Consider the following 72,089-nt stretch of genomic DNA (forward strand, 5'->3'; position numbering starts at 1 on the left):
CACACTTTTTCTTACTATTGAAAACACCATGAATTGTCAAACTAATAGAGCAAACTTATATGCGAAAAGATCTAAACCTCCCAAACACTTCCTCGTTCATTTCACAAATATAAGTGGTCTCAGTTCTAATCTCAATGATGTCCATTTCCACTTTCCTAAACGCCATGTACTTTTTCTGAGAGAATCCCAGCGATCGGTTGATTCAATCGCTGCTCATCTCAGTTGTCATAATAATTCACCATATGATTCCTTTCGCTTCAAAGGTGGTAGTACTTTTGCATATGTCCGTTCTAATATTCCCTGTCAGAGATAGTAATTTGGAATCTCCTCTTTTCGACCTTCTCTGGCTTAAAATCTCTCTCTACCACATTCTGTCAAATTCATCTGTTGCCTCTATCGTTCTTCCAACTCCACTAATTACTTGGAACTCTTTGAAAGTTGATTTTAAGGAGGAAAGATTTCGAATATGTTGGTTGCACAATTCAAATTCAAATTATTATATTAGGACCACCCGTAATTTCTTACATATTTGTTATTTTGGTTTTTAGGAGCATTAGCAACTAAGGCCATATTGCTCCGGGGATATGCGGTGGTCATTCCCTGACCTTTCCGCATCCTCCGTATTTGGTGGTCACGGGCTCGAACCCCGGTCTAACCAAGAAGCGTGTGCTACGCACTGCTACTCCTGCCCACCTGGCTACGGAGGAGGCTTTCTTACATATACCCGTTTATATATTATATCTTAAATTGCGTGTGTTCTGTGGTCGATTCGCCTGTTTTGATGGACGAAAAAATCGGGGGGGGGGGAGACCTTGTTATCTACGCCTGAGACCGACTAACTCAGCCACGGAGTGACATGCTGGTTGCACAAAACCGAACTATTATATTTAGGACACCCGAATAATTAAATTCATCTGCCGTGCTGTGTGTCATATGTCTGTTAATTACGTGTGTTCTATGGTCGATTTGTCCGTTTAGCTGGACGAAAAACCAAACCCATTTCGGGGGGGGGGACCTTGCTGTCCACACCTGAGACCGACTAACTCAGCCACGGAGTGAAAAAAGCTCATTAAAGTTCCTCTCGTCAACGACGGGATTCGAACCCGGGCCTTTTCCAGCGGGTATGGGGGGAGAATGACGCTATCACTGTGCTACCCACGCAGACTGTCGGTTGCACAGCTTGGAAACTAGGCACTTTAGAGGTAATACTAAAATGAATGAGGATGAAATTTTCACGGTTATAAATGATTCTAGAACTAGACGCCATAAATTCAAGTTCAAATTACGGGGAGAGATATTTAGACTGGATTGCAGGAAGTTTTATTTTAGCCAGTGCGTTATAAATTACTGGAACAAGTTACCTACAAGGGTGGAAGAGGCTAACAGTTTGGGAAAATTAAAAGGTCAGCTGGACAGTTACCTACAGAGGGAGATGCACAGTTTGTCTATTTCCTTTTCTCTTATTATCATTTATTAATTTTAATTTATTTATGTATTTATTATTATTTTTTTTTTTTTTTGGCTGGTGAAGCATAAGCCTTAGGCTTCCTTGCACCACATTGGCCATTACTAATACCAGAAAATCCTCACCACGCAGGTACACGCTTGATCTTTTTCTATCAACCAACCCATCTAAGTACACGGTCGAGGTGTGTAGTCCTCTAGGCACCTCAGATCACAACTTGGTGATAGTCTCTTTTTCAATGGAGCCTTTATCTCGTGGCCATTCTTAACCTCGTGTTAGTTGGCATTATAAAAATGTAAAATTAGATGATCTGCGAAATTTCTTTTCTTCTTTTCCTTGGTCGGATTACTGTTTCAAATCTTCTGATGTCAACGTTTGCTAAGACTGTGTCAGTGAAACTGTTCTTGTAGGGATGAAATCGTTTATTCCCACCACTTTAAAATCTCGTCATTTATTTAAACCTTGATTTTCTAATAAATTCGCTAAGGCTGTTCAAGATAACAATGTTGCATATCACAATTGGCTTGTACACAAATCTCCAGATTACATTTTCACCAAAGCTCACAACAATCGTAAAGCAGTCATTATTCCGTCCAAACTATATTTCGAACAGGCTAAGAGTAGAAAACTTGCTTCTTGTCCATATGGTAGTCAAGCATTCTTGTCTCTTACCAAACCCATTAGCCGCAATTTCTGCCCATTTCTATTCCCACCTCTGTCAAAATCAGATGGTTCTATTGCCACTTCAGCCAAAGATAAAGTTGATCTGCTACCATCCTACTTTTCTTCCATCTCGTGTACTGATGATCTTGATAAACCACCTCTCACCATTCCCAGTACCCTCCATTCAATGGCTCCTGTGGTCTCCCGTCAAAAGGATGTCAGAAGGATTTTAAACAATCTTAAACAATCTTGTGGCCGTCCTTCACTTTCTTATTCCAAAGGTGTTTTCCCTTCTGCTTGGAAATTTGCTCATATCCAGCCAGTTCCTAAAAAGGGTGATAAATCTCTCTCCCATCCAATTATCGTCCCATTGAACTCACTTGTACTCTTTCTAAAGTAATGGAGACATAAATTAGCCGCCAACTCTTAAACTATTTAGAAACCTTCCATCTGATTAGCGATCGCCGGTATGGATTCCGTCGGTGCCGATCCACTGGTGATATTCTGACTTATGTTACCCTGCTATGGATAAATTCAACGGAAAAGTTTGGTGAAACTCAAGCACTTTGCTCCTGACGTCTCAAAGGCGTTGATCGTGTTTTTCATAAAGCTTCATCTTATTTTTTATTTTATTTTTATTTATTTTTTGTTAGTTGTTGGCGCATCGGCTTCTGTGGTCATAATACACCTCCGAAAGTTTTTTCATTTACTCTGATCCAAGCCCGAGGCGGGATTCGAACCCGCGACCTTTAGGTTGCTTGGCAGGCACTTTACCCACCTAGCTAGCCCGGTCGGCGCTCCATCTTATGGTTTGCTAACTGTTTTTTGTAATTGGGTATCCAGTTTCCTTTCTAACCGCTCACTGCGGGTGATGGTAGATGCGTCCCTCTCTCTTCTAACTTATCTACTAATGCTGTGGTGTTCCCCACGGTTCAGTTCTTTCTCCCACTTGCATATTAATGACCTTCTTCCATTGACCGGAAATCCTATACATAGTTTTCTTGATGATAGCACATTTCATTCCACCTTCCAGTTTGAGAAACCTTGCCCTGCAGAAAGAGCTTCAACTTCTCGAACAAGAGATTCAATTTCTTTCTACCCTTTTAAAACTCAATCCTGTCTTATATCTCGCAAAAAGGATGCTTCTGCTCCTATGCTTATCTTCGATGACACTACAAATATTACTCCTTCTGCATCTAAAAAACTGGGTTTTCTCTTTCGCTCTCGGTGTTACTTTTCTTCCAAACAGCTGTTCACTCTTACAAATCGCAAATCAACCCTATAATGGAATATTGTTTCCACATCTGGAGTGATGCCCCAAAAACCTCTCATCTCTAACAGAGTCTCTCCACTCTCTGTCTCATAAACGTTCTGTTTCTGCTGCATGCCTTTTCTATGGATACTTTCATAGGCACTGTTCTTCTGAATTGTTTTTTTCTGTAATTTCCGCTCTCTCTTCCAAAGCAGTCGGAACACGTGCCGCAACCAGTCAGCATCCTTTTACTGTCCAATTTCAACCTCACAGAACCAACTTTTCATGTTCTTCGTTTATTCATTCAACCTTGGTTTTCTGGAATAACCTTCCTTCATACGTATTTCCTGAAACTTGCAATCTACAGAAATTCAAGTCTAATATCAACAAGTATCTTCCTTCGTATTCTCAAACTTCCGCCCATGCACGGTACTAAATACTATGGGTTCTAATACCTCTCGTTTTTGAGGTTTTCATAAAAAAAACAGTATGATTTTTTTTTTTTAATTTTGTACCAACCAACAGAGTGGACGATATTTACTGACTCATCGAGGCAAAGCCTCACAGGAGTTCTCCTTCATAACGGAAACAAATATGCATCCAATCCCGTAAGCCTATTCAACACACTTTAAATAAAACTACCAAAATGTCAAGCCTCTTTTGGAAAAAAATTCAGTACAAGGATCATAGTTTGTGGATATTTTAAAGTTATTGGTCTTCTTCTCGGTCAACAACTTCGTTTCACCGAATCTCGCTTTTTGTATGAGTCAGTTAGTCGAGCAAGAAAGGAAAGTGTGTCCACCAAGACAGTCTCTGACACCAGTTTCAAAGAACATTAAAGAGGAGCCACTAATAGATCGAAGTAAAGTGCTGTTACCTCCTCTGCATATAGGTTTAATGAAGCAGTTCATCCCAGCACAGAATAAAGAAATAAATTGTTTAAAGTATGTTTGCACCAATTATCCATCGCTTGTATGACCAATTATCCATCGCTTGTATGACCAATTATCCATCGCTTGTAAAAATCAAAGCGAGAAGTTTTGTTAGATCACGAATGCACAAACCGCTGCTAGACTCTATATTTCAAGAATCCAAGAACGAAACTGAAAGAGACGCTTGGACTGGCTTTAAAAATGTAGTACGCAATTTTTTGGGAAACAACAAATATCCAGATTATGAGACAATCATGACTAACATGCTTGAAGAACTTCAGAAAATTAGGCTGAAACGAGTGTTAAGGAACACGTTTTGCTCTATCATATCAATTATTTCTCAGAAAATTTCGGTAGTGTAAGTGAAGAGTAGGGCGATAGATTCCCTCTGAATATAAATGAAATATAAAAAACGGTACCAAAGGGAATGACCAACTACAGCTGGATGATAAAAAGAGAAACAGCCACTGCAACTAGCTGCCTGAGGAAGTCAAAAAGGCGCAACTTTAACCCAGCCTAGTGTATAAGAAATCCGTTTGGGATCATGTATGCTTGACAGGAGGATATAGCCTTTAATATTTCCGTTTTACGTACTTTTATATAAGAATCACCAATTTGTAAAATCTGTAAAAATACAAAATACACCAGAACCACTTCCACCAGTATTTTTTTATTTGGAAAAACAAAACAAAAAAAAGACATGATAGGAAAAAGTTTAAGTAACTTTCGAAATTTCTTTAAAATGCGGTACAGATTTCTTATGAACAGTAAAACATCAGAGAGCTTTTCTTAAAATGCAGATCAGTGTAATTCAGCTGAAATATGCTATGGAATAGGAAGCCACCCTTGACAGCATAAAGCCAGAGACGATCATGGCTGAACTTCCAAAAATAAGGATATGTACATTACAAATAGCACAAGTGATTAAGATTTAGGTAGACATATATTAACATATTTAAGCAATTACAAAAACGCGATCAAAAGTGTTAAGAACACAAATCAGCATAATAAAGAACACATCAGCTAGTTAGACAAACAGCTTGCTGAAATTTATAACAAACACTTGTAAACCAAGACAAAGATATTAGTCGCATGAATACGACCTAATACTAGTATATTAAGTCAAGAGTCAATAGTTAAATATTTTTAATTTCTTTATCCTAATTTAGAAATGGTGCAATGGCTAAGGTTACATAAATGTCTGACCTAGTGCAATCAAAACTGGTTTAATATTTAACTATTTTAAGATAATATTCGGCAGAAAATAAAATCCTTAAGGTTAACCAAGGAAACAGCTGAATAAATAATAGATTCGTAGATCATAACTAGTTATATTTCTCATTAGCATAAAGCCAGATTTTTTCAAGGCAGGTATGAATATTCAAAACGACTTTAGAGTTTTAATTTTTAAATGCTGAAGATGGGTTCTTTTATCTGGAGTCAAAGATAATTTCAAAACTAGTTGTATTCAGTCACTTTTGGGCTAGGTCAGTTAGAAATTATAGGACAAAAAGAAGCATGTTTTCTATTTTGTAATGGTAAGAGGAGTAGATTTAACTGGATTTAACAAAAGGCCAAAGCTGTCTAAATATTTAAAAATGAAGGATAAATCAATATTGATTTTAACATTATTTAGTTTACCTTGAGAGTTTATCTGAGAAAATGACGAGTTCTTCAAGACATCAGCATGGCAATGTCTAGAAGATTAAGTTGAAGGAGAAACAAAGTTAAAGCGGAGAAAAGTAAATAAGTAAAGCTGATAGAGTGCCAGACTGGATTATTCCCTGCCGAAGTAGTTTTGGAGATTTTAAGTTCAGTAGAATGGATGTTTGTTTCTATTAAGAAGAGAGTTCATAATGAATTGAAGAATGTTTTCCAAAATAAAGCAGACATTTTCAAGCAATTGAAGGAGTGTTCGTACTATGGAAGTTAGAAGAAACATCTAAGTAAATAACACCAAGGAGAGAATTGTTCATACCATGGAAGGGAGAAGAAATAATCAAGTAAATAGTACCAAAGACTGTTATTAAAAGCCTCAATGGCTACGAAAAAGGCTGCTAAAGATTAGTTATAGAAGAAGAGACTCTTTTCGTAGTGACTGTTGTCAGAATGAACAGAAGTAGTGACTGTTGTCAGAATGAACAGAAAGATTTGTGCTGATAAGAAGATCAAAGGCGATTTTTTATGAGAGCTTTAGTGTAGCGGAGAAAATAGAAATGGGTTTATCTAACAATAGACGGTTTAGTCTCTACCCTTTTTACTGAAAAGACAGTGTATTTATTTATTTTATCTGTTTATTACAAATCACTCTTACACAGCATCTAATTTAAGGCTGGAAGTGTCATACAGGTTTCAATTTCCCGTTTATCCAATTCTTCCTACTTTGCAATACCGTGCAGTAAATTTATGTTTACAATATGTCAGCCTTCTTCTCCCCCTCTTTCATTTTCTTTCAATAGCTTAGTTACAATGAAAGCTTATAGTCAATGCCGTTCCTTTAGCATTAAAGTATAAAACATTAAAACAAAGTATTATTTATTTTTTGCATTATTATGTTTATATTATTAGTTTATTTACTTATCACAGTTCTTCCATAGTTCTGTTGGCTTTACTTATTGAATGATAAGTAACGTTATCTTAGCTTTACTTATTGACTGATTGTTGTAGGGTTAAATAAATCTTTATTTGTCCAACCAAGATACATAAGTGCTACATTGGTGAGAGACAAATTCCCTTCACGGGTATATGCCAGGGGATGCGCATTAGCAACTTAGACCACCGTATATAATATATTTGTCAATTTCTTTTATGTTCTGTGGTCGATTTGCTGTTTGCGGGACGAAAAACCCGAGTTTCCAGAGATTCGCAATCGCCTCAAAACCCCAGGCATAAAGTATCGGCAGCTGACTTGAAAGCAATAAACAATCCCGTTACATAAGAAGGAGCTTCATCTACTGTCTGCATTAATCTATATTGGGCACTTTCTGTTTATGTGGCCAGTACAAAAGCAAATTGCATTTCAGACACCAATCTTTGGTCTTGGTACCTTTCCTTCAGTCTTTTAATTACTAACCGCTCATATAATTTTCCAACGACTGATGAGTGCAATGAACCTATATTATTTGCAGTTCATCCAGCATCGTTCTTCAAAATCTTCAGCACGGCATGTTTCCAAATGTCAGGAAAACGACCTTCTTTCAGACATTCATTAAAACAGGCCTCAAAACTTGCGGTCTTATCCGAAAAAACCTTTTCACTACATCCACTTCCATCATGTCAACTCCCGAGGATTTATTAACTTTCATAGCCTTGATTGCATCATCCAGTTCATCATGCGTAAACCCTATATCCCTTTCATCATACTCTTTCCTTACTTTCCTATGATAATCGTTTTCCAATTCTTCAGAGTCTCCTGGAAACAGATTCTCCAAGATTTTTTCTATTGTATCATAGCAATCAATGGTTTCGTCTCCTTGAATACCAATTACTGTATGTCCTATTTGCTCCACTTCCGCCTTATCCATGACAATCATATAGTCTTAAAGTACTCGAGATCCGCCTGTGTTCATTGTTGTAACTTCATAATGCAATACACAGAGCTCTCACATTTTCTTATGCAACTTTGACTGTTTATCTTAGTATATCTATTCTATACTCTTTGTCCTCATTAAACTTTCTTAATCTTATCTTAAACTGGTTTACAAAGCCAACTGTATTTGCAGGGGACATTCTTTCTAGAGCATTTTCTTTATTGTTTCTTCTATTTTTTGACCTGGTCATCTGATTTTCTGATATTTACCATACGCTGCTTAGACCCTTGCTGCTAAGTTTTGCAAGGGTCTTTAGTTTTATTTCTTGTAATCTGCGAGTCCAAAGTTTAAGATTGAAGTTAATATGCAACATCGTCCTCGACCTAGCGTTGGAGTTGCGCATCACTTTGTTCAGCCATCTCAGTAGCCAATACAAGCTGACATTATCCTTTGAATCTCTTTAGGCAGAGTCGATGATTATATAACTGTTTTATACATTTAAATCGGATAAAGACAACTCTTAATGTATGGAATTATTAAGGAGGAGGACGTTGGCAGACCTGTCATCTTCTGTAGCTTTCTCGTTCTTCTTAATTCCTGTATATGCTTGTTGAAAGGATGGTTAGGATACCAAATAAGACCCATAAGGCCCAGATCCTTATCTTACTGAACGGTATTAACAAGCTCTCCATTGATTGTTACTTGAAGGACAGTTGGCTTTTTAACTTCTGTAAATGTTTTTAGTACTCGTTCTGTATGTATTGAATTTCATATTTAACTTTAATAAGTGGTTTTCAAGCTTCTAAAGAAATGGTCTGTGTCCTCCTGACGCGCCTTCTCGCCTACTTTTATTGGAATATAAACAGTTTGAAATCATCTTCATATGCATATGCGATAATATTATCGTATTTATTAAGAGGTTATGATGTAATCAATTTGACTCCATCCTTACGTAGATATCCATTCAGCTGAACTTTGCATACCCTTAAGCTGTCAGCCTCAAGCACCCATGGAGGCAACTTATTCAAATAATTAACACCTCAACTTCAGCGTTTATTCCATTATAGCTCAACTTTAGTGTCCTGGCATGGCTTTCCTGTAACATTTCAAGCAGTTTCCCTTTAATATGTAAATATTCCTGAGAATTTGATTCGTCCAATGACGTCTGCATTAACACTGTTCCCATACCGCAGAAACATCCAGATATGGTTTAACTGTTAATGACCCTACTCAGGTTGATGACAAATAAGTATTTTGAACCTCATTCACACATGACGAATCCTTTAGAGAAGGGTATGCCAAAAGTTTATCAAACTCTAACGGGAAGCTAAATAACTGTGATAACTGAAAGGAAAGTAGAAGAGAATATGGAAGGGGACGGGTGAAGGTCTTCAACTGTCTTCATTCTCTCATTCCGTATACGTTTCACCCACATAATTCATGGTACCGACTGCTTACCTAAGCAGTGCATTTCTTTGACGAACATTATTGTTATATTAGGGTTGCCCTTAAATGATTACATAAACTCGTATTTCTGTCTGTAAATTGCGTGTGTTCTCAGGTCGATCTGCCTGTTTTGCTGGACGAAAAAACCCCAGATTCTGGGGGGAAAAACCTTGGTAGCTACGCCTGAGACCGACTAACTCAGCCATGAAGTGAAAAAAAAACCCATTAAAGTTCCTCGTGTCATCAACGGGATTCAAACCCGGACCTTTTCCACCCGGTTCGGAGAGGACGGTGACGATACCACTGTGCTACCGCGCAGAATCTTTGAAGAACAATATGTTAATGAGAAGGATGGAAAGGAAAAAATGGAACTGTAGCGTGAATGCATCGCGGAATAGCTAGTGAATGACCTTGACTCTATAGAAATTAATTTAGTAGGGGATACTCAATCACTCTGTCTGGCTACATTATTATGGTGTGTTGGACCACCGAAGATCAGATTCACTGCTACGACACCACGGGGCATCGAGGAAACAAAAAGACTTGAATCATTCATGTAAGGTGTCCTCAATTCCTGGCAAGTGATGTGGGTAGAGGGCTCTGCTGACGAATACGTCTTTCCATTTCATCCCACAGAATTTCAATGGGGCTGAGATTAGAGAACTGGGTTAAGCAGGGCAGATGATGTTTTCCTCGTGTTCATCAAACCATTCGTTCACATATTTGATTCGGTGAATGGTTGCACTGTCATCTTGAAAGTACCTCTGTACATAGTGGCAAACCTGAAACGGTGCCGGGTGTAGTTGATCGGCAAGGAAACGATGCTTTCCAGTAGGATCAGGCCGACCGGGCTAGCCGAGTGGGTAAAGTGCCGAATCCCGCCTCGGGCTTGGATATTACGATAGTACCATAGTCTCCGGTTGGACCTCACGGCCACGATACAAGAAGGAAGCAGGAAAACACTGGTTTCTTCGTGTATTGCTCACATCATACGATAAAAAAAAAGTAGGATCAGAGGACAAAAAGTTTTCCCACGAAAACCTGTCTCATGTTATTATGGTCTTACAACTGCCTTATACAGTGTAATTATGACCTCCCTATTTTCACAAGAAAATGTACGGTAAATTATCGATACGACACCATGAGCCCCCCCCTTGCCACCTGTTCAAACTGACTCCAAGAACGCTGCTTGACACTGATCATCATTAGTCACTCTCTCAATTTTCATCATCATCATCTGCATCATCCTCTGGTAACCTATGCTGTCAGTACACAACAAGATGGTTCCAGTGCCTCATGCGGTTTCCTCTATAATGCACTTTTCCTGATTTACATTTTACCATCGGTGCTGAAAAGCGTAAATCAGGACTCATCGAACCGCACGTCTTGCATCCAGTTCTACTACGCCCATCCTTTGAGTTTCTGGCACTAACGCAAACGTAATTTTCGACTGGTGTCTGTTCCAGATCAGCGGTTTACGTGAAGTTCTACTCCCGTAGCATAGTTTTTGTGGGATTCGTTGCGTGGTGCAGTACTAACGCTTTCTGATTTTCGGCATGCAATGCAATTAACCTCTGCAGTAGCTAGAAGGTTTCCTTTTTTGAGTGACTAAAATTCTACATATAGTTTTGTCGATATTTCGGTCCGCTTTCCTGTTTGTCAAAGAGGAAGGCGGAATGAAATTTGAAAATCCACGACAAGATTCTTAAATGCTGGTTCTTATATAAAGTACAACAAATTAGTTAACTTTAATCTTTTTAAAAATTGATCGTATTTTAGTCTTGTGTCATGTAGCGCAAGGAACCACTGACTTTATATGAATCAGCAGTGAATAAAAATAAATAATAAAATAAAAAAGAAAATATATAAAAAATAAAGAAAATTAATCACTCCTCATGTAGAAAACTATCCAGTTGAGTTTTGAATGTTTTCAAGCTGTCCAACCTCAACTGCCCACGGAAGTAACTTATTTCGGTACTTAACAATATACTGTAATACTAATAATATTCGCTGGCTCAGAGAAAGGTGGCTAAAATTCAGTCTAAGCCTCTTTCTCCATAAATTAAATTTATGGTCTCAGGTTTTGGAATCATTTATAACAGTGAAAAAATTTTACCAATGTTCATTTTGTTGTCCTCACTTAGAGCCTTATAAACAGCAATAAGGTCCCCTCTAAGGTGCACGGTTGCCAAACTCTAGCCTACACGCATTTCAAATTTTTCTTCATACAGGCGTCCCTTTACAGTTCTGACAAAGCAGTTTGCCTGTCTTAGGCCCTTTCAAGAAGCTCGATATCATTTTAGGTGCGGTCTCCATACTTGGCACCGTATTCAAAGTGAGATCTTACAAATGCCTTATTGAGTGGGATTATGACTTTTCTATCTCCACAAGAAAATGAATGATGAATCATCGATAAGACACCATGAGACCGCCTTGCCGACTGCCCAGACTGACCCCAAGGAACGCTGCTTGGCGCTGATCATTACTACTGCTGATCATAACTATTCTCCCAATCTTCACGGTATCATCTACACATTCATCTGCATCACGCAATATTATTAGTCCAAGAAGCACACATTTTGACGTCTCTCATATTGTATAAACAAGTCACAACTGGGTTGTGTCCCCTTATACCTCTGGGTACCTACCCGCTCACTGATGAGAAGCCAAATAGCTCTGAAACAGATGGTCTCAATTGAATATAATTAACAGTAGTCTTCTCTAATGGGGAAGCATTACTTATTTGAAGTATAAGAGGGCAACTCGTTGTGAAGGATTTCATTATATAAGATGTTACAATAATGATGCCGACGTACAACTTCGTAAATTGTTGTGTCCTTCAGAATGCTATTTCTCTCTTAAATGTCCCTGGATTGCACTCTTAATCATTCCCTCTAAGACTTCCCTACCAACAATTCTAAGACTTCCCTGTCTGAAGTCAAACTAATTTGTTTAGTTACCAATTTCACACTAAGAACCACCTTTATGTATTGGCGATACGTTGGCATTTCTCCAATACAAAAGAATCAGTTTCCAGTCCAATGATACCGTCATAATAAACCTAATTAGTTCCATACACTCTCTGGCCGTCTTCCTCAAAATTACAGGTATAAACTATCAACCCCGGGAGTCTTATTGCCTTTATGCTCAAAACGTTTTCTAATACACAGTCATCAGTAATTTCGAAATCACTAATTTCATATGGGTCATCCTTACTCGCACAGCCTCTCGTCAGTAAAGACCGATGCGACGTACCTATTCAATTCATCAGCTGAGTTATTTAAGACTTTTTCACACCTAGTGCACAAGGGACCGATCCGATTTGTTTCCTTCTTCTCCTTCTTCTTTGTATTCACACAGATGAAAAACTCCTTGTCCCCATTCTTTGCAGTCTTACCTAATGCTTTATCATACTCAGCCTTGGCCTCCTTAACCTTATTTGTGGTACTATTACAGATCAACTTGTAGATATCGTAGGCTTCAGTACTTTTCATCGTTCTGTAACTTTCCTGCTCTATTAGACTGGCCAGCTCTGTATTCATCCATCAAGGCATCTTCTTTCTGCTGTACTTTCTTAATGGTTATATGCATTTATGGCTTCTGTGATTATTGCTTTGAAGATATTATAGGACTCTGATGTATTCTCCCTCTTCAAATCCGCCCAATTAACAGATGCCACAGAGCATATTAAGCTGCCATAGTTCCCATAATTTCTGATATTAAAACCAGTGGGTTTACCGTGAACTACTGGCACATCTTTCTCTATCTTCCAGCTAACGACTGCGTGATCACTAGCTGTTGATGGTTACTGTACTTTTAAGTCCTATGATTTCATCTGATTCGTGATGAATGATGAGGTCACGAATATTCTTACACCTAATCTTTTCTCTAATACGATGGTACAAATAATAATCATCTAGTTTATTTAAAAATTTTGTTCTCCATAGCGAGTTTCCCCTCCCACTTATTCCAACAATCTGGGGCAGATTGAAGTCATCCATAATAAGACATTCGCACTTGCTTGCCCGTTCCATCTGCATCTAAAGACACTCGTCACATTCTTCACAATCTTTTGGCCTGGAGATTATTCCCTCTCATTGTTCCTTTACTTCCGACTAACTTACACTACACAGATTCTATGCTGGCAAACTTACTTCAAACTCATAAAAGCTCTTTTCGCGCTCAGGCTGCTTTTGATAAGAAGCATAATCTCAACACCCCTTTAAGCTTCCGTGTCTTCACGAAATACATTATACGTATCATAATGGAACTCATCATCCCAATTTCTGTGTGGCATGACGTTTCTGTCAGCATTAATCCTAACTAGGAGATCGAATTCACCCATTTTGTTGACAATACTCCTGACATTACTGCAGACACAGTTAAGACTAAGCATTTTTATACAGTTTACTATTCTGACACCTCTGAAGTTATTTAAGCTTGTTTCCCTTTCACATCCCGCTCATTTGAAACATTGCTACCCTCAGAAAATCTTGCCAACATCGGCTGTTCCGGCAAAAAACAAGAATTCTTGAGATGTGTACAAGCATTATTTTGATCCGTAGCATTAGATAAACGTGTGTCTATATTACCCATCTCCCCCACCCCTAACTGTCAGTTTCCCTAAACCCTTAAGGTATCTTCAATGATACTGGCAAAAACCATTGACCAGCCTTTGTTCAAATGAATAACGTCTCTACAAAATAAATTCCTTCTACCTACAAGTGCGAGCCATGTTGATAAAAATTTAGTGCCCCCCCTCAATCCCTATAGTTAATACATAAGATTTTCAGCATATAATCCCTCCTATCGTGTCTCGGCAGAATTGCAGACACATATACATTCTGACTTAGCTCGCGGCATTCTTTCAGCATGGTCCTATATTTATCCAACAAATCATCAGGGTCATATTCGTTTAATATTGTTAGTGCCCACATGAATAATGATGCTCTCTTTACTGACCCACTCCTCTTAAAATCCGACAATTTGTGGCATTATCAATTATTGCTCACGGCAAACACAACCTGGTTCTGGTCCATTTATCTTATTACAAAAAAGTTACTCATTTCCCTGATAATATAATCGCCGAATAAAACTAAATCTTCTTCAACTAGAGCAGCATGCAATTGATTGTTCTGTTCTGGGACCAGAATCCGGAGTGCATCACTTGGCGGGTTACGAGATTCTTGGGCCCCTGACGACCTCCCAGTTACATTTGTTTCTAGGGCAAGCATCCGTTTCTTCAGTGAATGAAATCCTTGAAGTAATGCACCAAGTTTTGGTAGAAAAGTGTAGGTTTCTAGTTAATATCTGGACATTAGCAGTATCTTTCACTGTATTTATAGGCTATTTTAAGCGACTGAAACAATGATATGACAAACTTGGCAGAATTTTCTTCTGAGGCAGTTTGAGATGAGGTTGTTTGTTTTTTGGTTTTTAGGAGCATTAGCAACTAAGGCCATATTGCTCCGGAAATATGCGGTGGTCATTCCCTGACCTTTCCGCATCCTCCGTATTTGGTGGTGACGGGCTCGAACCCTGGTCTAATCACGAAGCGTGTGCTACGCACTGCTGCTCCTTCCCACCTGGCTACGGAGGCGCCGATGAGGTTGTGGTTGATAGATAAAACTGGCCGGAGTTTTTCAAATTGCAGGTTGGGGGAAATTCATATTTCAACGGTTACTGGATGTAAAAACCTCCGGACTAATCTAACTTTAACTCGTATAAAATATGTGGTAACAAAAGTGGTAAAAAAATAATAACAACTCTTTACTGTATATATGAAAGCCCATGGAAGTGTTGGAACTCTCTTGACAGCTACATGCCTATAGATTTACAGAAAGCTGATTATCACAAGTAAGATAAACACTAAAGTAATAAAATATTATAAAACAATTTTAGTAAAAGATTATAAAACGATAAATCAGGGTGTTAATACTTAATCAGAAGTGAGTGTGTTAGGAGATCAATTAAGAATAATAAGAGTATATTCCCCCTCCCATACAGCAGGGACAACGAGGAGGAGACTGTTGTTCAGACAAGCCCAATTCAATAATCCATCAGTGTGCAGTGCTCCAATGTTACTGTTGCGGTTATGATGAAAACCAGACAAGGTCTTGTTGAGGGCACAGAATTTCACAGTTTATCCCAGACGACACCTTCTGGGAGGGTGACAGCACACGAGCAGTTAAGGAAAAAGTAGCTGAATGAAGATTTGTAAAATTGCTGGTATGGCGGATCAAATGTACTGTATTTCAACAATTACCTATCCTGTTTTTGATGGTAATAATACAATACTTTTATATTGTAGTTTACCAGCTTTCTTTGGAATGACTGAAAACAACATAGACTTGTCTCATATGGCTGTAAAGTGGTATAAATTCCGTGTTCACTGGTATTCATTTTAAAATATTTAATGATCCACCAAACAAACAACTACTGCGATAATATTGAATGAAATGAACAGCAAAATAATAAATAAAATAAATAAATAATAAATAAATAAATCCCACATTTTCTCTTTTTTCTAATCTCTTTTCTGTATCATCTTGAACAGAATTCTCCATTAGCAGGAGCGCACACTTGCTGCTGTGCTCTGCAGTGTATACAAGGATGTGAACGGAGCAGGTGTTTCGGGAGCGAGTGACCGCCTTCGGAAGGTCATTATTAAGGAGCTAACACGAGTGACGTCAGTGCACGTTGGGCTATGAAATATTCAAATAAGATGGCGTCACCGGTTAGTAGAATTGGAGCCATACAGAGAAGAGAAACACAGAAACAGCCCTACTTCATTCAGCTCTCTCTCTCTCAAAATGTCGTGAATTAATCAGGGAAATACAGCAGAACTAAATTCACTTAATATATAAGGAGTATTATTATTTGTGTATTTCAAGGTGCTATGGAAATGAAAAGTGTGAAATATAAGTTATATAAACTAGACCCGAAACACAGCTGAAACACTTACAGTGTTGCTTTTGTGTCCAAAGTGCTTCGCTAAATTTCAATCTAATTTTTATCAAGAAGAGAGAAAGAAAATATATGAGATATATGTTGAACACGGATAGGCAAGCTTTATTGTCATATGAGCTATTTTGCAAAATACAAAAGGTCCCGGAATCGACCCATCATATATTTTTTTACAAATGTTCTTTATCTTAAATAAAATACGCTGGTTGTAGAATTATGACGGATATACAAAAATCTGAAGTAAACTTTAAAAAAAAAAGCACATCAGACAAATAATTAATGAGATTTCTGACAATAGCGTTCTCAAGAAAATTATATATTTTTATTTTCATTGATTACTTGATCAGTTCGGCATTTGCTGGTCCCCAATGTAGATACCACATATCCCATATTATGTAAAATTCTGTCAAAATTTAGTATACGACAACTAACACCGAAATGCAATTTTAAAACATGTCAAGCTGTAAATAGTTCTCGGTTTACGAACATCCGATTTACGAACTCATATCTCAGTCTTACGAACTTTCCACGATTGAATTTAAGCATCTCCTTTGAAAATAAAATGGGTAAGAATGAAATATTTTCTGCTTTAATGAAGCCTATTTAACAAATACTGTACATGCAGTTAAATGTACTATCAAGTACACGTAATGAAAACAGAAATTGCCCACGGTATCCCTTATTACAATGCAATTTGCTTCTAGAAGAGGACTTATTAACCAATCGTACGAGCTAGAAAAGTGTTATTTCTGCGACAGTTAATTTTTATTTAAATCATGTGCTAACCTATAGTAACGCGGAGACTTTTTCTAAGCAAAATCATATTTGCGTACTGGTATATTTTATTCTCTCACAAGTATGATTCCTCATATACGTAATCCCAGAGTGACGTATCAACTGTATGGTACTATACTGACAGTGGTAGAGAATGAAAAGAACCTGGGGGTAATTGTGCAGACAGATATGAAGTTTTCTGAGCAGTCCACATGGTCTCAAGGATAGCTCATGGTGTCTTGTCAATGATATAAGGAATTTTTCTAGCAGGGACAAGGAGGTGATTATCCCCTTGTATAAAGCAATGGTCAGGACCAACCTTGAGTACTGTATACAGATCTGGAGGTATCATTTTAGAAAGGATGTAGAGCTGTTGGAACGAGTGCAGAGAAGGGCAACAAGATTAGTGAATGGAACAAAGGGTTGCTCTTACGAAGAAAAGCTTAAGTTTTGCAAATTACAGTGTCTGGGGACTGGGCACCTACGAGGTGATCTGATTGAGGTGTATAAAGCCTTGAATGGTTTGAGCATGCTCAATGCTGATGGGATTATTTCTCTTGCTTATAATAATCGCCTGAGGGAATAAATTCAACTTGAGAAAAGACAGTTGTACGACAGATGTGCCGAACTTTGCCGCCTTTAGCCAGCGGGTTGTTGATTGCTAGAACAAACTTCCATCTGTCGTTATAAAAGTTGATAGCTTAAATAGATTCAAGGCAGAACTAAACAAATATTTGGAGCGAGTGGATGGCTAAAACGAGAAGGTTTTTTTGGCTGATACTATATAAGCTTGCTTTCTTGCATTATCTGCCTTTACTAATGCTAAATGCGAATGCTAACTGTGTGGTACTACACTCAGGAAGGTAGAGAATGAAAAAGACCTGGGGATAATTGTGCAGTCAGATATGAAGTTGTCCGGTCTGCCAGAGTAGATCATGGAGTTTTGTCATTGATGTATAGGAATTTTGCTAGCAGAGACAAGGAGGTGATTATCCCTTTGTATAAGGCAATGGTCAGGCCACACCTTGAGTACTGCGTACAGGTCTGGAGGCCTCATTTTAGGAAGAATGAGAATTGCTAGAATGAGTACAGAGAGCGTGTATAAGCTTTCTTTCTTGCATCATATGCCTCAACTAACGCTAATGCTAATATGAAATTCACTTGTAGTGCATATTGTAATAAACGTTGTAGAAATTGAAAGAAATATTTTCTACATAATACGTAGAAGTTGTAGAAAATATTATTTCAAAATCGTATTATTAAAAGAAGTTTTAAAGATTGTTATTGTTAGGACATACACTGTGCTGCCACTTTATTAGGTACACCTACCTAGTAGCGTGTCGAGCCTCCTCCAAAACAAAACAAATTATTACGTTGGATCCCCTGTAAATGATTACATCTACGCATATATTTATTTTGTCTACAAATCTGGTCGATTTGCCTGTTTTGCAGGATGAAAAAATCCCAGTTTCTGGGGGAAATACCTTGCTATCTACGCCTGAGACCGACTAACTCAGCCACGGAGTGAAAAAGGCCCACTAAAGTTCCTCGCGTCATCGACGGGATTCGAACCCGGGCCTCTTACACCAGGTGGGGGAGGACGGTGACGATACCACTGTGCTACCGAGCAGACTAGCCTTCAAAACAGCCTGAATTCACCTAGACATGGATTGAACAAGATGCTGAAAACGTTGTGCAGGAATGGACTACTATGCAGACATGAGCGTGTCACGCAGCTCCTTGAGATTCGATGGAGGTGTAGGCCTGCAGCGAACAGCCTTTTTCCAGCTCATCCCAAAGATGTTCAATAGAATTGAGATCTCAGGATTGAGCGGGGCCACTACAGCAAAGAAAAGTCATTGTCATGTTCCTGGAACCATTCCATAGTGATTCGGCTTTGTGCACTGGCGCATTATCCTGCTGGAAGTAACCGTCTGACTGAGGATAAACTGTTAACATGAACGATGTTTAGGTACAATGTGGCATTCAGACGTGAATCTGTAGGTATCAATGGACCCAACGTATGCCAAGAATCATTCCCCACACCATAACACTGCCCCCACCACCTTGCACAGTAGTCGTCAGACATGCTGGGTCCATGGATTCATGTTGTTTTCGCCAAATTCTGAGCCTTCCATCAACATCATGCACCAGGAATTTTGACTCGTCAGACCAAGCAACTGTTTTCCAATCCTCGATAGTCCAGTGCTGGTGTTGCTGTGCCCACAGGAGGCATGCTCTCTTTTTCTTTATTGATAACAAAGGTACGCGATGTGGGCTGTTGTATCCCATTTGCGGCAAAGTGCGACTAGTGGTCCGTTGCGATATTTTGTTCTGCGCACCAAGGTTGTATTCTGACGTACTGTGCGACATTGTGGCCGGTCTGTTTGTTTGCACAATTCTAGCCATCCTCCTGTGACCTCTCTCTCTCTCTCTCATCAACAACGATTTTCTTCCACAGGAGTGCCGTTGAGAGGAGGTTTTCTGTTCGTTGCACCATTTTCGATAGACCCTTGAAACTGCGGTGCGTGAAAAGTTCAGGAGAACTGCCGTTTCAGAAAGTCCAGCACATCTTGCACCTACTACCATGCCACGTTCGAGGTCCGTTAGATCACTCCTTTCCCCCATTCTTGTTACGGTTTGTGCGCTTAACTGATACTAGAAAGGTTGTTCTGCTGCATTTATATCCACAACTGTGGTCATGTGACTTGCAACGTTGTGGGACAAACCATTTGTGTGCACAGCAGGGTGTACCTAATAAAGTGGCAGCACAGTGTATATCTTATATAATCTCATGGTCTTCCTAGTTGTGCTCCATTTTGGGAGCGAACATTATTTATTTATTTTTTTGGAACACATCCTCTCGTTAAAGCATTATATCTATAGGAAAATCGCTCCCGAGTTACAAACTATCGTTTAAATGTATATCTTGATTTAATACATGTATATTTCAGAAACCGCGATTATGACAACTTAAAGTACTACACAGCCTCTGTATTAAATGGGATGGTAGCTCACAAAATGAGAATAGAACAGAACAATGATATATCTTTAAAGCTATAGACACAGAAGCCTTAAAAAGTTAAATAACATTAAGAAAATATAGCACAAAGAGAACTCTGAGATGGATGAATAATGAACTAACTAGCGTAACAGAGCTGGAAAACATAACAAGGATTTTTACAGGGTAATAAAAAGTACTGAAGGCTAAAGGCAGGTTATGAGAAATCGCTGGCTAAGAACGGAAAAACGAATTTTTTTTGTACATAAATATTAAAAATAAAATAGGAAATCAGATTGGACCCTTGCATAGTTTATTCAGGAAAGTTAGATAACCCTGCTGATGTAGATAATTTGAACAGGTACTTAGCATCGATATTTACAAAAAAGAAAGAAAGACCCTTCATGGTTCTTTCTTCTTTCGTTCTGTAATTTTCAAATTATATATTATAAAAAATTTAGAGCCTAAAAGCGAGTAAGGTTACTATAATCGATAGCATATAATTTTAAGGAAGGCGGGAAGAGAGTGCATTGAATCATTGAGGTTAACTATGAGTCGTCACCAGACTCAGGGGTTTATTTCCTTAGTTTAGAGAAGTGCCAATAAAGAGTGAATCAGGATCATTTAGATAGAAATGGAATTCTGAAGGCAACACAGCATGATTTGTAAAGGAAAAATCACGTTTAATCAACCTGATTAGCTATTTTGCCAGCGTCATTGATGAACTGAATGTACGAAGTCATTTTTACTTGTTTTCTTACGTTCTGGAAAACCATTTGAATCAGTCCCGCATGAGAGGTTCCTATATAAACTTGAACATAAGCTTGGATTGGAAAAATCACGTTTAATCAACCTGATTAGCTATTTTGCCAGCGTCATTGATGAACTGAATGTACGAAGTCATTTTTACTTGTTTTCTTACGTTCTGGAAAACCATTTGAATCAGTCCCGCATGAGAGGTTCCTATATAAACTTGAACATAAGCTTGGATTGGAAAAATCACGTTTAATCAACCTGATTAGCTATTTTGACAGAGTCACTGATGAGCTGAATGTACCAAGTAATTTTTACTTGTTTGCTTACGTTTTGGCAAACCATTTGACTCAGTCCCGCATGAGAGGTTCCTATATAAGCTTGAATATAAGCTTGGATTGAAGGATGGCTGCAGGACAAGAGGCAGTGGATTGTGATTGATGGTTATTCTTCAGATTAGGCTAAAAGAAGAAGCGGGATTCCTCAAGGATTACTGGGACCACTCCTGTTTTTGATTTTCTTAAATGACACAGACGAAGGAATATAGGGTGATGCGTAAGCGTGATGTCCAAATTTGCAGATGAGATCAAGATCGGTTGAACAGCTAACGATCAGCGCGAAGTACAGCTTATACAAGACGACTAAGATAGACTACAGAAATGATGAGAAAGTGGAAGCTATCTTTTAATGCAGCAAAATGAAAGTGCTTGGAGCTTCAAGCACATGGAAAATAGCAACCCAAAATTCCATGGGGTTGAACTAAAAACAGTATAAGAATTGTTTTGGGAGTTACGATACGGTCGGACATGAAGTTATCAGAGCAATATAGACAGGCGGCAAAGAGGGAGATTATAGTGTCCTATCGGTGATTTTTTGAACTTTTGCTTGTTGCTTGTAGAGATAGGGAGCTCATAATACCACTGCATAAAGCAAATGTGAAGCTGCACTTGGAATGCTATGTCCAGGTATGAAGGTCGAAACTAAGAAAAGACATCAAGTGTCTTGAAAGGATTCAAAATTGGGCAATACACCTGGAAATCAACGAAAGGGCGTCCATATGAGGAAAGTGGTCGAATACTTGGGCAGCTGCAGAGTTTGGAAAGTAGACAGCTTAGAAGGCATTTGGTTGAACAATATATAAGGCACAGAAATATGAACACGGGGGGGGGGTAAGGATGTTGTCTTTTAGCTAGCGAGTTAATTACTGGAATAAATTTCCTCCATAGATGGTTTGAGGCTGACAGTTTGGAGAATTCAAAGCTCAGCTGGATAGATACTACCTACGTGAGGAAGTTTTCAAATATGTGGATCATTATCTATATATATATTATTATTATTATTATTAAAATTCTAATCAGAAAATTTTTTATGCTTAATTATTCAATAGATTAGAACTGCTATGCAGATAAATTACTATCTCTGTTTGCAGTGTGGAATGTACTATGTGTTGTAATTTCATTATGTTTTCTGTTAAATAACAAATCTGTATGGAAAAACTGTTGTATGTGAAGAATTACAATTTGTTGTCAAGAAATTTACTTTTCTTAGCAAGTTCATTTATTGTAAACAAATTCTTTTGATGAAAATAAATTGTATTGTATTGTATTATATTATGATTATTATTAGTAGTAGTATTATTGCTCTTATATTATTTCTCCCTCATTGGGGGTTCCACCTCGTGACGGGTATTGTTACCAAGTACACAGGGTGGTTGTTGTTATGCCTGGTGTTACTGTTGGTCGAGGACCTCTCTGACTGTCCTACCACTGTTCAGGACTGCGACTTTCTGGAGTTCCTTATAGGTGTTATCTGGGAGACCTATTGCTTCTAGGCTGTTATGTAGGGTCTTTGGCACCATACCGGTGGTTGACATGATAATTGGGGTGGTCGTTTCTTGTTCCATATGCCACATCTCTTTGATCTCCTGTCTTAAGTTCGTGTACTTCCTGATTTTTCCCCATGGGTTTTCTGCAGGTTGCCAGTGTTGGGTACCACTACGTCAATCAGATAGGCAGCCTTTTCCTTCTTGTCCACAAGGAAAAGTGAACACGAAGGAAAGTCTTTTGTGCCCGGTATGGGGAGGAGTAATTATACCAACTGTAATTTACCCACGAGGGCCATATACAAGGTGGCAGATGACTCTCATTAACTGGTGTAATACTATCGCTTTTGGGGGTTTGAAGTGGTGAAACCCATGTTTAGTCTGCAGCGAAAGTTCTGGCAACCCCCTCCCCCATCTGTTCCATTATGTGGTATGATTGATGTATTTTAAGATAAGTTGAGCATCATGAGAGATCCAATCTTCCTTGCATTTCGAGCATATAGCTCTAAAACAGTCTTTGCAGGCAGGCCTCTAGATAGTCCATCTATTGGTAATCCTCCAGAAGGCATCCGGATCAGCTAGAGCATAATCTCGCTGCATCTACTCTGCCAGATAGTGTGTCCAAGTAGTATGCATGCGGAGAAAGCATTGTCGAGGCCACATTATATATGAAGCAGCTGGATATATTCTTGCTGTGTACGCCATATCCAAAAATTTCACATCACATAACGTGTCCGTCCTTCTCACCTCTCTTACTACTGAACGCATCATGAATAGTCAAACTAAGAGAACAAACTTATTTGCGAAAAGATATGAACCACTTAAACATTTCCTCGTTAATTTCACAAATATATGTGGTCTCGGTTCTAATCTAAATGATGTCCATTTCCAACTGCAGTATGCCAAGCCCCCACGTACCACTACGTCAATCAGATAGGCAGCCTTTTCCTTCTTGTCCACAAGGAAAAGTGAACAAGAAGGAAAGTCTTTTGTGCCCGGTATGGGGAGGAGTAATTATACCAACTGTAATTTACCCACGAGGGCCATATACAAGGTGGCAGATGACTCTCATTAACTGGTGTAATACTATCGCTTTTGGGGGTTTGAAGTGGTGAAACCCATGTTTAGTCTGCAGCGAAAGTTCTGGCAACCCCCTCCCCCATCTGTTCCATTATGTGGTATGATTGATGTATTTTAAGATAAGTTGAGCATCATGAGAGATCCAATCTTCCTTGCATTTCGAGCATATAGCTCTAAAACAGTCTTTGCAGGCAGGCCTCTAGATAGTCCATCTATTGGTAATCCTCCAGAAGGCATCCGGATCAGCTAGAGCATAATCTCGCTGCATCTACTCTGCCAGATAGTGTGTCCAAGTAGTATGCATGCGGAGAAAGCATTGTCGAGGCCACATTATATATGAAGCAGCTGGATATATTCTTGCTGTGTACGCCATATCCAAAAATTTCACATCACATAACGTGTCCGTCCTTCTCACCTCTCTTACTACTGAACGCATCATGAATAGTCAAACTAAGAGAACAAACTTATTTGCGAAAAGATATGAACCACTTAAACATTTCCTCGTTAATTTCACAAATATATGTGGTCTCGGTTCTAATCTAAATGATGTCCATTTCCAACTGCAGTATGCCAAGCCCCCACGTACCACTACGTCAATCAGATAGGCAGCCTTTTCCTTCTTGTCCACAAGGAAAAGTGAACAAGAAGGAAAGTCTTTTGTGCCTGGTATGGGGAGGAGTAATTATACCAACTGTAATTTACCCACGAGGGCCATATACAAGGTGGCAGATGACTCTCATTAACTGGTGTAATACTATCGCTTTTGGGGGTTTGAAGTGGTGAAACCCATGTTTAGTCTGCAGCGAAAGTTCTGGCAACCCCCTCCCCCATCTGTTCCATTATGTGGTATGATTGATGTATTTTAAGATAAGTTGAGCATCATGAGAGATCCAATCTTCCTTGCATTTCGAGCATATAGCTCTAAAACGGTCTTTGCAGGCAGGCCTCTAGATAGTCCATCTATTGGTAATCCTCCAGAAGGCATCCGGATCAGCTAGAGCATAATCTCGCTGCATCTACTCTGCCAGATAGTGTGTCCAAGTAGTATGCATGCGGAGAAAGCATTGTCGAGGCCACATTATATATGAAGCAGCTGGATATATTCTTGCTGTGTACGCCATATCCAAAAATTTCACATCACATAACGTGTCCGTCCTTCTCACCTCTCTTACTACTGAACGCATCATGAATAGTCAAACTAAGAGAACAAACTTATTTGCGAAAAGATATGAACCACTTAAACATTTCCTCGTTAATTTCACAAATATATGTGGTCTCGGTTCTAATCTAAATGATGTCCATTTCCAACTGCAGTATGCCAAGCCCCCACTTACCTTTTTCAGAAATAATTGGAATTATTTTCTGACAGAATTCCAATTATTGGTTGCCTCAACCACTGCCCATCTCGTTGTCCTAATTATTCACTACATGAATCCTTTCGGTTGAAAGGTGATACTTGTGCACATATGTCCGCTCTCATATTCCTTATCAACGACTTAGTAACTTGTAATCCCCTCTTTTCGATCTTTCTCATCTTTCTCTGGCTTAAAATCTCTCTACCCCATTCTGACAAATTCAGCTGTTGCCAGTATCCAACTCTCAGTTCCATTAATCACTTGGAACTCTTTGACTTTTTTTATTCCAGTCCAAAAGTGAGGTAATTACCCTAGGCAATTTTAATGTTTCGCAACTCCAACTGGCTTCCGTTTTATAGTCAAGAGACCCAGCTGGCCGAGATGCTGAGGCTTTTGAAATTACTAATGACCTCGCACAGGTTCTGCATTTACCTACCAGAATACCAGACAAACCTAACCACATAGCCAATACTCTCGATCTTTTTATCACGAACAACCCGTTCAATAACACGGTAAACAGAGGTAAGTGGTCCTCTAGACAACTCGCATCACAACTTGGTGATGATTTCTTCTCCAAAGCGCCTTTCTCTCGGGGGCCATTCTCAGTCTCATGTTGTATGGCATTACAAGAATGAAAAATGGGATGAACTGGGATATTTCTATTCTTCTTTTCCTTGTGGTTGATTTACCGTTTTAAATCTTCCCTTGTAAATGTTAGCTGAGATCGTATCAGTGAAATTATTTCTGTAAGAATGAAATCCTTTGTTCCACATTCCACCTTAACATCTTGTCCTTTATCTAAACCTCCGCTTTCCAATAAATGTGCTAAGGCGGTTCAAGTTTAAAATGTCATATTGCTATTGGATCGTATCCAAATTTCATGTTCGTTTTCTGTCTACACCAAAGTTTGCAACAATTATAAAGCAGTTATTAATCAGCCCAAACTACATTTTGAACAGGCTAAGAGAAAAAACTTGCTTATTATCCAAACGGTAGTCGAGCATTCTGGTCTCTTGCCAAAGCTATTGGCCGCAACGTTTGCTCATCTCTGCTCTCAACTCTGTTAAAATCTGATAGCTCTATTACCACTTCAGCTAAAGATAAAGCCGACCTGCTAGCAACCTAATTTTCTTCTAATTCTTGTATTGACAATCTTGGTAAACTATCTCCTACCATTCGCATTGAACTCAATGCCTGCCTTCTATGGTCTTCTGTCAAAAGAATTTTGAGCAATCAAAAACTTGTGCTCGGATCCCGTTAATGATGCGAGGAATATTTATGGACCTTTTTTTTTTTTTCACAAAGTGGCTGAATTAGCCGGTCTCAGGCGAGGATAGCTGGGTTTTTCTTCCAGAAAACAGCAAATTAACTACAGAACGCACGCAATTTACAAATAATACATATTATATACGGAGCAATATGGCCGAAGTTGCTGATGTGTCTAAAACTCTACAGTAACCAATCAGATGTTTTTACTCCCGCTTGTAAATTTTCTCATATCCAGGCAAAGTCAAAACAGCTTTACTTAACTTTTCGGGACTATTATTTCCCACTTTAAATGTGACTGTTTTGTCACAGTTGCCTCGAACTTTCACACTATACTAGACCAATATATCTCAGCTGTACCCAGAGCCCTGTTTTGGGCCATTTTCTGTGGAAACTATTTTTAACCAAAGGCTTTTTAAAAGAATACGAATATTACTCTTCACTTGCTTTTGACGACGACCCTGCTCTATTTTCTATGCTAACTTTAGGGCTCAGCTGGACACGATTGCTAATAAAATTCTGCTTGACTTTCACAATTGAGTTTCCATTAATAAATTGAAAATTTCAACTTCTAAGACTTGCATGATGGTTTATAAAAGACATCCTTTTACCAATAGGCCTCCTCTTGTCAGATTTAATAATAAATCTATTTCTATTTGTTACAACGACGAATATTTAGGTCTTAAAATTTGATAACTGGCTCACCTTCTTACCCCACATTCCATTCCCGCGGTTTTCGAGGGGAAAATCAAAACATTCTCTCGTATGTGTGTTTGTATCTCCACATGAGAATGGGGACTTAGTACTAAAACTATTCGTTTAATGCATAAGGCAGTTGTTCTTCTCATTGACACTTACGGACCGGAGCTTGGTTTCACCGTACTATTCATTCATTCATTCTAAGCTTGGTTTCACCGTGCTCCTCATTCATTCCAAGCAAAATTGAATTCAGCCTTCCTGTCCCCTTGTGTTTGTTTGTGCATCAAGCACGAACACCAAATTCTTGCTGACACCCTTCCCCTTGATCTTCATTTAATCTTCTGAGGACTTTTATTCTACGTTTGGAAGGGTCATCCTATTGAATTCGATGGTGTTCGGATTGATCCGGAAGTATCTCCAAAAACTGTCGTTGTTTACAAATTATGATCTCTCGCTAGCAGGAACAATGGTCCATTTACTCCAAAGCCAAAATCACTTATCATTTTTTTTTCTACTGCTTCCGTTTCCAGTAAGGCAACTTTAAAATGGCTAACCACAAATCTCTTCACTTGTTACTTACTTTCCGGCCATGGTTCTATTAATACTAAGTTATTTTAATTTAATTTATCTACAATTCTACTACGTTTCTGTGGTCTTCCTGAAGGTGTTACCCATACTCTTTTCATTTGTCCTGGATATGAGATCCTTAGCAAACGGCTATTTTTCACCACTTTTTCTATTATTACTGGGTAAGAAAAGGTATTATCGCCTCCAGAAACAATTTTAAAGCACTACAAGAGTTTGCGTTCGAAGTATTCTCCCTAAGAAAAACGTTAACTACTCATTCCTTATGCTCTCTGAAAAACGTTGTAACTGTGAATAACACACTACTACTTTGCACCTAGTTGCGATAAGACATATACTGTTGACAATTTAATCTTATCATTTAAAACTGTTTGTTAATAACTATAAACTCCGATACTACTTATTGCAGGAATTGACTTGAATTAACACGGACTTGCTTGTCTTCAACTTTTGTCTTTGTATACTAAAATTGATGTATACTGTAGATTGACTGTTTACCTTTTTTGATTATTAAATTTTTGAACTCATGTTCATGATATTGTACCTATGCCTAGTTCGTGTCATGTATTATTATTTCCTAATATGAAGCGATTTTTTATTTTATTATTTTATTTTTATTAACCTGCGAGTTGCTTGGTCCTGCTCTGTTATTGCAATTTTTTTTCACTCTCCCTATTTTTTATTTTATTTATTTTTGAATATTTTTGTATTATTTTTTTATTTTTTATTTATTTATTTTACTGCTGGGTAGTTGAGACATGAGCTGTGTTAACTACGGGATTGCTGATACCCACTGGAATGACACGACATCGAGTGGGTGCGAGATTTGTTCACTCTTGAACCGCTTGAGTAGAATAGGCCCGCCACCACGTGCATAGTTGTAGCCCACCGACTCATAGTGTAAACGGGTATCACACACACACACCATAAACATAATATTACACTCATATCTGGTGTTTTACAGAGTTTTTCTTGGCGCAGTTCAACGGCAGTCGTTTTTACGCCAGTAATATCAAAATCAAATCAAAAACCTTTAAAGAGTTCTGTATTCATCACCGTATACCGACGCGGAGTTGAACTAACGTTCGGGTGCCGTCCTACATAGGATACTATACATGTCTACATGTCATATCCAGCCAGTTCATAAAAAAAGGGTGACAAATCCCACCCATTCAATTATCGTCCCATTGTACTCATGTCTAGTCTTTCTAAAGTAATAGAGAAATCCATTAACCGTCAACTCCATTACTAGAAACCATCTCATCAATGATTGCAATATGGATTCAGTCAGTGTCGCTCCACTGGGGATATACTGGCTTATGTTACCCATCTATGGACAAATCCAACATAAAAGTTTGGTGACACTCAAACAGTTGCCCCTGAAAATTTAAAGGCTTTTGATCGTGTTTGGCATAAACGTCTTCTAAATAAGTTTCCATCTTATGGATTGTTGGTTATTTTCTGTAAGCGGATATCCATTTTTCTCTTTGACCGTTCAGTGCAGGTGGTAACGGCTCTCTGTCTTCTAACTTTTCGCCAATCTAGTTTTTCCCAAGGGTCAGTTCTTTCTCCCACTCTTTCCCTCTTCTATATTAATGACCTTCTTCCATTGACCGGAAATCCCATTCGTCATTCATCATAGTTTTGCTGATGTTCCAGCTTCCAGTTTGAGGAATCTTGCCCTGCACAAGCAGCTTCAACTTCTCGAATATCAACTGTCAATTGCTTAAACGTTGATATCCAATGGGGCAAGGATAACTTAGTCAATTTCAACCCTTGTAAAATTCTTTCCTGTCTTATATCTCACGAACAGGATCCTTTTGCACCTATGCTTACACCGATTTCTAAGCAAGATTGCACTCGTAGGCTGAGGTCACACCGTGCAGTATGACCTCAGCGTAACAGTTAAGCCAAAGCGCTTACAAAAGTGCAAATAGGGAAGACGATACACTAAGTGATGCAAAAATACAGGTATTTAACATGAGATGAGGAGTGTTACAACAATGAAGAATAAAGGAGTCGTTTGTAACGAATAAGGGGAAGAAAAGAAAAAAAAAAAAACACTGCCTGCTCATTTGATTAGGAACTCGAAACCATGAACTAACAATCAGGAGACTACAGATGAGATCTAAAGGGAATGATGTAAATTAAATGTAAAACATTTATCCAACAGGGAAGTCAACAAGCGACTAGGCGTGATAGTAATAGTATTTGCCATATAGCGCAAGGAAGCCACAGACTTTCGCTGCACTGACAAAAAAAACCAAGTACATAGAAATAAAAATATATGCTTCCCTCCTCACACAATAAGTATCCAGTAGACCTTTGAATAAATTCAAAGGTCTACTTGATACTACTGGCCTCAACTACCCGAAAGGGTAACTTGTTCCAGCTATCAAAGACTCCCTAGCTAAAACAAAACTTACTACAATCTAATCTAAACCTCAAGCCCTGTAATTTGAATTTACGACCCTTAGTTCTGGAATTGTTTAGAACAGTGAGAATTCCACCATCATTCATTTTATTAATCCCTCTCAGAGCCTTATAAACCTTAATCAGGTCACCTCTGAAGTGCCCGGTTGCCAAGCTCTGTAGCCCACATAATCAGAATGTTTCCAGATACGGTTGTCCTTCTACCGATCTCACCATTCGAGTTTCCCGTCTTTAAACCCTTTCAAGAAGCTCGATGTTTTTTTTTTTCAGTACCTGAATACAGTGTTCCAAATGTGGTCTTATAATTGCCTTATACATTGGGATTATGACCTCCCTATGTCTAGAGATAGGGAGGTCATAATCGTTCGATAACTCATTGATAGGACACCATGGGCTTTCCTGGCTGCCTGTTTTACACTGTTCAGAAAACTTCATATCTGCCCGTATTGTAACTCTCAGATCCCTTTTCCCCTCCACTGTTTTTAATTCAACCCCACCAAGTGTATAATTTATATGTGGGTTGCTATTACCCATGTGTAAGACCTTGCATTTAGCAGTATTAAAACATAGCCGCCACTTCTCTGACCATCTTTGAAGTCTGTTCAAGTCATCCTGAAGGAGCGCTGCTTGGCATTGATCATTAACGAATCTGCCAATCTTTAAGTCATCTGCAAATTTCGACATCACGCCTTCTATCCTTTTGTCGGTGTCATTTATGAAAATGAGAAACAACAGTGGTCCAAGGAGCGATCCTTGAGGGACCCCACTCCTGACGTTATACCAATCTGAAATCTTCCAACTGACAATGTTTCCCGTACTTAAACCCTGTGATGTCATCTGAATCGTTAGTAATGACGAGATCAAGAATATTCTCACCCATAGTACTTTCTCTAAAATGCTGGTAGAAATAATAATTACCTAGTTTATTTTAAAAAGTTTTTCCCCATCGTGAGTTTCCTTTCCACTTATTCCAATCAAGCTGGGACAGATTAAAGTTCTCCATAATAAGACATTCACTCTTGCTTGCTCATTCCATTTGCATGTAAAGACATTTGTCACATTCTTCTGGTCTAGAGATTATTCCCACTCTCATTGTTCCTTTGCTTCCGATTAACTTACACCACGCAGATTCTATGCTGGCAGACTTACTTCAGATTCATAAAAGCCCTTTACACCCTCGGGCTGCTATTGATAAGAAGCATGATTGCCCCAGTCCTAATTTAGAGTTTTACCCTCTACTAAGTAACCAAAACAGTTTAAAGAATGCTGCTTAAGCACGGCAGTGTTAAGTTGTAAATTTTAAATATTATATTACGATTTAGTCTTATAATTTTTTTTTTTAAATATGAAGTATACTACTCTTCCTTTTTAGCTTGAAATAAACTTTCCTTTTAACTTGCCATTGCATTGCATTGTGGTTCGAATCATGGAAATGGCGAGAATCTATTGTTATTGTAGTAAAGTTTTAGGAGCATCGGCGACTAAGGTCATATTGTATATATTGTCTGTAAATTTCCGTGTATACTGTCCGTAATTTGCGTGTGTTCTGAGGCCGATTTTCTGTTTGCTGGACAAAAAAAAACTGTTTCCGGCAGAAAAAACCATGCTACCCTCGCCTGAGACCGACTAACTAATCCACATTGTGAAAAAGGCCCATAAAAATTCCTCACGTCATCGACGGGACTTGATATCTTTTCCATCCCATGTGCCCGTCACCACCAAATACGGAGGATGTGGAAAGGTCAGGGAATGACCACCGCATATCCCGGAGCAATATGGCCTTAGTTGCTAATGCTCCTAAAAAAAAAAAATAAAATAAAAATAACCAAAACCATCCCATGTGGAGAGGACGGCGATTCTACCAACTGTGCTATGCACAAGGGCTGGCGAAAATCCTTAAAATACACAACTTTATCACAAGGTAAGAGCAATTCGTATTACGTAGTACACCGATGAGCCAAAACATTATGACCACCTACCTAATATGATGTTGGTCCTCCACGTGCAGCCAAAACAGCTCGTACCCGGCGAGGCATGGACGCTACAAGATTTCTAAATGTGTCTTGTGGTACCAATACGTAACCAGCAGATCCTTTAACTCCTGCAAGGTCCGTGGTTGAGACGCCGCAGATCGGAGTTGCTGTTCCAACACAAACCACAGATGCTGTCTGGGGAATTTGGAGGCCAGGACAATACCTGGAAGTCTTCCTCATCTGCGAACCCGCCTCGAACAATACGGGCGGTGTGGTATGGCGCATTATCCTGCTGAAAGACGGCACCGCCAGAGGGGAAGACCGTTGCCACGAAAGGGTGTACCTGGTCAGCAATAATGTTTAGGCATGTACGTACGTATGTATTTCTGTAGGGCGGCACCTGGAACGCTAGTTTATCTCCGCCTCGTTTCACTTTTAAGATACAGAACTCTGTAGAAATGGCCAGAAATGAACTGGCTGTTTGGCTACCCGGAATCAGCAGGTCGGAAACGAGCCTCCACCACCACCACGGGAAGGTAGACCAGGGGGCTACCAGACAGCAGCAGAAGAAGAGAGAGACGCCAAGAGCACAACAAAGTTTGAGCCAAAGACTCTGGCCAAAAATTGTTTTAAAAAAAAGTATCTTAACAATTATACAAAAATTAAATACTGTACACATGATTAACCATCAACATATTGAGGTAAACAAATTATACTTTGAGTTTCAAAGTAAACAGAGCCAGTAATCTCGTTAAATTTGAAATATTAACATAAATATCAGAAATTAAAGGTTATATACAAGATCAAAGATTAAGGATAATAATCCCCCCCCCAAAAAAAAAGAAAAAATCCCTAGATCAGTACCATTCAACCGACAAAACTTTACACAAGCATTTTAGCCTAGAAGCAGGCGCATACCTTATAAACAGCTTAGATTAAATGTGATATCCAGTAAATCCTGCAGTCATCAGTAGCAAAATCACAGCCAGCCAATCACCAATAAAAAATCACAGTCAGTTAACAGCCAACCTAGCAATTTCAGGAGCACAGGAATTTTAATCGTGAAATCGAGTTGTAGTTGTAGGACACTTGTAGAGTTGGGAAAAAAAAAAAAAAAAAAAACCACAGCAAAAGTTCAAAACTGTAGATCTTGTTGAGTAAATGGACGTCATTGTAGTGAAGGTGAAGTCTTGAGCTGAATTTGAAACATTCGCAGGTACAGTCATTGCAGAAAGAATTGCAAGCCTTTTATTGAAGGCTGCCTTACAAAATCCTGAAGGGAGCGGTAACTGGTGGCATTTGATACAAAATTCGGTTCCAATCCTGATGAAAAGTTGGGAATTGCATTCTGCAGAGTTGCTCGAAATTCATTGTATGAGGGCCAAGAATACAACACGTGCTTCCAATCTTCCACACCGCCGCAATGACCAATTCCGTAAGAGCAATCGAAATTTAAACAGTTTCTTATTTAATGATCCATGTCCTGATAACATATAGGAGGTAAGCAAGTCAAAACTAAACCCAGTCTAGATTTTTTATCCATAAGAGTGTCAACTTCAGGAAAAAAAAAACTTACGTGTTACACTGCCCAGTGTTGTGCTATCCCACCTACTCTGCCACAAAATGGATCAACTCCTGCCAATTTCTTTGTCGTTCAGCTTTCATATCGACTTGAGTGTTAATAGAAATTCCAAGGACCTGAGTGGGAATCTGAAGCTTCAGGCAATGAAATAAGCCTCTGAAAATTACATAGAGAATGAGTGGTAACGTTCCAGCTAAAACCTGCAAAGCACGTGTTGAAACTGTTCGACAAATCTCCAAAATAACATTGTACGCTGGAATGGCATCATGTTTAGGTAGGTGGTCATCATGATGTTAGGTATTTTTTGTGTTGTATTGTATAATCATGTCGCTAGGTGGCTCCCAGACATACGTCTATCTCCACTTGTGTACTCTGTTGGCAAAAGAAACTCAGTATTCTGACAAGAACAGTGTGTATGTGTAGGTGTTGTGTAGTGTATTGTGAAGTCAGGTCACTTTTCCACCGGGGGGCAGCCACCACGTGGGTAAATGCAACCCGGCGCTCATCCCTGGCACGTAAAGCCAGGGCCTGGGTCTAATAAATCTGTCAGTGCAATCCAGCACTATAATCCCACATCCACTAGCAGTAGTGCAATCCCGCTCCCAGGCAGCCAGACCTACCTGGGAGCCAGTCAAAAATATAAAAATAAATAAATAAATAATAATAAAATAAATAAATTTAAAAAATAATAAAAATAAATAATAAAATAAACAAATAACAATAAAAAATAAAAATAATAATAATAAATAACAATAAAAAGTAATAATAATAATAAATAACTAAATAAATAATAAAATATCCCGCATCAGTTGAATTCTTTATTTAATGAACATAATGTACTTTTTGAACATCAATATGGTTTTAAGAAAAATCTGTCTGCTGAGGATGCCATGTATGATTTGATTACTTTTTGTCAACAATCTACTGAGACGTGTCTTAGTTCTCTTCATCGATTTCGAGGGAGCTTTTGACACGGTTTGGTACGAGAGTATTCTATGCTCATGAAGACAGTTTCGATGTGTTAATTTGCTGTACAAAACGATCAGAAGTTATCTTGATGAAAGGAAAAATATGGTAAAAGCAAATTACTCAGTTTTTAACAGGTGTTGCCCACAAGGATCAGTTCCAGGACCTGCTCTTCTGGAATCTGGTTCTTAATCAGTGGTTGATCAGACACATACCTCACTGCCACAAAGTGGCTTATGCAGACGATTTAGTGCTATGCACACTTGGAAAATCGAGGCAGGTTCTAGAACATAGATTTCAAGTTATAGTGAATAACCTTGAAACATGGGCTGCTTTTCATAAGATCAAAATTTCTGAAAATAAAACAGTCATGATGCTAATGACGGGGAAGTTGAATTATGACAGACCGCCGCGACTGCTAATTAACAATAAACAGATACGTTTGGTTTCTAGGGTGAAGTATAAATAAAATTTCTATATTCATGTGAGGAATATCCAATGTAAATTCTGTGGGTCTCTGACAGGTGTCTATATAAATTTGGTTCAAAACCAATCACCCAATTAGTAACTTTAACCTTAGCTCCGGAATGAAATCTGAAAGTAACTCCATTGTTAACCTCTTCCTCAGTGAAACCAAAATCCTTTAAATTCTTATAGAACAAATCATTAACAGTGTCTTCCTTTGAAATATCATTGGGCACAACATACACAAGCAACGTAGGATTGGTAAGCTTTAGCTTATCATACTTTTCATACCCTTTCCCGAAATAATTTCAGATTCAATAATTCTGTTCAGATCATTAGGATTGGTAGTTTCAATCAAAACACCTTTATTTCTTATTAGTCTCATATTACTTACTTTAATATCTTTCAGATCCTTTTCCGAAGTATTCACCACTATATTTTTTTATCTCTTGACTGTTAGCAAAATTAGCATCATTCTCAGGTCTCAAAATTATGGTATTGTCTTGTCTCACACCAATCTTATTTCCCTCCCCTCTTACTTCCTCAGCCTTATAACCCTGTACAAAGTTTTGTTCTACCGTGTCCTCATGTGCTCCGTGCACTTTAACCTTACCTGCATACATTTTTGAGTGAACTGTAGGTTCTGCTCAACCCCCCCCCCCCGACACAAATGGATGTGCGTAATGATACTGACTTGCTCTACCCCCGACCTTATCTGCTGCTCCACCGTATTATATAAAACAGGTTGCAGTCTAACAATCTCATTAAAAAAGTGTAACACGTACTTCCATTTCTTATATTTTTGTTTTCAACCGTTCATTGTCAATAACCAGTACAGCTGATAATGTCTCCGCATCCACCTATGCATCCAGTAAAAAGTTGGACGCAACCTTAGTAACCTTATTATTTTCGCCAGTCATGTAACCCAATTATTTTTTCTTCAATTCGGTTATAAACTCATATTGTAGATACATCAGAATAACTCTGTCTCTGCTCATGTATGCTTGCCACGATAATCTCACTCTCTCGCACATTAGTGCCTGTGCTTCTCCTCCCTGATTCCAAGAAAAAAACTATCAATATCAGTCGTGATATCTTCTGACTGAATATCCGGAAATTCTGTAATCCTAACTTTTGATAAAATACTTAACAGATCAGAAACTACGTCCTCTTCCTCAAACTGCACCCCTTGTTCAGTAGTGCGAATTACATTAACTACATTTTAAACACTACCACCACCCCCTGTCTGTGTAAGAGAGCCAGCATTTCCAACGACTGCAGAATGCGTATTCTCACTAGAAGCACTCTTTGCACCCCCACCTACTTGCTGTATTACCTGACTTGACATTTTTACACTTGACTGTTTTTATCAATAACCTTCTTTACGGGTTCAGTGTTATACAGCCAAGAAACTCTTGAAGGAAGGGTGTGGGAAGCAGCAATCTCTTCTTCCCTCCCCCAACTCTACTAACTTTCTTACTGTAAGGTCTACCTTCCATGTCTTTTAACAATCAGCACAGAAGAACACGGATATAAATTACTCATGAATAAGCTGTAATTCAATAACAGAACTTTTCACACAGTTTAGCACTATTCCTCTCAAGATCGATAAACCGCTGTTTAGTTAACAAGAATGCGATTAAAGTATGAATAACTTATTAAACACTATTAGCAGAATTAGAACTCGCAATAAAGGAAATAAATACTATTAAATTCTTAAGCAAACGTTGGCGGAAAAATACACACGATTAAACAATACTATAATCACTAATTCAAGGAGTTTAGTAGGCGGTAGACGTCAGAGTGCCTGGTACATGGATGACTGGACCCAGGGTATCCTAGCAGAACATCGCCCAAAACATGACACTGCCGCCACAGGCTTGTTTTCGTCCCACGGTGCATCCACACTTCCCCAGGTAAACGACGCACACGTACACAGCCGCCCACATGGTACAAAAAAAAAAAAAAAAAAAAAAACTATTATTTTTAGGCCACCCGAATAATTAAATTTATCTGCCGTGCTGTGTTTTATGTCTGTAAATTGCGTATATTCTATGGTCGATTTGTCTGTTTTGCTGGGAAAAAGCCCAGTGAGACCGACTAACTCAACCACGGAGTGAAAAAGTCCGCATGGTGCAACAGGAAACGTGATTCATTGGACCAGATGACTTGTTCCAACCACTGAAGGTCCAGTTTCGATGCTCGCTTGCCCACTGTAGGCACTGTCGCCGGTGAACTGTGGTTAGCCTGGGCACTCGGAGCCCTATTTTCAGCAGGGTTCTATGTTTGTACTGTGTGTTGTGACACATTACTCCCGTCACCAGCATTCCAATTTCCGGCGAGTTGCACCATATTCGCCCCTCTGTTGCCACGTACCATCCGGGAGAGCTATCGTACACCTCGAGCATCGATGAGTCGTCGTCGTCCAACGCCTCGCCGGCAGTTCGTGGGTTTTCCCTCCTCGGACCACTTTTGGTAGGTACTAACTACGACTGCCCGTGAGCATCCCACCAGCCGTGCCGTTTCGGATGTGCTCTGACCCAGTCGTCTGGCCATTACAATTTGGCCTTTGTCAAACTCGCTTAAGTCTGCTGCCTTTCCCATCTGAAGAACAAGAGTAACACTGATTAACGGAGCTCTGTATGAGGTATTTCTTTATACCGTGTCCCGACCCGCGCCGTAATTCACCTGCAGTTGCTTCGAATTGCATAACGACTCGCTGGTCATAATATTTTGGCTCATCGGTGTAAAACGGTAGTAAGTTCAGGAACTAACTTCAGGAATTTAGCTATTCCAACATCATTAATGTGGCGCCCTGACTGTACATATGGTTCCAATTACGTGTTATTCGGACCATTAACCGTACTTGGAACCGGCAGTCCACTTCTATATCATTTACATAATATAGACCGGCTTATGGTACGTCGCAACATAATGTATCGCTCATGTTGCAGGTCAATAACTCACCATTCAGACGTTCTTTTTTTCTATTATGAGGGAAGATTAAGAATCATTAAGAAAATGAATACAATACGCTCTAAAATCTCTTCTTTTGCAAATTCTAGTGAATCTCTTTGCAATAGGCTCAGAATAAAGAATATAACATTAGTTATTAATTTATTATTATTAACTTAAATATATTATTAATTTAATTTAAATTAAATCATTATACGATTTCAATTAATACCAGTAGATATGAGGGATTCTGATGGGAATTCCAATGGACAATCTGAATCAAATTTATTGTATATAGGTAGGTAATTCTGAGAGGAATGTTTTCTATTTCGATCAACAACCTTAAAAACAAAAAAAAAAAAAAAAAAAAATCGGTCAACTACTGAGTGCCGGGCACTCAGGATGAAGGGTCCGTAGTCACGAATGGTCGTTAGTGTAGTATCTCAAATAGAGAGCTTTATAGTAGTTTCTAGTAAAAAGTTTCTGAAAAAAGTTTCTAGTACCTCGGCTTGGCCTAAAACTGAGGAACTAACGAAAACGTTGTCTATTTGAGTCTTTTCACTTGTTGTGAATGACAAGGGTGGGAGAAGCGACTCCGACTTCTTCCTGGAGAAACGAATAAAGTCTTGAGGGAGAAGCGACTGGCAGATGAGAGCCGTGCAAGACACCGCGCAGGCGCCTCCCCACCACCGCCGCCTCAACACTGGCTCTCTGAGTACCTCCTTGCCGGGACAACTCCAGCTTGGAAAATTGTTAAAAAATACTTCTCGTCGCAAAATTTATAAATAGAATTATTAACTAACTATTTAGCAACCTTTTCGTCACCAAAAGGAGTGTTACTTAGTACAAAGAAACGCGCTATCGAAGTGCAATAAAATATTGTGTTTTTTTTATTTTTTTATTTTAACACAAAAAGTAAACGATAAGCATCGAATAACGCATAGCTAATGCGATTTTTAAATTTTTAGCTCCATTAGTGACGGAAATAGACGGGGGGAGGGACACGAAAATTACTCAAATTTTCCTGTCTGGCGCCGCTATTTTTAATTTTAAAAATATTTTAAACTTACTCGTTGAGCTCTTTCCAACGGTGTATAATAGCTATAGGTTGTCGACAACGTTTTTCGCCCTGCACCCACACTTTATCCCCCATTTCTCAGACAAATTTTTGTCAACAACGATCAATATGGCGTTATGTTGGCCCACATGATGTATAAACTCATGCAAAATTTCAAGTCAATAGGTTGAGTGGTTCCAGAGATACAATGCTATGACAGACAGACAAACGGGGTGACATTATAAGGGTTCTTCGTTAGACAACGGTCCCTAAAAAATGAAATAAGCTCCATTATTCACCATGTTGAAAGAAGCAGGCGCCATTATTTCTACTTAGAATGTTTTTTTTTTTTTTTTTTGTAATTGTTTGGTTATGTAGAAATTTAACGGCGCATCGGCAGCAAAGGCCATAGAGCAACATAGAACATTTTAAAAATTATTTAATTAAAATTAGATATTTATTCTAACCAGGCACGCCAAACATTAGTCCAGATCTGACACATTCAGTAAGGTTTAAATTCTTGTAAGATACTGGTAAGACTGAAAATGGCCAATACAACGGCATCCTTCGTGTATTCCCAAGATATTTAAATTTCGCGAAGGACATAAATAATCAGTTTTTCTTCGCAATTTCTTTCCCTAAATCGATTTTGGCATCGTCCATATCTGTGCTAGTAAAGATTACATGCACTTAAATTATCTATCTCTTTGTAGTCAATCTAGCCTGCTCCCGTCCGCGTGGCGGATTACAAGGGGGAGAACAGACGCTGTGTAGCGCAGCAGTAATCTTCGTTTATTGTCCGACGAGCGTGTTACGGAATCAGAATGGCCCGTGCTGGTTAGAAGTTCAATATCGAGCCGAGTGGAGTCCATCTATGGCTGCTAGCCAAGGTAGGAGAAAAGAGGCCGCTCTGTGTTGCGCTCCGCCAACGTTTTCTGTTTACTGTGCTTCTAAATAGCGCGTGTGTGAATAATTGACGAAGAATTGGATTTTCCGAGCTCTGCGTGCGACCAACACAGCTACTATATCCGCGTTTCCTCTCCTTCGATTTTTCTCGCTGCCCATAAAGAGACAAAGAAGGCTCCTCCACTCCATTTCATTCTGCCCTTTCTCCAGACTACACCTGCGTTGCTACTTGCTTTCACGTAAACTAGAACGTCTTTCAAACACCTAGGAATTAGTAACAATATCCACATATCAATGCTGTTTCCTCAGGTTCGATTACTCATTAGAGACTTAAGTATTTCAGTAATTCCAGAAATCTATGACAATAATGTTTTTGGCCATTTTTCGTACAAGCATAGAAATATAAATCTACGCTTCTGTGAGTAAATCGTGAGCTAGTTATCTTGCTAAGGTTTAAAGACGTGATTAATTTTAAGGGAGACTCATTTGACAGTATAATTTTCCTGGCCGGAATCTCTCTCTCGCCAACAATAATGCTCTTGCTTGGATTAGCGAGCCAACAGGGGGTAGGGCATTAGCAACTACATTAGTTAGCCATCGCAGTCAGGAGAATTGATCTCTCTGTCTCTCTCCGAACTCATCGTAGACTCATTGAAACCTGGCACGCATGCAGATGAATAGCAACCAACAAAAGAAGTGGCCACACATCCATGCCGATACTAAATCAATAAGCAACTTCAAACTGAATTTAGTTGTATTATACAAAGACATGACCTATAAGATACCTCCATTTAACAAAATATTGCATGGGTTTGCAGTTAACCTTTGCCCTTCCAAAATACCTTTTTTTTTTTTTTTTTTTTTTTCTGAAAGATTTTAGCCAGAAAGGAAAGTGGGCTTATGAGATTGCAACGTCTGTTAGTCCACCCGCTTCCATTGACAGGTATGCTTGCAACCTATTCAAAACCGAATTTTAGGGGGTGTTGTCTTCCCCCTACTCGTTTCTTTAAGGTTGTGGTTAGAATTATAAATACCACCAATTTATAATCCCTGTTTTCACACTTTTATCAAAACAAAATTTACAAGGAATACGGGGAGGGGAATTTATAGGGCCTTCTGGCAGGGGTTACTTTTATTTCAATTTCGATCCACTTCCTCAAACAAGATTGTAAAATCGCTTTCACTGTCCACCATGTTGAAAGAAATGAGAAGTAGTCTCCTGTAATCAGGGCTGGATTTTGATGTTCGTAGGCCCTAGGCATTTTTATTCCGAAATGTGCTTGAAAATGGGGTAAAATGCTTTACTCTCTTTTTACAACTATAATAAATAATAAACCACCTCAACTAACGAAGAGGCCATCACTTCGTTTCGAGAACAGTCGCTAGATAACGTATGCGTATTGAATTGAAGCTTCTAGAGTTATTATGTTATTATTTGGTTTTTAGGAGCATTAGCAACTAAGGCCATATTGCTCCGGGATATGCGGTGGTCATTCCCTGACCTTTCCGCATCCTCCGTATTTGGTGGTGACGGGCTTGAACCCCGGTCTCATCAAGAAGCGTGTGCTACGCACTGCTGCTCCTTCCCACCTGGCTACGGAGGCGCCTGCTTCTAGAGTCGATTGCGCATATGTTTTCTCTGCTCGTTTTTCGTTAGTCACAGTGAAAAGAGCGAACTGTTGTTTTTCTCTTAATTTTTCCCTTCCTTCGTAGGCCGTAAAAATTTCGTATGATTTCGTCAATGTAAAATCCGTAAAAATTTCGTCAGATGTTCACAATAACACCTGATTAATTTAATCACTTTCAATAATAATTTATATTTTACAACTGTTAAAAAGATCGTGATTATTATTCTTTTTATTTATTTATTTTATTTTATTATTATTTTTTTTTTTTGTCTTTAAAGACCATTCTGTTAAAAAGACCTTGATGAATAATTAATCGACGAAAACGCATATCGTATTTCTTGGGATTAACAAGCTGATAAATTCTCAATCCAACAATGCTTGTGAAGATCCGGTTTAGGAATACTGGGGTATCCATCGTACTATTTCTTTTCCTTGCAATTTCACAAACTTTAAATTTTTCGTAACGACAACATCGTTTCTGTAGAGAAAATTTTGGGGATTTGACTGGCAACATTTAATACTGGAGTTGTCCCGAAGTTCTTGGTTGAAATTTTTGACAACAGGGTAGTTTTTAACCGCTACCCTGAAGTGTATGGTAAACGAATAGGATGGCATCCAATGTCACCTGATTTCGATTCATGGAATTTTTTTTTTTATCCCTGTGGTTATCTCAGGGTATTTCAGAAGAATCCCGGGAACCACTTCTGCGTTGAAGAAAGACATTGAAGATGAAAATATATATATTTTTTTCTGTGTCAGGGGAAATGTTCCAGAATGTTTTCCTCAACTTCACACTCTGACTGCGACATATTATTGACAAACGTGGAGAATATATTGAACATCCTCTGGTAAGAATTTCTCAACTGCTAAATACAGTTCAAGTGTTAATTTCCGTTTCAATATTTTTACGTTTTCAAATGAATACAATGGTGTGATTAATAAAAAAAATTACCCTGTACACTATTGTTCGTAATGGTGTACATCGTAATTGACCACTTTTAACATATACCCCATATTTGTGAAACGAAACGAACGATAACGAAGAGGTTGTCTCAACTTGCCTTACTGGTAATATCGCTAGAACATTATGCAATTTAAATAACACTGTACGGAATCGATATATGTAAATCAGTTGTAACATCGCAAAATATTAGTGCCGATGTTCGCAATATTTATTCTCCTTTCGTTTTTATCGTGCATCCCTGTTGTGAGGACTCTGTTACGATGTCGCATAGATCACTTCTTTTTCCCATTCCCTCCCAGAGTGGCGAAGATCCTATTCAACCTCAATACAGACACGTCAAAAGCAAGGATTTAAATGTCCTTGAATTAATTATTTATTAATACCTGCACTTGTACGCCATAGCAACAACGAGAAATACAACAACCCATGACGTCATCAATGAGTAGAAGCGACCGTCTTTTTTACAAACTCGCCACCGAAGCAACATAGCAGAACAGGACGCCACACAAACGCTGCGCGAGCTTGCTCTCCGGGCGCAGGGAAGACGCTACAGCTATCCCACGTGTTGTTATATACAGTCGGACATCGGAGAGTGCGTGTGTTTTCGCAAGGTGTTAGTGTTGATATTCCTGGACAACGCGACGTGTTCTTCGGATGACATCGAAGCAGAAGATGAACAAGACTGGATGTTGATCACGATGAAATGGGCTAAGTGCACGTGTCTTGTGGCGCGATGCAGTGACCTAGTTTCGCTCGTATGAGTAAATACGACATGACATAGTCGCGTTCATCCTCAGGAGCGCAGCTGAAAGGTATGGCACAGCTTTAACATTTCTTCAAGTGCGGTTGTACTTATTTTCTTTCGTTGACATTCACGGTCATTTAATACGACATTTTATGAAATCTGTAATATGGCAAATCTTTTCACGGATACTTTTAAAAATAAAAATTCGCGTCATCCCGCTCGGGATAACATTAATGCATTTATTTTACAGGTGGGTTTTTTATAATGTTTGCTCGGAGGCAATTTTGAATAACACTTCAACCACAGCTTCAGATTCTCTGATGATGGATATCACGATTTTGATCTTCATGCGATTTAAAACATACATTTCTGTATGAAGCTAGAATAATACTGCTCAAGTCGTAGCAATGCGGTGCAACTGGTGCCCAGGCACAAGAGGCAGCTGTCAAGGAGTCATAACATTTATGAACTCTTGATAATTGCAGACCCATCACGACTACCGCGTGAGCAAAAAAAAATAATAATACCAATAATAAATAAAATAAATTGAAATAAAATAAATAAATAAATAAAAAGCCATAACAATTCAAGTTATGAAGGGAATTGAACCCAGACCTCGCATCAAACAGTGAACACAAAAATCAATCATTTCAGCATAGTGAGTAGGCTTAAACAGTAACAAAAAATCAAACAGCGGGCGGACATGTTAAGACAATAAGATTCGTTGTAAAGAGAAATAGAGGATCCACCAGTTTTCTAGTAAAGCAAATTCTGGCGCGAGGACGAAAAGTTTCTCAAGGGACGCGAAGGGAAACTTAGGGTTACCAGAAACATTAGGCGCATAGGTTCAATCAATCAAAAGGTTATTTATGTATTATTAAATCCAACATATTTTTAGTGTTCTAGATGCTTCAATTTGAAGAAGCAAATACCACAGAAAGGAGAGATTGGAAATTTAATTATGTAAAAAGACACTCTCTGGGTGATAATCATAACGAAAGATTCCTTGAACGTAACGTTCTTAGTTCAAGGAGAAAAGTCACGAATCTTTTCTCTTTCACTTAGTCTAAATATCCACAGTATTTAAAAAAAATAAATTTCATAACTTAAATGCAAAACCCATGCCTACGGTTACTCATTTACATCTCTATTAACTGGACATCCTAATTACAGCAGAACATTCAGATAAACAGAAGTGTTATTAAGTATCGGCACGTATGGCTTTTAAAAGAACTTATTATTAAGGGAATATCACTGAAGTCTCAGCATCAGTTTATTAAGATAGATCCCATATTAAACTCTGTGAGTATGGTACTCTTTAATGTTTTTTTTATTTTTGTTTTTCGTTTTTCGGTAACAAATTACAGTTCACGGCGGAGAGCTATATAAAGCACATGGAAGGTATGTTTACAACGTCACACGATACGTAGGTTAAACTACAGCCTGCGAATAACTAGAGTTTCACCATGATCGCCATCCTGATCCACCAAGAATGAGGAACTTTTTCTGTCTTCATAGAAAAAAAAACTTTAGTATTAAAATGTCATACAATATAATTAATAATCAAATTGTAATTGAAAATGTTATATAAATAGTATTAAAATGGTATAATTATAAAAAAAAAAAATTCCTCGTATTATTCCCACCCTGAAAAGATTGTCTATCCAATTCCTCCTTGGATTTTGCCAAACTCTGCCTCGGCCATTTTTTCAGTCAACTTATTTCAACGTCCATAACAAGCTATCCGAAGGTAAACTTCATAAGATCAAGTCTATTGTTACTCCCTAACATTTTATATTTGTATCCTATAAAAAAAATTCAAATTATTATATTAGGGTCACCCATAATTTAATGCATCTACCCGTATTTGTCTGTAAATTGCGTGTTTTCTCTGGTCGATTTTCTGCGCGGTAGCACAGTGGTATCATCACCGTCCTCCCCACACTAGGTAGTAATGGCCCGGGTTCGAAAAAAAAAAAAAACCCAGTTTCTGGGGGTAAAACCTTGCTATCTGCGCCTGAGACCGACTAACTCAGCCAACGGAGTGGAAAAAGCCCATTAATGTTCCTCGCGTCATCGACGGGATTCGAACTGAACCTGCTACCGCGCAGACTACTTGTATCCTATAGTCCTTTCCTTACTTACCAGTGAGAATATTCCTCCCTCATTTATTTTAATAATCGTAGCCTTATACAACTTCCAATCAAATCTCGCCAAAGTGTCTAGTTGCTACGATCCGCAAACCACATTTTCTAAGCCGCTCCTCATAGGACCAATGCTTAGCGCTCTTGACCTGTCTATTCACCTTTCTTTGAACTTTATTCAGGAGTTTAATATATTTCTTTGCGTATAGTCTACAGACCTCTCGTGTTTGGGGTTCACATAAAAAAAAAAAAAAAAAAAAAAGAAGACCTGGATACAATATTCAAAGTGTGGTTACTCCATCGTTTTTCACAAGATAGATAAAACACCATGCGCTCTTCTTATAATGCATGTTGAATTTCATGTCTTACAGTATCGCCGAGTCTTATTCATCGTAAACCCTTCTTTAATTCCTCTTCTTTAATTCCTCTCCACTCCCCTTCTTTAATTCCTCTTCACTTATTGTATAAACTACTCCTCGGTTTCTGTTTTACTAAGTGCAATTATTTGAAATTGGTAGCATTAAACTTCAGCTGGCATTGTTCAGATCATACTTGCAGTTGGTCCAAATCCTTTGAAGCGGCATAGCCTGGTTCTGCTCGTTAAGCACCTTCCTAACATTTAAGTCATCAGCAAATTTTAATAGCTTCCTCAATATTCTTTCAACAATATCATTAAGGAAGATAAGAAGCAAGATAAGTCCGACACTGATCCTTGAGGAACCCAGTACTCAAGTCCACTCTAAAGAATACTCATTTATGACCAACCGCTGTCTTCTGTCCTTCAACCAACTTGTATTCCACTGGTGGATGACCGTATCAAAAGTTTTACTAACAATCCAGATATATAATATCAGTTACTTCTTGCATCCAATTGCTTTATAATTTCGTCGTAGTAATTTACCAGATTTGTCAGGCAAGATCCCTCATTTACCAACTACAGAAATCAAGCTCACAAGTCTTTAATTTGCCATTACTTATTTGGTTCAGCCCTTATGGAGCGGGGAGACAATTTTCCAGTCCAAGTTCCCTAAATGTAATGATCCCACTGACATTACTAACGTCGGATTTACTAGCATTTCGCCTTTTGCAGTATAATTCGATGCACACCATCCGCTCATGTCTTAATAGTTAGACGCGCTTCTCTGATATTATATCACTTATTTCTCATTGGCACTGATATGGTTTCAATAGTTGAAAAACACCTATTCAATTCGACCGCTATTTCGGCTGCAGTGTCTATTTTTTACCGTTTCGATTCGATAGGATGAATATCAATTCATCCTATAAAATTAACTTTCTACTTTTTTGCATTCATCCTTTCGCCGTTCTTAGCTATCTTTGCTAGCAATTTTTCATACTCAGCCTATACAAGTCTTATCCCAGTGATTTTATTATATATTTGTTTACAGTTATAAAGCAGTCATGCGATAGTCTGCAACTGTTTTCCATGCTTTTTTCTTTTGTTCATTTAAGTCTATCAGTTCTTTTCTCATCAACTTTGGCATCTTTCTTTTGTGGTACTTCTCAGTTGGAGAGAATATGTTTGTGACCTCCAAGGTACGAATGTACACTTCCCATAATGCAGTAATATTAAATAAGACAGTGATAACTGCAGTTAATGGAGCCTAAGAAAATACTTCACTACGTCATAATTCCCCTTGTTATTAAAGCAGTTCTTCATAATTATTCTCTACAAACAACATATATTTCTGTATTTGATTAGTATGATATTATTTGGTCTCGACAATAAGAATATCTTTCTCATAGATTTGAGCGAATTCAAATAAAATTCGTTAAATTCCTATGCTTTTGAAATTGCCTTACCTTTCACCGTAAAAAAATATGAAGCGCTTTGCTGTCGCTTGAGAATCGTCTCTCTCTTCGATCGAGACGGTAATTCCACGGGTCCCTTTTTGTTTACAATATCATAAATTCTGTTATTGATTCTCCATCTCTTCTCGAACAAAAACCTTTCACCATACCGCTTGAATTCTCGTCATAAAACTTATTTCTCACTGCCTGTTCTACTCAACATTTACTTGCCAGTCCTCTGTTCCATTTCCTTCAGATACTAAATAATCACCACCAAATAATTCTACTCTAACTATTGATTATACACTTAACCCATCTATGTACACGAAATTGTTTTTAAATGAGTTTCATTAATCCCAATTTTGTATATATTTCAATACAAACGACTGTTTTGTATTGATATTTTGTAATGTTCAGCTTTGTCTCCAATGTTTAGGGTCCGCGTGGGTGAAAAGTATGCAATACCTGTCTTTAGTGATGCTAACAGTTGTGTGTTCAACGTGCACTTTTGTTAAAAATTAATATTCTCATGAAATCTGAACGTTTCTAACATCGTTATTCTAGAAGTATTTGCTAAAATTTGTTGCCTGTTCTGTATGCCAATCAGTCACGGTTTACTTGAAAAGCATAGAAATGCTAAGTATATGGCTAAATGCTTAATATAAAAACATTTTAAGTATATCAATTATGACATAAAATGGACAGTTATACACAACTGGGATTTACGCTGTATTTTTCTTGGTCAGGAGAGAATTCAGTAATGAGTCTGACCGTTAGCAAACATCCCAAAATAGAGAGGGTAAATACATCGGCCACATTTCTCCATAATAAGATCAGTCATAATATTAAATGGAGCATAAGTTCCTCCTCTCCAAACTCTCAAATAATGATGAATTCTACCCTCATATTTGGGATTTTTTAAATTGAAGTTGGGATCGAAAGGTCAAGCTGCACTTTTAAGCAGTTGATTATTCTAGGAAAAACGAAAAACACATTTCTTGATGTATGAATATTATTGAAGTCATTTTAGAAATGTCTTAGCTATTTTGCAACAAATTTGCCCTTTCCTAGTATATCAACAATTTCCTAGTTTAGGGACAATTATCTAAAGTTTTGCAGGTAGGTGAATTCAAATTTCATCATATTAAGGGAAATCGCTTCCTAATCACAAAATTTTGTTCTGTAATTTCTTCTACCGGATGGAAAAGGCTAGGGTTCGAATTCTGTCGATGATGCGAGGAACTTTTGTGGCCAGTTTTCACTCCATGGCTGATTAGTCGGTCTCAGGCGTAGATAGCAAGGTTTTACCCCCAGAAACTAGGTTTTTTCCGACAAGAAAATCGAACAGAGAACACACAATTTACAGACATAATACATATGGGTATATATAAAAAAATTATGAGTGGCCCTAATACAGTATAATATTTTGAGGGATTTTTTTTTTTTTTGTAATTTCCTCTTACCAATAACCAATGATCTTTAATGCAATCAACAGCAACCATGATGCAACTTTTTTACGCACCCAACTTCAAAATATATTATAAACAGTATCCAACATACAAGTACTTAGTAAGTTATCGTCACACGTGAGCAGTAATTCGAACATCTACAAACATCATAATGGGGGATGGGATGCTGGGAAACGCGCCCAGATGCAACATTAATAGAACAGCACGGTGCGTGTCTCCAAGGCAAAAAGCTCCATGGACATGCTTTAAAATTTTAAACACTTTATGCGCAGACGTTCTGAAGATTTGGTAATGTGCACACTTAAGGAAACAGGAGGGATACCCACTGGAGCAGTAGAAAGTAAAGGCGCGTGCTGACTGACTCTAGTGACGTGCTGAAGCTCCGTAAGGATAAGCAGAGTACAACCTCCCATAACAATGCCGTTCACGGAATCGAGAAACTCAATGTGATCGCCGTCAGTCCATTCTTATTGGTAAGTGAACATCAATATCTTTGGTCCGAGAATGTGCTTTATTCAATCAATGTCTTGTTCGATAAACTTTGCAGTTCATTAAAACTCTCTCAAATTAAATACTGAACGTTTCTGCAACCAAGACAAACAAGTCTTGGGTTAACTCCTACAAGAATAAATTCTCATAGTTATTGGCTTTTTCCCCCCCTTGGTACTAAATCACATTTCTTAATTTTGTTACGCTAGAAATATCGCAAATAGAATATGTATTACAATATAAAGAAACAAAATGGTTAACGACTTATCGATTATTTAACCAGTTATCAGAACAGTCCCGCTCACATTAAAGTCTGATTTCTTCATTACATGTGATAATCTGGGGGAGGAAATGCCAGTTTATTTTCTACGCGACTGTTTGTACGGTTCCGCATGTTATTAGAAAACAAATTTTAATTGAACTATAAACACATTGAACTAGATCAACAGAAGTGTTTCGTCGTGAGTTGTATGATACTTGAAACAAGGTACTGTAGATTTAACGTTCTTTGAACCTGGTGTCAGAGATTGCCTTCGTGGCCACACTTTCCTTTCCCAATGTTCACTTCTTGCTTGACAGTCCCGCTCGCACAGAAAGCAAGGCAGATTTGCATAACCAATTTGTTAGTCCAGTAGCAGACCAATAATCTCCACAACTAGCCAACCATGACCCTTGTGCTGATTTTTTTTTATTTTAATATTTTTGTATTTTTCTTTTAATTGTGCTAATTGAGCTACAGGAATGAATGCAGACTTGTTTCTATGATGAACTAGAACTCCTTTCAGGCTTTGCTTCGATGAGTCAACAAAATAGCCCTCACTCTGTCAGTTGGTAGAAAATTCCAAAAAAGTTCATAGCTGCAGGAATGTTATTGTAATATACCACTGAGCTTTCTTCGGAAAAATGGCGAACCAATTTTTTTTCGAGATGTCTATTCTATGAAAAGAAAGACTTACTGGGACAAGCGGATTCTTGGACTTCATTCTTGACCATAAATGCTCTGTAGGCCCTTTGAGCAGATTTGAATTTGTCACGAGACCATAAACTTCACTTGGTGTAAACATCTGTGGTCCAGAGTTGCGAATTTCTTCGTCACAATAGTTTATAGCATCTTCTGACGTAGCCGAGTGGTCAAGAGCGCGAGTGCAGCAGTACACGCTCTTTGAGTGGACCGGGGTTCAGGCCCGTGACTGCTAAATATGATTAACAATTTGTATTGGTTTATTGTAAACTCCACTGACCTGGTAATCGTGCCGGAGTATAAACAAGAACTTTTTTTCTAGTAATCTGGAGGATAATATAAACTATTGTTACGATGACTCCACCAATTTAGATCCTATAGATTTGTGGAACTTATTTATAAATAATTATAAAAATAAAAAGTAATTAATAATTATAAATAATATTATTTATAAATAAAATTATCATTTAAAATTATTGAACAGTAAATAATTATAAATAATAAGAAATTATTTATAAATAAATAAATTTCACGATAAATAATTGACTATCAAGTCCACTAAATAAATAATTAGTGGAGTTTATTAAATTAATGTAATGATACAGTGAAAAGTAATTAGTGAAGTTTATTTATGAATAAAACTCCACTAATCACTCTGAACTGATTGACTTAATTTCTTTGAAAGCAGACTTTTCCAATCTTAACTTTCCTAACAGTGAGGTTATTTTTCTTGTGATTTTAATATTCACAACTCCAGCTGATTTCTGTTTTGGACTCAGTTGGTCAAGGTGCCCAGGATTTTGTAATTATTAATGATCTCACCAGGTTTGTACATTTACCTACCAGAATAACAGACACACACCCAACACTCTTCATGCATTTTTCATGAACAACGGTTCAGTGCACACGGTCGAGAGGAGTAGTCTTCTAGACACCTCAGATCACAACTTGGTGATGGTCCTCTCTCTCATGGTTATTCTTAGCAGCATGCAGTTTGGCATTACAAAAATGAGGAATGGGATGATCTACGAGATTTCTATTCTTCTGTTTCTTGGTTGGATTACTGTTCTGATCCCAATAATTATCAGATCCTGTCAGTGAATAAATTCTTTTCGGGATGCGATCCTTTATTCCACATCCCATCCTAAATCCTCCTTTATCTAATTTAAACGATGGTCTTCCACTAAATGCACTAAGGATGCTCAAGATAAGAACGTTGCATATCGCAACTGGCCTTTATCTAAATATCCAGCCTTAAATTTTCGTACACCAAAGATAGCAACAATTGTTAAAAGATTATTAATTAACCCAAACTATGATTTTGAAGAGGCTAAAAGTATAAAACGACTTGTCTAAATAGTAGTTGACCATTCTGGTCTCTTGCCAAAGCTACTGGCCACAACGTCTCTCCATCATTACTCCAGGTGATGGTCCTGTTGCAGCCTCAGCTAAAGATAAAGCTGACCTACTAGCATCCTATTTTTCTTCTAACTCTTGTACTGATAATCTTGGTAAACTTCCTCCTACCAAACCCAATACAGTCCACTTAATGCATCCTGTGGTCCAGTGAAAGGAGCGAAGGTGGAGTTGGGTTTCTGGTCCATAAAGATTTTAAAAACAACATTTTGGAATTCAAAAGTACATCACCAAGGGTGTCAAGACTAATACTCAAGATTTCTAAGAGGTACAAGCTAAAGATTATAATGATTTATGCACAAACATCGAGCCATGATGATAAAGAGGTTGAAGAAATGTACACTGAAATTGAGTCTTCTAGATGAGCAGAAAACCCACTACACTATTATTATGGGGGACTTCAATGCTAAGGTTGGAAAAAGGCAAAACAGCGCAGAAAGAGGAACTATAGGAAATTTTGGAATTGGTGAAAGAAATAAAAGAGGTGAAAGACTTGTGGAATTTGCAGAATCTCAAGGAATGTCAGTAATGAACACTTTTTTCAAGAAAAGGGTGAACAGAAAGTGGACATGGAAGAGTCCAAATGGATTAACAACTAATGAAATCGACTTCATCCTCACTAACAGAAGATATATTGTGAATGATGTTACCGTCCTGAATAAGGTAAATGTTGGAAGTGATCACAGAATGGTAAGATGTACACTTGATATAGATGTAGGAAAGGAAAGGAAAAAACTGACTCGAGTAAATAATACAAAGGTCTTTGAAATAACAGAGGAGGAGAAAAAGCAGTATGTACTGGAACTTAAGAACAAGTTTGAGCTTCTGCAGACTGCTCAGGACCAAGATATCGACGAGGAATATTACAACTTTCTGAAAGTGATAAAGCCCAAGAAACCTATAGGGAAACAGAAATCCAAAGAAGAAAAAATTAGTCAAGAAACACTTGTCATGATGAACCAAAGACGACAAATGAAGAGCAAGAAAAACACTGACAAGAGAAAATTGAGTATACTGAGTTATGCAAAGCCATTAGAAAGAGACTCAGAGAGGACATAAGAAGATTTAACACAAGAAAAGTAGAACAAGCATTAAGGGAAAACAAAGGATTTAAATCAGCAGCCATGAGCAGTAATACAGAAAGACAAATGATACTGAAACTGAAGAATAGCGATGGTGTACTTATAAACAGCAGAGAAGGCATAATTCAAATAGCAGAAGACTACTATAGAGAATTATACAAGGAGCGAGGGAATGATACCAGCAGTGGGGAAGATGGATTGCAAAGTAACAACACATACGACATACCCGATATTCTTCCTGATGTGGTAGAACATGCATTGAAGAAAATGAAGAATCGGAAAGCCCCGGGGGAAGATGAAGTTACTGTAGAGTTGTTAAAATTGGGAGGAAGAGACATAACACAAAAACTGGCAAGGCTCTTCACAAAGTGCATTAGAAAAGGTGTGATGCCTAAGTAGTGGAATAATGCAATCATAGTTTTGCTGCATAAGAAAGGAGATAAATCAGAAATTGGAAATTATAGACCAATTAGCTTGTTATCCCATATCTACAAATTGTTCACAAGGGTCATTACTAACAGATTAGAAAGAATACTTGATGAGAATCAACCGAAAGAGCAAGCTGGCTTTAGGACAGGATTCTCGACTATGGATCACCTTCACGTAATATCACAGCTAATGGAGAAAGCAAATGAATATAAAACACCATTATGCCTGGCATTTGTGGATTATGAAAAGGCATTTGACTCCAAACAGCATAAGGCAATGTTTCGGGCACTGGAAAGACAAGGCATAGATACCCCATATATTATGATATTTGAAGAAAATATATGAGAGTGCTACCTCCTTTATTAGACTAGACAAAGACAGTAGGAAATTTAAAATTGGGAAAGGAGTTCGACAAGGAAACACAATATCTCGGAAGCTGTTTACTGCTGCCCTTGAGGAAGCTTTCAGAAGATTAGACTGGTCGCAGAAAGGAGTCAATGTGAACGGAGAGTACCTAAACCATTTACGATTTGCAGATGACATTGTGGTCATAAGCCATGATCCCAAAGAATTAGAGGAAAATCTTAATCAGTTATGCACAGTTAGTAAGGATTTTGGACTAAAGATGAATGTGGCTAAAACAAAAGTAATGATGAACAAGTATGCACGGAAAGGGAAATAATGATTGAAGGAGCAGTAATTGAAAAGATGGAGTCATATACTTATCTGGGACACGTTATTAGCTGTAATAATGATAAATGGCTGGAAGTCAAGAGAAGAATAAATTTTGGATGGATAGCATTCAGGAAATATAGTCACATACTGAAGAGCAATATCCCAGTTTGTCTGAAACGTAAAATAATGAATCTTGAAGTGAAACTTGGGCACTCACCAAAAGAATGGAAGAGAAGCTAAGAACTACACAGCGAAGAATGGAACGAATTATATTGGGAATCAGACTGTTAGATAAGAAGAGAAACACATGGATTAGGCAGCAAACTCAAGTAAAGGACATTCTTATCAAAACTAAAGAACTAAAATGGTCTTGGGCAGGACACATAGCTCGAAGACATGATGCCAGATGGACTAAGAAAATAACAGAATGGTACTCAAGAGGAGCTAGAAGAAAACCTGGAAGACAAAGGCGGAGATGGATAGATGAAATTCATGAGTTTTTGAGTAGTAAATGGATGGCCAGTGCTCAAAACAGAAGGAACTGGAAAGTTGCTGGAGAGGCCTTCATCCTGCAGTGGATTGAAAATGGCTGATGATGATGATGTGGTCTTGCGACGGACGAATTTTAGAAGAATTCTGAAATTTTAATGCCAATAAAACTCCAGGTCATGATGACATTTCTCTATTTGTTTTCAAAATCTATGCTCCTGTTGTGTCGCCTTTTTACACTTTCTTATTTCACTGGTATTTTTTCCCTTCTGTTTAGAAATGCGTTCATATGAAATATGCTCAGATTTCTGTTCGAAATTTTTTTCTTTTTGGCTGGCACTATATCAGCTCGTTTTTTTTTTGCATCATTTGCCACTATTAATGATAACGCTAATACCAAGTAATGGAAAAATTGATTAACCACCAACTCTTAAAACTATCTCGAAACGTTCCGTGTGATCAATGCCCGCCAATATGGATTCCGTCACTCCCAATTTACTGGTGATATACTGGCTTACATTACTCATCTTTGCACAAATTCGATGGAGAAGTTTGAAACTCAAGCAGTTGCTTTTCACATTTCTAAAGCTTTTCATGATGTTTGGCATAAAGGTCTTCTAAACAAACATCCATCTTATGGAATGCCGACTATTGTTTGCAACTTTGTATCCGGTTTTCTCTCTGACCGTTCGCTGAGGGTGATGATACATAACTGTCTTCTAATTTCTCCGCCAATGGTGTTACCCACGTTATATTCTTTCTCCAAATCTTTTTCTCATGTATATTAATAACCTTCTTTCGTTGATTGGAAAATGTTGTCCAGGGATTTTCTGATGAGAGCACACTAAATTTTACCTACCAATTTGTGAAACTTTAACCTACACAAACAGGAATGCCCTTCCCCAAGCCCTTAAATGCCAATCTCTAGGTAATTTTTAAGCGGGGCAAAAATAATTAGTTAAGTTTAGTCCTTCTAGAACTCAATCCTGTATTCTTTCTCACAAAAAAAGGATCTGCTGCTCTTCTGCATGTCTTCGATAAAACTCGCATTTCCAAAAAAGATCATATGTCCCTACAAGGAATTACCCTAACTTATAATCGAATGGTGGGCATTTTGGCCCACTTTAGGCCAAATAACTTCAGCGCAATAAATAAATAACTGTTTTATTGCGTTGTCGAAGATGTCCTATTCATTTATAATAGAAGCACATTTCTACTTTAAAGCAGTCGGAAGCTATACTGCGGATGGGGCCGCGTTCAATCCCTGAATATTAATTCTAATTGCCAATAGATATTCAATTGTTGACGTCGATGCTCTCTGGAATACTCCGATGTATGTTCAAACTACGCATTCACAATCCTTGCTTTGTGATCTTGCACTTTCCCTCCTGACAATGGTCAGGTGGGAAAGTGCAAGATCCACTTCCATAAAACTGCCACATTGCAAGGCACGCAGAATTGTTCAAAATGTATGATGTAGAATTCATAGTCATATGCACTGCGACTAGTTATATTTTGAGAAACAGCCACAGGCTGTGATACCTTCTCCCTCCAACTTCACAGCTGGAGCATCACAAACAGATAGCAAGCGTCGAGAATCATTCATACCAAAACACGTCCATTACACTTGAAAAGCGTGTAGTGTAACTTGTGGCTCCACAGGATAGATTTCCATTGATCCTAGTCCATGTTCAGGGTGCTTCACATCATGTCAATCAGTATAGATTTGCTTTTGCTATCAAGGACCGGTGGGGTACAAGGCATCAATGAAAATTAATGGCATGCTGTTCTCTGCCTGTTACTGGATAGATTTGCTTGCAGCTGCTCTCAGCTCTGAACTCAGATTCTCTAGGTGATGAGAAGAAGTGGTAATCGGCCTCCTAATCTCCTGTTATTTCATTTTTACCTCGTCAGTTTTTAGATTCCGCAACCTTGTATTGATTGTTTTATTTTACTCATGAAATTTAGTGAGTTTCAATTTTCAGTTAGTATTCTCATTTCGCTTAATTTTTTAAAGAATTTAACTCTTTTGCTCCTATACTTTACTTGTTCTTAGATATTACCAGATTCCTGCCGCATACTGTTTAACACAAAATTGCAATTTCTGAGTCATTATTAAATCAAGATTTTGACACTTTTGAAACCTTCAAACGTTTTGCTCCAGGGTGATTCGTAGCACTTCTTAACATGTTCTGTTTTAATAATTTAGGTAGGAATCATAACTTATCTTGATCTTTCTCCATTATGGCATAGCTGAGATTATCACCTGTACTTTTCTTTCCCTATTTCACATGCGATTGTGCTATGATCTGTGATATGATTGTAAATTTTTTTTATTCTGTCCAAGTTATGGTACAGAAGATGGAAATTATGTCCTCCCAATAAATTAGGAGAAGTTTTAGCTATATTAGCCTAAAGTTAATTTAAATTCTTTTACACCTGTGAATTTCGGGACAGGGAAGCTAAAACCCACCCGCAATGTTTATTGGGTAAACGATTGATGTGATCCAAATGACCAGTTTCTTTCTTATGTTAAAAGAATGGTTACTTTTCGCTCGGCTAATCTTTTCTTCATCTGCTTTTCCTATTAAGCATTCCACCCGTTGGGATTAGCATGGATCATCTTTCCACCTTCTACTTTTTTTGCCTATAGATTTCCAGTTATTTAATATCTTTGTCACAGTGTAGTTCTCCATCCTATGTATATGTTTTCCCTATTATTTTTATATTATATATCCACTCATTAATAGGTTGTATTTTACTTTGTTCTCTAATTTCCTCGCTTTTAATTCAACCTTTTAATATTTTATTATGCCTTATACATTAAGTTTTCATTTCTATAAAAAGATTAGGACTCAATGAGTCTCCTTTTCATATTCCTTTAGTATTCTAAATTCTTCTGAATTTCCTTGATCTGTTTGGATTAACTACATATTGTCCGTATATATTCTTATTAATTCTATTAATAACACAACCTATTAATTATTCTATTAATAAATTGTGAACCTTTGAGTAACTTTAGGATTTGGATTATATATTTATTTTTATTATATCAAAAGATTTTCTTAAATCTACGAAAAACATAAATTGGTCTATTAACTTTATACTCTATTTTTATATTATATGCTTTATCATATAATTCTTTGCTTATAGAGCTGTTAGAAGCAATTAAAAAACACGCACACATTTTAACTGTATACTGTACTGTCTATTCCTTTAATTTCCTCTACACCTTCAAATCGTGCACCTTTTAAAGTGGATTTGATTTTGGAGAACAGGCAGGTCTAGCCTTAGTGCAAGGCCCGGCGTAGACGTGGGTATCCAAAAGGAACTTTGGTTTTAATCTACTTCAGGGTTGCGTTACACAACAAAGCAACTAAGATTATGAGGTGCCATTGTATTGGGCCATTGCAATTACAATGCCATTGCCACTGTAATTGCACGTATTGGTCGGTTTACCTATTTGGTGAACGAAAAATTCTAGCTTCCGGGAGAAAAAGAACTATGTGATCCTCTCCTGAAACTATGCCACTTTATGAATATATTCCATAAAAAACTCAAAATTTTATAGATTTTTTTTTACGGAATTTTTATCCCTCAGTTCTTTCAATAATCGTTGGACATCGTCTTCATCTCCCTTTATGCTCTTCCTTGTGGTAAATGGATACGTCTCCAGTCGGTCACTTGACCCCGCACAATGAAAGTAAGGAATCATGAATTAAGTTGTTTAAGGATATAATACTCAAAACATCTTTGCATAAGATCTTAAATTTTCAGCGATTCCGATCAATCACTCCTCCTCCTACGACAGCTGATGCTCATTAGATTTACTTTTTGCCCCAGGTTTAATCACGAGCAACTGAGTTAAAAGTTCCTTTGCTTCTCTTAACAGATAGCATTCATCTCTTTATATTTGTGGCTATATTTTCTAGAATCTGTTTAATATCTCGAAGATGCGCGGTAATTCCACGAACATAACTTGGATGATCCATTGAATGAAAACAAGGTTCCACGAAAGATGATTAAATAAACTGGAGCAAATTGGATTAGGGGCTGGCTAAAAGACAGGAGACAGAGTAGTCCAAAATGGAGTCCCTCAGCAAACTGTGTTGGTACCAGTTCTGTTTCTTATCTTCTTTAATGACATCGAATGAGTGCATGGGGAAGTTGTTAAAGTTTGCTGATGAATCTAAAGATAGGAAGGGTGATTAACGATCGGAACTAAGGCATTTTGCTTCAAGATAACTGATATGTTGTGGTCTGAAAAATGCCAACTGAAGTTTAATTCATCTAAATGTAAGGTTTGCACTTAGAAAACATAAGTACAGGCGTTACAAGCTAGGGGGAGTTGACATTATTGTTATTGTAGGGTTTAGGAGCATCAGCGACTAAGGCCATATTGCTCCGGGTATACTGTCTGTAAGTTGCATGTGTTCTGTGGTCGATTTTTCTGTTTTCTTTTCTAGATGAAAAACCAGAGTTTCCGGAGGGGGAACCATGCTGTCCTCGCCTGAGAGCGACTAACTCAGCCACGTTATGAAAAAGGCCCATAAAAATTCCTCATGCCATCGACAGGACTCGAACTCAGAGCTTTTCCACCCGGAGTGAGGAGACCGGCGATTCTGCCAACTGTGCTACCCACGAGGACGGGGAGTGGAGTGGACGAAAAAGTGGTCGAGGATGAAAAATATTTAAGGATTACGATTTAGTTGGACATGAAAAATTCCACGCATTATATACAGGCTTCTAGCAAGGCACATGATGTATTTTCTATGCTGTACGAAGTGTGGCAATAAAATTCCCGGATGCAATAAAAAGAACACAACATGAAGATGCTCAAAAATGGTTTTGTTTTAATTCAAATTATTATTATTAGTAGTAGTAGCAGTAAAATATAGCGACAACAAAAAAAAAAAAAAAAAAAAAAAATAGTTACCCTCCAAGAATTTGTCTAGTTCTCCCTTGAATTTATTCAACCCATCCACTTCCACAACAACAGATCGAAGCCTGTTCCAACAATCAACCACCCACTGGCTGAAGGCAAGCTTCCACACGCACATCTATCCTGCAACCATTCTTCCCCAACTTGAATTTATTCTCCCTGTGTGTAGTCACAGCAAGTGGAAGAATACCATTAACAGTCAGCTTACTCACCACCTGAATGAATTCATTTATTACGCCGTTCTAAAAGTTTCTGAAAAGGGTCAACATCCAAAGAGTAGCTATTCAGTTTGGTGGTTACGCTTCCTTTATGTTCCCAATGTCCTGAAATCTCTTTCCTCTGAGGGCAGTGTTCACCTTAGAAAAGGGGAAGTAGTCGGCTGTGCGATCGGGAGAGTAGGGTGGATGATTAGTCTGTACAATGCTTGTTTCATCAGAAATATCTTTATAACAAGTGCGGAATGGGCGGGGTTGGGCACTGTCGTGCAACAAGACCAGCTGCCTTTCTCTCGAAATTACGTCCCTACCCGGGAAATGCGCTTCAAAAAGCTTTGAAAGATATGCGTAGAAAGCAGCATTGACTCTTCCCCATCAGGCAGAAATTCCTGGTGAATCATAAACTGTTTGTTGAAAACCATGATCTGCATCGTCTTTATCTCGGACTTCTGTAAACAAAAAGTTTTGGCCTCGGTGATGATTTTGAAATCCACTGCATGCTCTGCACTTCGTCTCTTGGAAGTACGTACTGAAACACCCAACACTCATCTCCAGTGATAATACAGTCGAGGAAATTAGGATTGTTTTAACAAATCTGGATGAAGTCTTCGCATGGCGACACCTTTTTTTACTTCATCTCATCCGTGCGGCTGTTCGGCACAAATTTTGCACAGACCATCCTTTTCTCTAAATCTTCAGGCAGAATTTTATAAACTGTCTTCTTATTCATAACCAACTTATTAGCCATCATTCGGAGGGTCAAATGACGATCCCTTACTTCAATTTCAAGAAGTTTTGCAATTCTGTCCACATTTCGAGATGGTGACAGATGACCACTTCTTCGGTCATTGCGAACTTCCGCCCGTCCATCTTTGAACCGCTTATACCATTCAAATACATGGTACATCTTCAAATTTCATCACCATAAACAGTTTTTAACATTTCATACGTTTCTGTTGGAGATTGTTCCAGTTTAAGGCAAAATTTGACATTCGTTCATTGCTCCATTGAAAAATCATAACATAAAATTAACGCTACTAACAAACTTGGTTATTATTTGCAACTTCTCAACCTACTGGACAAATTATTATTCAAATTATTATTTTAGGGTTGCCCGTAATTAAATACATTAACCCGTATTTGTGTCTGTAAATTGCGTATGTTCTATGGTCGATTTGCCTGTTTTGCTGGACGAAAAATCCCCAGTAACTGGGGTGAAAAACCTTGCTATCTACCCCTGAGACCGACTAACTCAGCCACGGAGTGAAAAAAGCCCATTAAAGTTCCTCGCGTCATCGACGGGTTTCGAACTCAGGCCTTTTCCACCCAGTGTGGGGAGGACGGTGACGATACCACTGTGCTACTCGCGCAGACCAGCCTATTGGACAAGTAGGCTGAAGGGAGTCTGAACTAAAACAGGAAGCTTGAACTACAACATTCAACTTTGGTTTATTTTCAAATTCATCGAACATCGCTGCAACAGCACCAGTCCAGGAACTTTATTTTATTGCCACACCTAATAAGGAACTTTCGAAATTATGAAAAAGAATGTCATTATACCTTTGTATAAGACGAGGTGACACTACATTTAGAATATTGTGTTCAGGTCTAGACCAAACCTTGACTTCCCAGTATCCAGTATGGTCTTCATAATATTTATCAACAATTTAAAGTTCTCAAATATTTCTTTCAAATGCACAGAGTGAGCTACTGGGAAACATACCTTTGAGACTCCTCTTTGATGAGTGAATGAAAGGTCTCCTATCTTTGTAAGACCGTAACTAATTCCTAAATAATTCATTAAGTCACTTACGTTACTGCAAAAAAAACCATAGAATCGTCCTAAGAAAAGTAAGGGAGTAATTCTCGTTATGTGTCTGCATCATGAGGAAAAACGTCCCATGTCTTAGACGATTTTTTGACTTAAGTCTAGAACCAAGGAGTTCTGCAGATTCCTTGGTAAATTTAAATCACTTACCAGATCATTGAGTTCATGATGTGAAAACAGTTGAGTGATAGACTCAATGTCTTCAGGTGTGTAGACTTCAGTTTCATCTTCAGAAGCTTCACTTTCAGCACTCTCTCCTGCTACATTCTCCAATACAAGTGGGATGCATAGAATCAGCGGGTATCTCCATGTGGGACTGATCTAAAGCGGCTGGCGCATTATGGCCATAGATGCTGATGCACCAAATAGATGCTGATGCCCAAATCAACCAATCTAAAGGGGCAGATGGAATAAAAGGATACTAGCAGTACCCCTTGCGAAAATTTTGCAATTGGTAGCAGAGATTTTGTCTAGTTGTCCTAAAGAAATGTAGTCCGTTTTTGGTCGTGAGCAGATAAGCCAGTACGCGTCGAACCTTTCTCATTTCATATTTCTGTAAAATAAAACTATTCTTTCTTTTAAGGTAGACAGCGCTAGTAGAGAAAATTGGCCCGTTCGGTAAAATAAAACTATTCGGAATTTTTACATTTTTCCCATGTTTCTGCACAGCTAGGAAGAAATATCTTAAATTTGTGACCAAACCGATTAGACCTATTTTGTACGCAATGGCTACAGCTAGCTGTACCCGTCGCGAAAATTTCGCAATCGGTAGCAGAGTTTTATTATTATTATTATTTTTTTTTATTTATTTTTTTATTTATTTATTTTTTTTTTTTTTTCGGAACAAAGGACACGATTGTGCGAACGTGCAAATTGTTAATCAGAAAAAAATGCCTTATCAACTTAGACAACTATTTGTTTAACAGTTAACATCTTCCTCTGGCTCCATCTATGAAGTGAATGTTGAATTATTCTCGTTTGTAGTAGAAAACTGGCCCGTTCCGTAAAATAAAACTATTCGGAATTTTTAAATTTTAAAAACTTTCTGCACACCTAGGAAGGAATATTTTCCATTTGAGATCGCTTTCAACACGATTTGTTGAGCATATCACTCAAACTGACTGTCGAAAGTAAACGGTTTCCGTATTATATATATATATATAATACGGAATTATATATATATATATAATACGGAAACCGTTTACTTTCGTATACTTCCGTATTATATATATATATATATATATATATATATATATATATATATATATATATATATATATACTATGCTCTTCTTACTCTTTGCATTGTATCCCTCTACATTAACTAAGCAAAAGTAACAGAGATCATGGGTTGTAGGCTCCCACCAAATCATGGGAATTGCAAATGGCATAGCCTTCTTTTTACCATTTTCCCACAATCTCAATGCTTAAACACAGGTTCGGAAAACTTTATGTGAAACGCATTGTTTTATCTTGGTCACCGAGTTTCACCCCAAAATAACACATCTTTTACAAATTTTGTAATATCTTGTCTTTGTTTGAGGACTACATAATTTCCATAAATATAACAAAATAATTTCAGAGTATAAGTATTGAGACCTAATCGAAAAAAAAAAACAAAAAAAAACATTGGGCTTCTGGAAAGGATCCAAAGACGGGCAACTCGAATGGTGAGATCGGCAAAAGGACAACCCTACGAGGAAAGACTCCGAATATGTGGACTACAGAGCCTAGCCAATAGGTACTTTAGAGAGGACCCAACTGAGGCTTATAATGCTTTGAGAAGGGTTAGTGAAATGAATGAAACGGAATTTCCACTGTGATAAAGAATTCCAGAACTAGGGACCATAAATCTAAAATTTCAGGATAAGAGGTTTAGACTAGACTGTATACTCTTCTATTTTAGCGACTATACACTTGTATTTTAGTATTTTCCCATTCGCTTTTGAGTATTCTTCAGAATATTTCATTAATTGCATTTTCCCCTTTTTAATACTATTTCAAAGCACAAGTTTGGGGATAAATTATTTGAAAGATTTATTAAATGTTTGGTATTTGAAAATATTTCAGGAGCTGACAATGAAGACCTGGAAATTTCAGAGAAAAATTACAATAGCGATGTAGTATTTTTACTTACAGTGGATATGACAGAGTAACTGTAAGAAGAATCTATAGGGAATAATGTAAACATTGTCTTCCCCATCCCAAATTCAGCTTATATACTTAGGAAAAAAACATAAGTTCAGAGGAAATTGCAGAATAATATATATGAAAAATTTAATAAAAATTATTCGCCAAAGAGATTTTCACACTAATATTTCTCCCATCATTATATTTATTTATTTATTATTTATTAAATCTGTTTATTGCTCTGCCAAAGAGCCACCCCCTGGACAGCTAGAAGCTAGGGGGGGTGATATTACACACAGAGGTTAAGATAGGGACATGTGCCAGGCGGTTACATGGGGCACATGTATGCTTAACCCGACAGGTACAGAACTTAGTGTTTATTATTTTACATAATTAAAAGAATTAGAGGATATTATTTTCTCAAAATTGCTATAAATTACATAAGCATGAGGGAAATATACAAAATATAAAGAAATGAAGCAGTCCTTCACCGGTTGTTACACGTGGTATCTCTTCAATTCTTCAATCGTGAACGTAATAGTGCAGCCAGGCGTCTTTGGAGTAGTAGATTCTAAGTAAGAGAGGACCAGTGATGGCTTCACCTATCTTTAACGGGATGCATTGTGGTGGTATTTTCCTTCTGGTGGCGTCTCATAAGTGTATGTTTGCATATGTGTTCTTTAGTTTCTGACGTCTGTATGAATGCTGTTCGCAGAATCTATCCAGGTCGATGGCTAGTTTGTTCATCAAATCTACCGTGTTTCCTGGGAACATGCATCTCAATCCTTTCAGGTTGTTCAAGCTGATTGTGAGTGGGAGCCTTGGGTCCATTTGATTCCTTCCGGCAATGCGTGGAGTTTTTATTAAATCAGTGATGTCAGGGGTGTCGAGTCGTCTTGTGATTAGTCTGGCAAGTGTAAGAAGATTTGCTGCCACAATCTGTTGTTTCCATGGGGTGACTTCCAGATTTATGTAGAACTGAGCCCTAGAAATGGTGTATTGGTTGCCAGTCCGCCAGTTGAGCCATTTCAGGAGCCAGTATTCCAGGCTGAGGAACTTGTTGAAGTGTGTGGTGGGAGCAGAGGACCAAATGGTTGCGGCATAGAGAGGTATAGGATAGACACATCGGACAACATATTTCTTTACCAGGTCGGCGTCATGAATTCCCGTTAGTTCCTGGCGGATCGCCCACATAGCGGAGTACATTTTTGTTTTTGTGTTCAGGAGGTGAGCCTGGAATGTCAGCCCATCATCCCACACTAATCCGAGATCTTTGTGCGTTTTAACTTTCTGAATGGGTGATCCATTGATAGTAAGATTAATGTCATTGCGTGACTTCTTCCAGGTGAAGGACATTTGAGCTGTCTTTGTTTGGTTAATCTGTAGTCCGATGGAAGCCAAATATTGTTGAAGGTTATGTATGGTTTTATTTGCCTGCAAGGTAGTGCTACGAACCTGAGTTTGGTCAGAGGATGTAATATAAAGTTTCAGGTCATCGGCGTATGATTGGAAGTCAGTTTGGGATGCAAGGAAGGGCTCCAGCGCTGCGGCAAATAGGGTTGGTGATAGGACTCCCCCTTGCGGGACACCCCTATTAGTAATGCAAGTTGTCTGAAATCTGCGATGTGATATGATGAGATGTCTATGCTCCAGGATTGATTTAATGATACGGAGAATCCTTCCAGTGATGTTAAAGTACTGCTGGAGAATGGTGATTAGAGCTGTTATATCTATTTTGTCATAGGCCGCTTTTATGTCAAAGAAAATAACATCAAGCTGTGTCCTGTTGTTGAGGGCTTTCTGGATTCTGGTAAGGGTGTCTAGGAGGTTGCTGTTAGTAGATCTCCCCTTAATCACAGTGCGGAGATACGGAGGCCTGTGATTGAAACAGTGGTCTGCAATGGTGGGCTGGATTGCTTTTTCAAATATCTTTAGGAACCCACAGCCGATGGCAATCGGCCTGAAATCTTGAGACCGCTTGGGATCCCTGCATTTAGGCACTGGCCGCACAAAGTATGTGTTCCAGACATTTGGAATCTCCCCACTTTCTAAGATTTTGTTAAAAATATGGACTAGTGGGTCTATAATATATGTACTGCAGATTTTGATTAGAAACAGAGGAAACCGGTCGGGACCCACAACAGCTTTCAGTGGAAGTTTTTTGATGACCTCCAGCAGATGGTTCCGGGTTATGGTTATGAGTGATATTGGAGGTTTGAAGAGAGGGCCAAAAAGTGTAACAGGGGGTGGAACATGTGACTGGTCGGTCTGTTGAAAAGTAAGCTCAGTCCATTCTTTAAATATTTCTTCCTTCATATTGATTTGCTTATGGCTCTGTTTCTGGAGTCTTTTAGATCTTTTCAGCTTATCCAGGGCAAACTGGTTGCAGACAAGTCGTTTTTGTCTTAAGAAGAGAGCCCTTGCCTTTTTATAGGCGCTGAAGTTTTCGGTGTCAGCTGATTTTCTCCATCGTCTGTAAGCCTTCTGTTTCTGGAGAAAAGTTTGTTTGATCGTTTGATTAAACCATGCAGAGGTTCTGGAGGTGATGCGTATTTCTTTTGCAGCTCCCTCTTTGGCTATTCCATAAAGCTCTTCGGCTAGGTGGCTTAGGGCTACATCAGGAGGGACAGTGAATAGGTGTGTCCAGTTGAATTCTCTGAGACGTCTGAGGATGATTTCTGGTTTCAGGAATTTAGTAGAAAAGGTGAGTTCTCTCTCAGGTTGGTTTTCTTTTCTGGGCAAGTGATGATTGTGATTTTTTTGTAAGGCGATTTCACATGTGATAGGATTGTGGTCAGAGTAGAATTTAAAAGAAGAGGTGATCATAGATATGCTGTCAAGATTATGGAATACGAGGTCGAGTGTGCTATTACCTCTGGTTGGGCTGGTAATACTTTGTACGAGGCCCAGGGCAACAAATATGGCGTCCAGTTCTTTCTTGGCTTCTTCATGGCGTGGTGTAGGCATGTTGAAGTCACCGGTCACTATGGTTTTGAGGTTTGTTTCTAAGTTTGTAGCTATCCAGTTGTGTAGCTCCACTCTTGAATCTTCAGTATGATCTGGGGGAAGATATATTACACAGACTTGAATCTGGGTATCCTTGAACGATAACACTGTGGAAAGAGATTCAAAGTTAGATGTTTGGCTGGTTTTAGTTTTAGTGGGTTGAAAACGTTCTCTGAACACCAGTGCGACTCCACCTCCTCTTCTGTCGTCTCTGGAATTCTCTAGAGATCTGTACTTTGTTGGCTGCGTGAGGGTATCTAGGTGATTGCTCTTGGGTAACCATGTTTCTGTGATACATATAATTTCATATTCTTCCATGAGGAGCAGGGATTGAAGTGTGTTTAGTTTGTTGGTGAGACTTCTGACGTTTTGGATGAAGCAACTGAGCTGAAGGCATTTCGGATTGATATGTTCCTGATCTGTTGGTTGCTATGTCGAATGGTTGATTTCGTTGGTGGTGAAATTTTCTCTATGAACCCTGTCAATGAATGGTTTAACCAGGGTTCCTGGTGGCCAGATTTTGGGATCTAGAATTATGCTTTGTTTATCCGGAGGACAGAAAATTACAAATGAGGTATAACTTGGGCGTCTTGTTTTGACGGGTTTCACTTCTACCTGTGCTGCGAACTCGGTGTCCAACATCATCTTGATGTTTTCGCCCGTTGTAGCTGGGCTCAATCTTGAGACGAAAATTTTCCCGCGAGTTGGGACAGCAGTGATATTATAAATGGAAGACAGGCGTTGTGAGTGTTGGTCTCTTCGAGGTATTAATGATCTGGTGTCTGGTAAAGAGTTATTTGCGTGAGGAACATTGATGCCTGGGTCAATTGATTGAACCATATCAGCTGACTGTGGGTTTAACCGCCTGACTAGAGGAGAGGTAGGTTTAACTGCTGACCGTGAGGTTAACCTGTCGTGCTTTTCTGGGTGCATCTTTACCACCTTGGCATATGTCTGTTTGGTGGGAGGGCTTGACGGGTCACCCCGGTTTTTATTCTGGGGGTTATATGCAGGCTGGCTCTGGAAGCTTCGTGATTTTGTACATTGACTGCTGGTAGTTGATAGGTTGTTCTCTTGTGCCAGTTCATTGGATGCCTCCACCGGGAAATACTGCTGCCTTGGGAGTGCGGTTGACAATGAGGTGTTATTCACTGGGGTGTGTGTTTGGAGAATTGATTCTCTGGTACTCAGTGGTTGAATATCCTCAGAAAAATGGTAAGAGGGGGCTGGCATTTCTCTCCTAATCGCGTCAGGTGAGTTGTTGCGTCCTACTGGCTGAAAAGGGCCCCACTTGGGGATATTCGCATTGAGATCCTGGTTCCGTTCTGTTATATCAAAATCAAAATCAACTTGAGACGTGGTTTTGTTATGTCGACTCCTGAGGCGTTCAACAGCTTTATGAGAGTTCCGAAGGTACTGAGATTCCAAAATTAAGTGGGTTTCAATGTTTACTAGCTGTGATTTTAGATGGAAGATTTCTGTTAATATCTGTTGGTTCTGCTCGCGAAGCGAGTGCATCTCTTCTATTAGTGTATCCTGATTAGATTGGATGAGGTGGACGGTATTACTATCTGCAGCCCGATCCAAATTGTTCTGTCGAGTTAACTGTACGTTATATGTGTCTAAAACTTCAGTGATAAGGTTGCGAAAATCGTGGACTGTGTTGGCCTCTGAGATGGTTGTTTGAGGTGTTAAGTTTTCTTCTTGGGTGAGATGTTCAAGGCTTGATGTGGTTGATTCTGGGTCTCCTATTAGTTCCTCATCAATTGGAGTTGTCGATTCAGTAACATCCATATTAGGCAAAGTCTCCTGTTGTGTTTCTTCAGGAGTTATCTGTGTTGCGTTGGAGTTATGCAAATTATCTTCTTTCGTTGTATTCTCTGTAGGAAGATCTGTGTTGTGAATAGTAGAGGTATGGTTTTTACATGCTTCGCAGGTCCATGCGCGTCTTCTTTGCTTATTTAATTTCTTTTGTGAGGGGGTAAGACAGGAGCTACAAATGTTCAGGTTGCATCGACAGCAAGTTAAATCAGCTTCCTTGTTTAGTTGACAGATGGCACACGTGGTTGGGTGCTGAGTGTGTTGTTCGTCCTGCATTTTCTTATTTAATTATCCTGTTATATTTTGAGTACGTACTAAGAATCCGATTGCGTTATGCAGCAGATACTGTTCAGCGAAAGAAATGTATTTGTTTACGCCTTGTCTTGCCGAAGGCAGTCGGGGGTGGCAGCGGACTGCTATTGTTGGGATAGGCTTCCTGAGGGGTTACGACCTTGTGCTGACCTTGATTATCTCCGTAGGCTTGGTGATTTGTTACTGTAGTATGTTCATAAAGAGGGCAAAGACAAAGCAGTGGGCGAGTGGCTAATATAAAATAATAATAAAAGTTTACCTGTTGGAAGGTCTTCTATGGAAAATTAGTAGCTGACGAGCGAGTCTTACCTGATCAGTACAGTCTATCTGGCGTTCCTGCGTGAACTAGAACTACTTGAAAATTATGAATTAATGGGAGCACTGAAATAATCGACCGCACCGTGGACGGCCTCGGTTTATGACGGTTTACACTGTGAGTTTTAAAGATTTAAAGAGTTTTGAATTTCTGCAACACTATTAATGTTATAAGTCTGGTTCGATCATTATATTTTGCTTATTTTTCCTACATTTATTATGACTTTTTTTTTTTTAAACCTTGTTATCAGGTTATCGATGACCTTTAATTTTATAGTTAATATTTGGACACTGGTATATTTATATGAGGATAGAAATTTTAATTATAATTTACGGATGAATAACATCGCGAAAAATAGCATTCTGCTTCCTCTAAAACGTTATAGCAAACAGCAGTAAAAAAATTTATAGTTGACTAATGACTTAATTTGCCGAAGTCACAGGTTATATTGTATTAAATGCATGTAACGTAACAGAAAAAAAGTTCCACTGAACTCGAGGAAGGATAAATAACTCTGTTTCCTTTGATGGGAAGAGTAGAAAAAACTGTGTAAATGGATGTAGGAGACCACCATTTCCTTTCCCGACCCTGTTTAACAGGTCTGGTGCTTCATATTTTTGTCTCCACTGGATGTTATTTCCCTGTGATGCCACCTGTAATGACTTTTATTTACTGCTTCGTCCTCTGCAGCAACAGATGGAATGGCTTGTTCACATGTGAAACAGGCTTTGCACATCTCTTTACCCAGTTAGGTCCCCGAGTAGCTAATTCACAGACCCACCCGGTTTCTAGGGTAACCGGTAATTGGAAGAGCAGGTAATTTTGCGGAAAACCTCTCCGATCCTGTGTTCATAGAGCTTGGGTCGGGGGTAATCAGATTGCTAGTGGTAGAGATGCTTCACGACCTGAGATGGCTCGCTCTAGGTGAAAAGGAAAATATCTACAATGTTATAAAACAGAGGGGGAGCCCTTTCCTGCATACACTTGTGTGGTCATTACTGGCGTAATCTGCTTTCGTACGTCAAGGATGATTAAGACGTAGCGATACTGGTTTCGAGAAATATTCGTGGCGGATCAAAAGTAACTATGTGTGGGTTATGAGAAGAGAGAGAGAGAGAGAGAGAGAGAGAGAGAGAGAGAGAGAGAGAGTAGGAAAAAGAGAACGAGGGAGAGAATACAGTGCGAACGATCCCGTGTTACTCTAGGTTGATGTAAGTTGAATTTCTTGTGGATCATTAACATTTCTGTGGTGGCGGGAGAAAACGTTTTGTTCTATCACAAGTACAAAACTATCTGTATAAAGCCACACTAGCCATTTAGCTATCTTCCAAACGTTGCATATAATCCAAAATGTTGATAGTGGTTGTCATGGTTACTCATGCGTATCTGCTCGAAGCGTGAGAAAGAAACAGGTGCAGAACGACTTGGAGAAAAAAAAACAGGAAGCTAATTGGAGAATGTTTCGTAGAAAAATTGAGGAGAAAAAATTCAGTTTCTGTTTCATAAAGGTTACGGCATTCGAGGTAGTTAAGGTTGAAACTTTAATTGGCAAAAGTACTTGCTGTATTCGAAGTTCTTACAATTTAAACTTTTATTATCAATAAAGGCAAGAAAGACTCCCAGATAATCATAAAGACCCTACAGATAATGATAGAGGCAAGGTAGACTCACTAATGCAATTAGAAGACAAACAAAATTAAAGGCATAAAACAAAAACAATGCTACTCGCACGTAATCGCTTTAAATTTGTTAAGAGTTAATAGAAATTATTTTCGATAAATTAATAGCTCATAATTCAATCAATCAGGCTGCACGGCGGTAATTCTCAATTCATAGGCACAGAGGTTCATACTCACTTTATAAGTTCTAAAATGATTACGAACTCGTGGCCGTGTCAACAGGTAGCGGTCGCATCCCAAGCTGTATATTGGGTAGAAACCTAGTATAGGATATTTCCAATGACGAAATTGGCATGATCTTAAAGAGATGGGAAATGCAAATGTTTCAAACTTTCTCGCTTGTCAGTCTGGAATCAGGCTCCAACTTGAACTAAAACCTCTCTTTCAAGTTGTTTTCGATCCGATCAACTTCATGAGTAGGTGGGTAAGTTCCCCTAACATATTGTATGTCTGAGCTCACAGAACTTGTCCAGATCGAGTCCCAGACTATATATAATTTGTATGGTATTTGCCGGGAATCTCCACTTTAGGCTGGGTTGTTGTGATTTGCCCACAGGAGCAATCAAGGGTCACTTGATTTTTTTTCTAGCCACTCTGTGGGGGGGGGGGGGGTAGAGTCTGATTAAGCTTTCCACCTTGGAACATCCCGTCATCCTGTGATTAGGATGTTGCCCATTAGTTGCTTTCAGATAACTTTCAAGTTTGATTATAAATCAATCAATCTAAAGACAGTACAGTAAGTTATCCGGTTTCTATGGGGGATGGGGATGCCGGTTGCATGAATTTGCCAGTTGGATGAGCGTTATCCATATAAGTGACTACACTATAAGTAACGCTCGGCCAACCGGAATTAATTTCATTGGTATCCACGCTACACGAAGTATCTCATATTACTTATTTAAAACAGGACCAAAACCAATGAAAAAAGTTTACATAAACATGCCTTCGGTTCTGAAGATAAGGAGCTATGTTCGTTTGAATTTTAAAAAATAGTTATAGAATTCTGAAGGGTAAAAAATAATAATAATCAGACAGATACCTAGAAAAATGCTTATTCACACTAAGTATATGTTTGTTTATTTTTATTTTCTATTATTGAAAACTCCATAGCCATTTTTAAAATTCAAAAAGCCATAGCTCTGCAATTCAGTATCCCGTCGTTCAAAATCGAGCACGTGTTTTTGTATGAACATTATTCACTTTTTCAGGTCCTGAATCGACCTGAAATACGATAATACGATATAAAGAAATGTGTAATTTCCAGTTGAACTTCTTGGTCACCAATGTATGTATATGGTTTATTTACTTTGGCTTAATTTTAAAATACTTCTTTTCACTGATTGTGCTTCTATATCATAAATTTTAGACGAGCTCAGATCACACTTCTCAAGTACACTACGAGTTTCACTTTTTTCTACTCTTTTAAAAATACCCAGTTTCTGTTTAAAGGTTAATACAACACGACTACTTTTTTCATTATCTTTCTAACCTTTTTTTGATTCCACAAGGATGGATGGATGGATTACGGTTATGACGATATAAATAAACTTGCTCGAGTAATCGATACTGTAATGGCGGCGGATGTGCGAAGAAGGACAGACTTCAGTGCCTC

This window comes from Mastigoproctus giganteus, chromosome 7 (genome assembly GCF_048544385.1).
Source record: "Mastigoproctus giganteus isolate SK-2022 chromosome 7, ASM4854438v1, whole genome shotgun sequence".
Classification (NCBI taxonomy): Eukaryota; Metazoa; Arthropoda; class Arachnida; order Uropygi; family Thelyphonidae; genus Mastigoproctus; species Mastigoproctus giganteus.